General features: G+C 39.0%; 1 protein-coding gene across 1 annotated transcript; it reads left to right on the forward strand.

Annotated features, from left to right (window-relative positions):
- Positions 1-14,817: 14,817 nt before the first annotated feature.
- On the forward strand, positions 14,818-54,942 carry LOC104518917 (serine/threonine-protein phosphatase 4 regulatory subunit 1; the record flags this gene model as incomplete). The annotated part of the gene is made up of 10 exons (XM_029084787.1): positions 14,818-14,966; positions 25,350-25,456; positions 36,809-36,951; positions 39,347-39,493; positions 41,069-41,176; positions 41,928-41,993; positions 44,266-44,424; positions 45,506-45,636; positions 47,135-47,652; positions 54,767-54,942. Coding segments are annotated over exons 1-10 (1,704 nt in total), but the record flags the coding sequence as incomplete, so codon positions are not given.
- Between the last annotated feature and the right edge of the window lie 2,619 nt (positions 54,943-57,561).

Raw genomic sequence — 57,561 nt, forward strand, 5'->3', positions numbered from 1 at the left:
CCTCTTCCCGCACCCGCTGCAGAGATGTGTGGAGTTAAAAGAGTTAATGTCAGGGTGCACGTTGCAGAATGTGGCTCTGGTGCAGAATTACTAACTCAGGGGTATGAGGCCTGGCTGGGCAGACTGTGAAATGTTCCTCAGGTGAGAAGGCGTCTGTTGGTAACGTCGGTACCGAGGGAGCTGCCTGGAAGCAGAGGAGGACAAATTTTGGGGCGGAAAGTGGAAATGGAGGCAGCCGGTCAGGCAGGCGCCTGCCTCGCACTCGCAGGCTGCCGTGGGCCTGCGGACCCCGGTGGCTCTCTGGAGGCATTCTGTCTGACGCCCAGTCTGCGCAGCCATCCGCGCACCCCGACTGGAGAGCAGGACAAAAAGCTTTCGGCTTATGTCTTGCATTTTTAGGGGAGTGTTATTTTAACTTTTCAGAATATAGCTGTAAACGTTTTGCGTCTGTTTCAGTTTTGTGGTCTGATGTTTGAAAAGCTTTTATCGTGTGTTGCCTTGCACAAAGGGGGAGCCTTTCTCTAAGGCTTTATTTTTTTTTTTTTTTTCAATTCTGCTTGCTTGAAATTCAGATTGATGCCATAGCTGTTTGAAAACTTTGTGTGATTATAAGTGGACTTTCTCAGAAGTGACGTACTTAAAAAAAAAAAAAAAAGTGTGGTCTTACATTTCTGCTTAGATTATGATTTTTCCTGACAGAAGTTGAAGTAAGATATGAGGGTAGTCATTGGAGAGGTGATTCTGAACCTGTGGGTTTCTGGTGATGGTTAGCATTTATGGTCTTGTCTTTAAAAACATAGTATATGAGTGGAGAGATGACTCAATCCAGTTGAGAGCATCCTGAAGGCAGGAGCCGTAGAAATCTAAAAATTTGAAACCTCGTTTAAAATTACTGAGGTTTTGATGGAAGAAGATAAAAGTGAATAGCTCAATACTTATATGTATTATTTTAAGAGAAAAAAACCCCAGGAATCTGTATGAATTAATGTGTGCTGTCTGGACAATGTTCAGTCACACAGTATCTTTTATGGTTCTAAATTTTATGTGTTTTTGTTCCTGTGAAGTGGATTTGAGCTAAAGAAGAATAATATAGACCATGGAGACTGTACATATCTACTCAAAAATAATTGTTTCTTCTGCAGTGGTATTTCTTTGAAATAACCATGTTTTGTACCCATGTACAACAGGTCTTATGCAATTTATGAAAGTGTTTCCAGTTGATGCATTGTTTGGGGTTACATTTCATGGTTGCACATATGAAACAGACAATGTCAAAAAAAGACAAAAGGCCATAGGCTGTGGCAAGCCTGAACCCCACCCTACAGTACCTCTCTATTGTAAATATTTCAAATATTTACAGCTCTTTTGAGCAGTAGAGTTAGGCTCTGGTTTAGAGGTGTGTTCCTGAAGTAGTAATGCAATTGTGATGAAATTTGAAGTATTGTCAGCTTTTATGGATGTGTGATTCTGCCAGCTGCAGTCTTGCTATTAAATGTGCTAAGCTATACTTAAGGACAAACAAGGAAGAAGATGTGCGGGCATACCTACAGTCCTGGTGTTGTAATTTAGGAGGAGAAATTAGGTAAATGTAAAATAATTTGAATTATAAGAAGAAACTGAGGTGGGATCAGTTGTTTGTCTATTTTGAAAACTGAACTATGTAGTTTTCAGTAATCTTTGGGCTTCTAATTGATCCGGTATCAAGCAATATCAGAACATCTATGAGTTATGCTGTAGAAACCAGGAGTGATTAGGACTAGTTGTACTAGATGTGTACAGACGTGGGTTGGACATCGGAAGCTTGGTCTCTGATTAGGCATATGGTTTAGGATATTGTACTAGATGAGGCATTCCTTTGTAGCTCATCAGTGAGTCTGGGTTTGATTCTGAATCACAAAAATGGTTTTTAGTTGTTTTTTTTTTCATAATGATAACTTACAATGTGATTCAGCATTTTCTAATACAATAAAGGTAGAAAAGAAAATGAAAGAATAATAAATGTGACTGATAGATAGCTTTTACTGGTCGTGTTCCAAAGCAGTAGGATAAAGTCCTGGAGTTGAGCAAACAACAATGCACAGTTGCTGCTGAAAGTAAAGAAGCAAGCACCTGTTAAGAACAGCTGTTTTATGATCATTGTCTTTAAGGTCTCTGGAATTAAGAATTTTACTGGGAAGTTGAAGTAATCAACAACTTGTACAACTGTACAATTTGTGCCTCCCCTCATTTGTTGTACCAACTCATTGGATGCTAATTAACCTGAAATATAAAACAGTAAATTATTGTATCTTTGGAGTACTGTTTTAATAGTTGCCAGTAAAAGAAAGTTTACCTTTTCCCAAAGAGAACTTGATAAATATGTAAGTTAAATGAAACATTCATAGATTTCAACAGAGAGTAGTAAATCTGCTTTTGGAGTTGTGGGAGACCTTCAGAATATATGCTGTGAAAAGCATCTATTTTAAAATTGCCTTTTGTTTATTTGTTTAAGAGGTCAGAGATTAAACAGGAGCTTTTATAAGAAAAGCTTTTAGACAGTGGTTGATAAACCAGCTGGATTGACTTTTAAATAATTAATTTCAGCTTTGGTTTGCATTTCTGTTCTGAAAGCTTCATATTATTTTCTGCTCTTGGTTGCTTGGTAACTACTGGAAAGCTCTGATTTTTATTTTTCTTTTTCCAGGTGAATACATGCTTTACACCTGGTGGTACATTAAACAGATGATTGCCTTAAGTAGTTACATAGCTTGGCATGTGGTATTTCAGTACTTTAATTTTAGGTAATATTTTTCAAAGGCTATGATAATAACTCAAGAAATTCTGGTTCTCCCATATCCAGCCAGTGGCTTTTCCTTGCTTGGTAGTTTGAAATAATAATAATAAGAAAAAAAATCAGTGAATGTATTCTGGTTGAACACACAGAAGGTTATAAAAGAAATTTAATTCCTAAATGTAAGTTCTTATTGTGAAAGGCAACTTTGTTACTGACTTTAACCCCCCAAATAAGTAACATGTCATTGTATTTAATTCGTGTGAGGGTGAACCTAACAAGAATCCTTGCATGATAGCTATTAAGGCAAAAAAACCCCTCACCCGAAAGGCAATAGGGTGAAAATTCAAAGTGGAAGCCTTCTGAAGACTCCCCTTCCCATCTGGCTGCTATAAGGCAAAATTAAGGTAGTGGCTCAGTGTCAGCTGGACAGTTACCCATACTGCTACTTGGACTCTTGGCTTCCTTGAACTTTTGTCTAAAGTCTTGCACGGTATATGAAAAGAAGTCAGTGAAAATTTGGCTTTTGTTCTGATCTTTGTTTTACACATACAAAATCAAAATAGAATAATGTAATTTTATAAGCTAAGTGTGGAACAGAAAATAAAATAAGCAACAAAAATGGTTGAAAAGCAAATGCGGAGGGTTGTAGAATTATATATTTCTGGTTATAAATAAGATGTTCTTTATGACTCTTCCTAGATAGTTTGTGTTCCATACCCCCTCCTCCCCCCGCCCAGACATTTCGGAAGATTGAACTGATGGGTACAGATAGATGCAATCAAACGTACTGTGCTGCTGACTTCTTTCAGTCTGTTCACTGATGTGTGCAAGATGCGTATTCTGAAAAATAGAACCATCTGTAATTAGAATTCAGATTGTGAAAGAGGATAGCTTTATTTAACTTGGGATTTTAATTGTGATTTAAATTGGGAGGGAAAATAAATTTTGATCTAATAACTAGTTTTAATACTGGTTTGCATTTGTTTTTTGAAAAAATGTTTATTATTGATAACTGGCAGCTGCATTTACATACAACTTTTGGACTTTTGTTAGTTGCAAGTACTATATATATGCTTTGGTGGTTATGTAGCTTAACGTTCAGATTCTGAAGCTTTACTTTTTATGTTGAAGAATGGTGAGTAGTGGTTACCTTTTTCTGTACACTTAGTGTTCAGATGTTTTAACTAAAAAAGCAGCAAATGGTGTTTTGATATCTAAGCATGGTTTAGACAGTTCTACTTTAGAACTGTTAAATGAGTTTTTATAGATACATTTACGTATACACCTGTGCATAAACTTGTTTTCCTTAGCATAAGAGTTTAATAGTAGGATAAACTTAAAACTTAACACTAAGTTTTTACAACTAAGAAATCTAGTGTTACTAGTTGGATTTTACTAATGGATTAAACAGTGTAAAGATTAAAAAAAACCCCAACCCAGTAGCTATAATGTAATATACCTCTGGTTTTAGTATTGAGTTCTTTTTCATTGATTGGAAAGGGAGGGCAGGTCTTGTTAGCATCTCTTCCCAGTGGGCTTCTCAACTATGAGTGAAGCAGTTATTTAGCTGAGCAGAAGAAAATACTCTTTGTACATCTGTAGGTGTTTATCCTTAATGATATGTTCTTGTTACAGGTGATCAGCAAATCATTAGCAGTGAGCTTGTGTTGGTTGAATGCTTTTAATTCAAGTATTTTATTAAACTTTGGGTAGCGTACAAGGCTCTTCCCAAATAGAAGCTAATTTCAATTTAAGTTTTTTCTTTTCTTTTTTCTTTTTTTTTTTTTTTTTTTTTTTAATAATTGAAGTAAGTAATTTTATTTTTTTAAAATAAAGTCAGTCTGCATTTCACGGTGGTGTCAAATCAGATCAGAATCACAGCTTGGTATTGTGTTGTAATTCTTATTCCCTTGCAGTGAATTATACTGGGATAACACGCATTCAGTATGTTAAAATTCACCTTACCTTTCCTGCAGCTGTACACAGCAATATCAGAAGCTTTTGTACTGCGGTTCCTTTGTTCCTTTACCACAGAACAAGAATTAGCAAATTTTGTTATGCTGTTAGTTGTTACGTATAGACTGCAAATCAAGTAACTTATTAGACTTAATTCCAGCTTTGCATATAGCTAGATTTCCAACATAATGCTCAAATGTCGTGTTGCAGTACTGACCTTCTGGCCCCATCAGAGACTTAGCTCTGGTGAAGGAGTGCTGAGGCAGCTTGAGTTACTGGGTTGGCATTTGAGTAGTCTGTAGTCTTTAATGTCTGTTTTTTAAAAAAAATAATAACAGAAATTAACGGCAGACTTCCTGTTTCAGTTCTCTGGTGTGACGAAGATTCCATTCTGTTGGGAATCTAATAATCAGTTTTTAATGCTAATGAAGAATACTTGTTAGGTCTGTTGTTTCCCCCAGAGATCAGGTTTCAATTCTCCTGACTCTTCAGTTAATTTCTTTGTCTTTTAATGTGGTGATTGGCCTGCATGGAAAGTGTGAGACTGAGGTGGATGGCTGTGTCCCCGTGGAATTTTGATTTTAGCAGTCTTAGGTGGGTAGTGGTTAGTGCCTTTTTCTTGAGCAACCTTTTAGGATCCTAGAGGGAAGGAGATGATGTGAGGAAAAGGCTGTGTGTGATTTGATACAGGCTGATGAACCTTCCTCATGCAGCTGCACGTTTTCTCTGTTGCACCTAGCAGAGGATTGAAGAAGAGGTAATTTTCTAGGCTTTCAGCTTCCCAAGCCAGTAGCATTGCTTCTGATGTGGAAATGTGCTTTTCAACAGCCATCTTTTATGTTCCTGTCTCTAGCAGGAATCCTCAATTAAAGTTGCTGGCTCCTCTTTTTTTTTTTTTTTTTTTTTTTTAATTTTTGTCTTTGTCTCCTGATTTATCTCCTAGGGCTTCAAGTATTCTTCTCCTTTTCTTTCCCACTTGGGGGAAAAAAAACAAAAAGGGGAAGACATGAATGAGTCAGGAAAGAGATGGAAATTTTCAAAATTTTAAGCTTAAGATACAATGAAACTGTGGTCTTTGTGTAGCTGTTTCTGACTGCTGACCTGTTGTGGAGGTGGCAGACCTCAGCGTGTTGAAGATAAAATGCCTCTTTCCTGTATGTGTCTTTTGCTGCTGAGACTTTCCCTCTGTGTGGGCAGGAAGTTTTCATTGTAAGAATAGTAGCTGCAAGAGATGACTTGTAACAGTAGCTGAACTGGATGAAAGGATACCTTCTGCTTTGAGAGCTGGAGTTACAATTCTGTCTTTGGAAGAGTGAGGGAGGGACAGCTGCCCCTAAAGGAACCCAGAACATCAGGGCTTCTCTGTCTGCTTTAGAAGGTATAGAGAAATTAATGTGGTTTGGGTGGGATGCTGTGGTTCTTTCTGGCAATAGAGTGCTAAAATCCTGTCTAGTGTATAGGTTGAACAGAGTGTCAAAATATGTTGGCAAAGGGTGTTAATTTGCAACAGCAGAACAACTGCGCTGAGAGTTGAGAGTACAGGTTTGGTGGTTTGGGTTTTTTTGCTATTTTTAAGGTAAAGAAAAATGAAAGGCAAATAGTAGAATAAATATGCATTATTCTGAGATACAATGTCTGTAAAAGCTAAATATATTGATGTATTAAAGTGGCACTCTGTATGAGTGCTAATGCGGACTGTTGGAGTGTTTTTTCTCTGATAAGTCTGCTTGGGTATTTTTTTGTCTTGTTGCCATAGTGCCTGAACAGTTCCCAAATATTTGAATGGAAGAGAGACCACCTTTTCCTTCCTCCCTAGCCTGCAGGAGGAATAGCTTGATTAGTCTTTAGGGATACTTGCTTGTATGTATGTTTTATTAGAGGAAATTCTATTTTAAATAACATTAAAATTAACACCCCTGGCTGTTCTTTCTTTTTCTAAGAGTCAATCCACTGCATTCTGTACTGCTCAACCTTCTCCCATAGGCCAGTTTTATACTTTATACTGAGCACAGATAGGGAAAGTGTGAAGAGTTACAGAAAGAACTTCTACCCCTGAATGCTCAGGAAACGTGAAGGCTTATCCCACCAAGAGTTTTGAATGGTGTCAAACAACATCTCAAGAGCACTGTCTGGGGTTGAAGTGGAGAGAGCAGAAGTAGTTAGTAAGTTCAAAGTGATTTAAGTTGGAAAGCCATGCTTTATAGATTAGGAATGTACTAGCTGTAAAACTTGCCTTCTCTGCAGTGTTTAGCCCAAGTAAGTGTATTTCAGTTGCTGGGACTGAACCAATTGAAGTAACTGCACAGTGGAGCAATGTTAGGTTCAAGTGGAACAACTGGGTTAGTAGCTGATGTGTTGTAACTACCGGAGTCACATCAACATTGTAAAGCTAGCACAAGCCTTTAGAGCATTTGAGCTTCAGCTGCTTGCTTCATAATGCTCTCCCTTCCGGTTAGTCCAAGGTTAAAGCATATATAGTTTGAACTTGATGTTTTTGTGTTCACCAGATAGCCAGTAAGGGGCAGAGCTTGAGCATGGCTCCAAGTGCACTGAATGCATGTGTCCTGTTATGGTAGTACCAGGGAGAACATCTTGGTTAAAGATGGGAGTCAGACTCTTTGCAGTACTACAGAATTCTCAGTCAGTCATGGAGGCAATCAAAAACCCCACAAGCAGCAGTGCTCTGCGGAGAGAGGGTGGATATCTATCTTTGAATTTAAGGGACTTGTAGAGGGTAAAAAGGTACCTTGGAGAAACTTCCTGCTCACACTAGCTGACTTCTGCTTCATTCCAGCCTCATTCCATGGTTCTTAATTGTATGCAGTGGTTTGGAAGGGATAAAAGATAGGGACTTAAATAGCAGGGGACTTGAGTTCCATGGTGATGGGTGTGACGTGCTCCCAACAGGAAATTGGCGGACAAAATATGAACTGTTGATTGTTTTAACTGGTTGCTTGAATGTCCTTCCCTTTGTTTCGGTTTCCTCTGGACCAGCTTTTGTTGCAGGTCAAGCCCTTAACTGGTAGAAGGTACATTCCACTGTTGTGCAAATAAATGACAAGTGAGCAATATAAGATAGAACTATTCCTTTGTTTCGGAGCAAATCAGGATTTTCAGTGCTGCTTGTTTATGCCTCAAAGATGCAAACTTGTCTGTAGCTGCACCTGTCCTTGTTGCTTAAAGAAGTTTGTATCACCCCTTGTTTCCTCTGATGATTGATGAAAAACGCAACTCCTTTGGCATGCTTGATAACCATATCTTTTTTGAAGGCCTTTGCTAAATGAAAATATTCTCTTAGTCTGTTGTGTTTAGTCTAATGGGTCTTTTGAAATTTGCTGTGCTATACTTGTGTAAGTTCTGTATGTAAACGGCTACTGATTTTGATTCCTGCATCTTTCTTTCATCTCCTAAATGGTCCCCCCACTAAGTCTGTACCAAAGCTTTATTTTTAAGTATTTGCTCTGTCTGTGCTTCAAGTTGTTGGCAAGCTCTGCTATGAAAGTGCTACACAGCAGCTAATGTGATAAGCCTTGCTGTTAGCACAGCAGCTTTGCATCAGAGCTGCTTTGCATTTCCCCCTTCTTATCTACTTCCTTGTTCCTGCCTCTCTTCTCTTTCTCCCCCACCCCCAAACCCAGTCCCACCACACTTGGAGTGCCGACAACAAAGGCTGTGCGCTCAGGTGTGATGACTTCACCACATTCATAGGAGGCTCAAGGCAGGTAGTGCTCCATGTTTGAAGGGAAAATTTGAAGGAGAGGCTGAGAAAGGGAAATATTCTTATTTCTACTAATGTGGTGGACGGACTAGGATCTACTGTTATCACTTGCAGATCCATGTTGCACTATTTTCACCTGTTTTGTAATTTTGCTGAGTAAAATCACACACTGTTCAAACTTGCATTTTTCTCTGGAAACATTTGCAATATCAGGGTAAACTTCCGGCATCTCATTTGCATTTTCAGTTTCAGACGGTAGCAGGAGAACAGAGATCATATATTTTAAATGTCCCTTGGAAAAATCGACTTCCACTTTCAGTCAGTGGAATCTGTGATCACCAGTGGGTGAGATACCTGGACCTGGCAGGCACGATGGTGGAACTTGGCATTGCAAACACATTTTGTAGTATTTGTATAACTGTCATTGCAATAGTTGTTGGTTAATGTTACTAAAGCAATGCAGTGAATTTTTGGTAGCAAATGAAGCTGAAATAGTGCGACTAATGCTTTGGTCCGTAGTGTCACTGCTGAATTGGAGCTGGAATATAGTGCACTGTGAAAGGGTAAGAGTAATGAGCTCTTAACTGTGGACAAATATAGATGTTTAGCTTCCCTACTCACGCTGAGGTGGATTTCTCTTTGCATAACATCAAGATGCAAAATTATACTTCTTACAGAAAATGAGATGGAAAGGAATGTATTTACACCATTGAAGCTCTGAGAACACTACTTGTGTTCTGCAGAAATCTGGATGTAAGGTGAACTTATTTTTTCATAGCATAGAGGATGGTGACTTAGAACAAAACTGGCTGCTATTATTTTGTGATTATGATATAAAATATTTGGGCCTGTAGGACTACTATTTTTGTTTTACAATTAAACAGAAGAATTACTTGCTTGAACAGCAGAACAGAACTAAGTCCTTTCTGCATGTAAGTGCTGTATTAACCTGTACATGCTTATGGTAACAATTGATTTAGACTGTAGCAAATAGCCTGTACTACAGTTGAATGAAAATTAGTCCATTTTACTAGATATATCTGTAGCAATTGCATATAGACTTCTTAATAGATCTTGAGAATGCTTCGGGAATGCAGAAGATAAAATTAGAGAACTGTAATATTGATTGGAAATCTTGAATCTTTAAAAGTTTGTTGCTCAGCTTTGATTAATGAAAAATTCTCATTTTTAGAATACCTGTCTTCTTGTTACTGAGTTTCCACGCTGCACTGAGGGAGGGTATGTTTCTGCCATGGAGCTCATCGTGGATACAGAAGAAGAAAAAAAAAACACACGCAGACCTTGCTACTGAACAGTCTATGGCAAAGAGTTAATGCATTATTAAGTAAAAAAACCCAGCAATTATTTTTTCAAACGTGATCTTGTGCGTTTGACACAATATGATTAAGATACTATGAAGATATGTAGTAGAAAAATCAACTCACTTGAAAGTTGGCCTACAGACTGTAGTTTTATAGAGGACTGAGTTTTAAATGGACTTCTGTTCTGTTGTATGCTCAAGCAAGCTTGTCGATGGTTGACTAAGCACCTCGAAACATAGTCTGTCTCAGCAAGATTGCTGTATGGTCCGTGTTAGTTAATATTGGTGGCGAGTAATTGTTGTATCCTTGCCATAAAACAGAGGAGAATGTAAGGGAAACAGGAGAACTTGAAGCTGGAGGTGTTACATTCATCGTACAGTATGGACCAGATACAAGACAGATAGACAAGCCTGAACAACTTCTACAAAAAACAGTCAAACAAATGATTGAACAGGAAACTGAAGGTACAGATAGGAGTAGTTACTTGGCTTGTGTCATACAACAGGTCAGCGATAGATACTGAAACAAAATCCAGTGCTTATCTTGCATTTGGTGGTAGTAGTGTAGAGTTTTGAAGAGAAGTTTGCAAACTACTTAGTCTAGATAAATTAATGAATTTATTCATTTTGCTTGCTTTGGTGCTTATGTGGACAGAAAATAGGGGCACTGTGATTGCTTTTCACACTGTTGTCAAATTATTCTTCTTCCCCTCATCACCACTAGTGACTTTAAACTGCTGGGATGAGGCATTTTCATAGAAACTCCTAATTTCTTAGCTCTACTTCTTTTGCATATTGCTATGAACACTTAAGACCAGATTAAAATGTATTTAGGCTCTGAACTTGCATTAGTTTTCAGTGGTGTCTTGTAGCTTAGATGCCTTCTGAGCATTTGGTCCATACTTTTTTGTTCTGGTAGAAAAAGTGGAGAAAATAAGAAAAATGACCTATAGTTTTTCTGCAGCAGAAGAAAGGAATGTGTGGTGCTGTGGCCTGGTCTACGTTCTGAAGTAGGAATGGATCTGGATGTTCTGCATTTGAACTAGCCAAGACTTGTATTGGTTTTGTCTAGGATAGAGTTAAACTTCTTCATAGTAGCTTGTATGGTGCTATATTTTGGATTTGTACTGAAACCAGTGTTGATAAGACATGTTCTAGTTACTGCTGAACAGTGTTTACACAGAGTCAAGGCCTTTCCTACTCCTCATGCTGCCCTGACAGTGAGTGGGTTGGAGATGCACAAAATAGCCCCGTACAAGCTACTGTGAAGAATCGTAACTCTATCACAGACAAAACCAGTACACTTGTGTTCAAGGTTTTTTTGGGGTTTTTTTTTTGCATTTGTTAAATTTCTGAAAGGTCCTATGGTACTTGGGCAAGTGCTCAAAGTTGGGTGGAAAGCAGAGGAGGGCTGAAGAGGAAATATTCAGTTAACAGCCTTTTTGATAGCTTTTTTGGAATAAGCTTCTAAGAAAAAAAAGTGACTTGGTTTGTTGAATGATACAAAGTATGCTCTTTATGCATTTTTAGATGAGGAGAGGTCAGCTTGTTGGTGAATCATGTTTGGGGCAGGTTAAAGACAAACATCCACTTGAGGGGCTTCGTTAGAATGGGAATTCTACTGCCTTTCTTCACTTGGATTGGTGTCTTGATGTTGGAAGTAAAAATGAATACGTAAGATAACTGTAGTAGTACTTTAAAAGAACTATAAACTGTTCATGTGCTGATTGATTTATTTCTATCACCTCTCTCTTCCCTGTTGGTATCAGTGTTGCGTTTATCAGGATGATGCCATTTGAATGATGTCTTTTGTGACTATGAGCCAAGATGCTGGAATTATTTAAATAATAAATGTTGCTCAGCAGCAGAGGCACATCAAGCCCAATGTAGTGCTAAACTTAATTTTACAATGCACAAAACCACAGCAGAGTCAAATCCACACACCACACTTTGTTTGAAGTAATAGGAGACATCAAACAGATAAATTGTAAGCAGCTGCTCATATTTTCATCATTGATATTTACATTTGATATAGAGTGGATTTAGCAGTTTGGTTGACTTAGTTTTTGCCACCTGAAATCAGTTATCAGAACATTCAGTTCACTAAATCAAAGGCATCAGACATCTAGTCAACTTCAGCGCGTGTTTGTGTTAAGACACACCGAGTGAGCAGTCACCATGCTCTGTGCTGTCTCAGGTGGGTTCTACATTGAACCACTCACTGTAGGAGTAAAAGTGGAGAATAAATGTAAAGGGGAAAGAGAGGAACATGGAACATAAAGCTGAAGTTCAGAGTGGTTGTTAATATAGTCAGCCTGTATTTATTTTATTTATTATCCATGCATTTGATAAATAAAATAAAAATAATTATATTGATGACAATAATTATGTTGGTATTTTGACATAGTCTCTTCAATTTATGCTTTTAAATTTATAGCACGATCAACAGACTTTAAAATAGGAAAATAGGACCCTATAATTGAATTAATTTCACTGAATATTAGAGTGATTTTTTTTTTTCCCCCAGTTGCTTATGTCACAACTTAACTGCTTTGATTTAATCTTTGTAGATTAGAAATTGATTTGAGTGCAGTGGTTTAGCTCTCCAGTGCAGGGTGCAATTATAATGAGACAAAAAAATTAATACAATTAATTTTCTGGAAGGAGTGGTATCTGCATAACTTATTTCCTGTGTGGATGCTGCAGGATGTGTTTGTTGCTTCAAAGTATGTTGAGTCAGCCCCCTGTCAGTAGGAGCTCACAAACAATGAAATGTCATATGAGGAGTGGCTAAGGACTTTGGACTTGTCTAGTTTGGAGAAGAGGAGGTTGAGGGGCAACCTCATTGCTCTCTACAGCTTCCTGAGGAGAGGACGTGGAGAGGCAGGTGCTGATCTCTTCCCTCTGGGATCCAGTGACAGGATGTGTGGGAATGATTTAAAGCTGCACCTGGGGAGGTTCAGACTGAGCATTAGGAAGCCTTTCTTCACCAAAAGGGTGGTCAAACACTGCAACAGGTTTCCTAGAGTGGTGGTTGATATCCCAAGCCTGTCAGTATTTAAGAGGCGTTTGGACAAGACCCTTAACAACAGGCTTTAACTTTTGGTCAGCCCTGATTTGGTCAGGCAGTTGGACTAGATGATCAGATGATCATTGTAAGTCCCTTCAACTTAAATATTATGCTCTAAAAAGACTCGTCTATGTGAGAAAGGTGCATGGCATAACTGTAACAACAGGAAAACCTCTGGTTTTAGTTGGAACAGTGGGTTGAATGAAAAGCCTGTGATCCTGTCGAAGGATGCAGCAGCCTGTCCTTTGTTAACTTAACCTGGCATAAAATCCTAACTTGTATTATGAGTGCATTTTTACTTTTCCTCACTTTCCTGTAAAAATAAAACTGATTCTTGCAAAAAAAACCCCCAAAAACAAACCAAGCAAAAAACCCTCAACCAAACCCACAAACTCAAACCAAACACAAGTTCAAACACTTGTGTAAACCTGGGGTTGCTAAGTGCTTTCCCTTTGTGCTGCAATAGCTTCCTGCAACTGATCTTTTTTCTTTTTTTTTTCTTTTTTTTTTTTTTTTTTTTTTTTTTTTTTGAGCCTTCCCTTCTTCCCCCCCTGCCAGTTTGCTATCTTCTACCTTAGGTTTATCCAAGGGCATTGATTCCTTTCCCTAAATTTCTCTTCCATCTGCTTTGTCTCACAGCTGCTAGCACTTTCTTCCTTGCCTCTGTCTCCCAGACTCTTATGTCCTTGCTTGTTTCCCATCACTTATTAATTTGATTTTTGACAAGGATTTAATGTCCTATCAGCAACTGCAGAATCTGGACCCTCCTCCAGGGATGGGATTTATTTATGACCAATTAAACAATGTCCATTGATTCTCTACCTAGAAGACAGGACAGTTAGTTTGTTGGTAAAGAGGTGCTATTAAGTCAGTTTAGGTCTAAAAATATTAGTCTTGTGGAGAGTTTGGTGCTAAGTCTTGTGACATTTCAAATATGTTAAGGAAGACATTCAGAAAGTGGTAGCTGATTGTGTATTATAAATGTTGCAGATAACGATACAATGTCTGATAACTAATTGTATAGAAGGTAAAAGGACAATAATATTTTTGCTTTCCTCTATAGAGTTCACTTAAAAAAAAAAAAAAAGTTTGACTTCTGGATCTATCTGTCTTTGCCTGCTATCCGTCTTTATTTGCCAGTTTTCAAAAGGCTTTTTAGAGAAAGTTGGCTAGACTGAAGAATGGTTGTAGTGTACTGTAGCCGTTTATTTTCAGGAGTAAAGCAGGTGACCTGGCATAGTTCTTGCAAATAAGTGATTGCATTTGCAGGCTAAAGTGTTTGTTATGGGACTGAGGTTTTGAGTAGTTTAGAGGGTATATGGAAGCCAGAAAAGGTGGTATTTTGAGCCCCAGTTCTTCAGTCAGCTCTGTGGAGCAGGGATGGACCCCTTTTCCATTTCATTGTGGTTCCACGTTGATAAAGGTGTCTGTTTATAGGAAGTTTCCTATTGATGTGTTGGTTAATATTTGTGCAATAGGTGAATTGTGCCTGTTTTAATTGGCAGTTGGATATAGTAACACTCTTAATTTAGATTTTTATTTAAAAAATCCCCACTTTTTTGTTCTTTTGGATGATGTTGTGTTAACTCTTCATCTCTGGGCTAATTGCCACTATGATTTTAATCTGCATCTTCAAAAAGCTGACTTTAGCATTAGCTAGAAGTAATTTGCTTAATGAAAATATAAGATGCAAAAATACTGTTTGTCAGCTAAGGATATAATGAACCTTGGATGTTTCATGAAACATCATATTTGGGAATTTAGAGAAAATTACTCAAAATCAATTTAATCCAATTTGTACGTAATCAATCGCTCTTGTATAGAAAAGGCTTTATGGGGGTTGGGGAAAGCTAAGGGGAAAGACGTAGTGCAGTTAGTAAATATGTTGTCAGTGGGACCTTGCCTAGACTTCTGTATTTCAGACTAACAGCAGACATCATTTTAGTGTTAAACTACTGTGATTATAAGGAATATTTCTGATGTCTCTGATAGTTGGTGTGGATGACTACAGCTCAGAGTCTGATGTGATTATTATACCTTCAGCCCTGGACTTTGTCTCACAAGATGAAATGTTGACGCCTTTGGGAAGACTGGACAAGTACGCTGCAAGTGAGAACATATTTAACAGGTATGCTTTTTAAATGTCCTGTCTGGCTAATGGTATGCAAACTATTAATCTGATTCAAATCTGACTGAAGTTAATTTGCATGAAATAAAAATAATTTTTAAAAAACCAACAACTTTACAAAATTCTTCAGTTTCTACTCATTCTGCTTGCTGATACTCCTACTTACAGAGAACAAAATATTAATAATAACAGAAAAACATTTGCTTACCTTTTAAGCAACAGTAGTTCAGGACTTCCTGAACTTTTTCATTAATTAGACCTCATCTTTTTAGCTTTTCTGCAGATGCTAACATTCCTGTTGACACAGGATTAGAAGATAATAGTAAACTGTATTCATAATTCTATGTGGAAAATACTTCCTGAAAGGTCAGGAGAGGATAGTGAACAGCACTGTAGATTGCCAGAGGAACCCAAGAAGTGTTCTGCAGAATCATCCTCATCCATAGTTTACAGTTTGAGTTTTGCTGCTTCTGGTTATTGAAAATGAAAAACTGCTGAAAAGAAAGTCTTCTCTTACTGAGTTAATGCTGTAGTCTGCATTTCCCCCTTTTTATTTCTGTAATGCCACTGGGCTAGTTGTTTCATTTAAAAACACAGGTACTGTAGTGTACTTCAGACAGACACACGCCCCCACTCCATCCCCTGCACACAGACACTGTGCAGTGGAATGCAGAAATTAAAAACCAGCATTTATTTTAATTGTAAGTGCAAACAGTTAGAAGATCACAGAAATGTGTAAAATATGTTAAGGTTGAAGTTTTCTGGTGGTTTATTTTACCCATAGTTGAGTTTGGGCTCCAAGTAAATCTTTAATAAAGCATATTTGCTTTTATGTTGAATTCTTAATTCAGTAGCATGCAGAAGATAAGTCTATGATCAGCCACCCTGTAGGCTAGCCGCTGTTTTGTTATTCGTGGCCTGAGTTCTGTAAGGATTTAGCCCTGTGCTTAACTTCAGTCATGTGAAGTATTCTTAAAATTCCGTACTCCATATATGAACATCCCCTGTTTGGAAGGTTTTCATTCTGATTGAACTGAAGCTAACAATTATGGAATGGTTTATCTTATTGTGACCTCCATCAATCTGAATGCAGATTAGTTAAATTAGTTCTGAAATGTCTGATTATGACGTTTCCTGTTTTCCTGAAATCTGAAGTTTGTGTTATTTTACTAATTGACATGAGATTAGTGATTTTTCCAACCAGGAGAGAGGTTTTTTTTGTGTTTGACTTTTCACAGGGAGGGAGGGAAGAGGAGCCTTTAGGGCTATAGGTGACAGTTATGCAATAAAAGCCAGTAGGGGGAACAAACTCAAAAACTCAAGTCATATGACTTAATTTTCAACAAGAATAATGGTCCTAATACTTTATTTGCCCATTGTGGTGGTTTCACTCCTTTGGCTTGCAGCCAAACACAGTTGCTCTCACTCTCCCCCCTCACCAGGGGCCAGTGGGGAGAATTGGAAGGGTAAAAGTAAGAAAAACTCATGGGTTGAGATAAAAAAAATTACTAATTGAAATAAAATAATAATGATAACAACAGTAGTAACAGAATATACAAATATGAGATGCACAATGAAATTGCTCACCATCTGCTGACTGATGCCCAGCCTGTCCCACACCAGCGATCCCGGAGCAGACACAATCCCAAAACCACCATCCCGGAAGAGCAAGCCTGAACGATCCCTGAGAGAATACCCCCAGCTTTCCGACTGGCCCTGGTTAATATACTGAACATGACGTGATATGATCTGGAATATCTCATTGGCACATCCAGATGCCAGTTTTGGGTTTTGCTATTTACTACACTTCCCCCTCCCAGCCCTTTGCACTTGCAAACTAGCAAAAGACATGATGACCTTGGGTTCCAGCAGCAACTGATAACATTAGTACTTTATCAACATTCTTCTCATAACAGTTCCCATACTGAAACTAAAACACAGCTACTAATAAGAAAATTAACTCTATCCTAGCAAAACCAGGACACCTATTTAAGAAAAAACTGTTTCTCTGAGTCTCTCAGTGTGGATTGTGTGGGGTGTGGGGCATGTGTAAGCTTGAAAGCTTTTTGATGACACTGTCCAGCTTTGTGCATCCAATGCTTGCCTGTGCTTTTCTGCAAGGGAAGATGGGTTGAGTAACTATAGTTTTCCCTGGTGGTTTTTTTGTGTTTGCTTGTTTGTTTGTTTTTTTCTGGTATAAACTTGTTTAATCCTAGCTCTCTTTGTAGGTCTACTGTGTTATGTACTGTGTTAAGAAAATCACTAACGGACATCATATGCTATTGCTTAGATGTAACTGTGAGTAGCAGTTATATCACTGTAAGTGATAGTGAGGAACTGTTGCAGGCAGTTTATGATGATTCAGCATTTGTCAGTCTCAGGAATAATTGGAGAGATTTTTACGAGACGGATCAACTGGAGCATTACATAGGGAAAAGATAAGAATAAGCAACTTTAATTTATGTCTCTTAGTATGGTATAATAATGTCAAATTACTTATGTGTAGTTTAACATTATTTTTTATTATGATTGAGTTAATAATGTTTTGGTTGTTTCTGTGACCTTAAACCTGCATTTTTATGGAAGCTTCAAATTATAGATGCCCAAACCCTTGAAACATAATAATTGAGCCTGGATAAATTAGGGTAAGATTTTTTTTTTTTTCTTTAAATGGATGAATTTGCTTTTAGTTTTTGTTTGTTTGATTGATTGTTTGGTGGTTTGGTTTTTTTAAATGTTTAAATTTCATTTTAGGTAGTATTTCTCTTTGCATTTGTTTTTATTATAATTTTCTATCTGGTTAGTCATCTACATATGTATCATATTTGCAGTATGTGATTATATTGAATGATTAAAGTGAAGTGATTTTTAACAATTCCTGAAAAAGCCAAGTTTCCTTTGAGTGGATTCCTCGAGCACTCATGATTTCACAGCTGGTGTCTGAAGGCCAAAGCCGGTTGTTCTGAGGTGGAAGTGGATCTGTGTCTGCATCCCAAGAAATTTTAGCAGATCAGACTTGAAACTTGCAAATAGAAGTTGCTTCTTCATTTAAATATGCATGATTTTTGACAGGATGAACTGAAAAAATGAAAGTGAGGTAGAGAATCCTTTAACAGCTTCTCAAAAGGTGGAAGGAGTTGCTGTGTGATTATTTTTGGCATGTTATGGTCTACATCCTTGCTGTTTTTTATGCTGACCAGCAGCACAGATGTTGTCTTAGTCTATGAGAACGGTGGGGAACCTGACAAATATTACAGTAAATGACCCCTCTTGTATCTGCAAACCAAGGCAAGTGGGACTCTGGTTATGGTTTTATTAATGAAGAGGCAGCCTCCAGACCAGATCTGAGAAGCTTCTCAAGCATATGCTTTAATAATCCAGTATCATATTGCAGCAAGAGTGGATGCCTAGCAGAAAGCCAAGACCATCTCTGAAGCACCAGGTCTCCTTGTGTCTGGTAGCACGGTGTGTGTGCGTGCATGCATGGATGAGGATTCTCTTTTGCTATTTGCTTTAAAAAAGCAATTGCTGGTGCAGACTGGACCATAGATTTATCTCTTCTCATTTTAAAAATCCTTTGTAGATTTTCCTAAGCTTTATTGCTGTTAATAGATCTGTTTGAATAGTGAGGGAGTTCCTGAACAACAGGCGCTTCCTTTTGATCAGCCTACTTTTTGAGTAATTGATGTTGCCCTTTCTCTGCAAACCAAAGCAGATCTTGGCAGCAGACTCTCATTTATCAGCATGATCAGTCTTGACTGTCAAGACTATGTCTGTGTATCTTGCCATATTTCTTTGTGTTCTGAAGTACTTTTTTGCTTTTCCCTTGGGAGAATACCTGATGCCTTTCAAAATAGGTTTTTGGGGTTTTTTAATAGTTTAAGTTTAAAATACTCATAGAGCAGCACTCAGCAGTAACTGAGGGTATATTTGATCTCAAAGAGGGATTAAGTGTAGGTGTGTGTACTCATGACAGCTTATCAGTAGCACTTTCACTATCTACAGTTTGGCCTAAAGCATTCTGTGTAACTTGTCTTTTATGGCTAAAAGATGTGCTCCTCTGCCTTCATGGGACAGGCATGTGGTTTCTGATATGGTCAGTAGAAGGCAGCCTTCTTGCTTTCTAGACTTCAGGTGGAAGAGAGATTGGCATCAGAAAGGAGGCTGTACTACGTGCAGCAAAGAATTTTTTTAATGTGGCTATCTGATTCCTGACTCTGACACTTACAATATAAACCTTGATTTTACATCTCTGTGATTCTGGAAAATAGTCTAGAAGTTTTTTGAATATATGCTCTGTTGCAGGAACTGAGAAATCAATTTCTTTCCAAGGAATTAGAAGTAATGATAAATTTTTAGATGTATCAGGGCTATACCATAAGCCTTTCCCATTCTCCACTCCCTTTTGCGGAGTCAAGAAAGTAATTTTACTGCATATATAAAAACTAGGACTTGCATGCAGAAAGTACCCCCCTTAAAACAGAAAAATACTGTTTTCATTCCTCTGTGCTGTAATGTGTATCAAAAACCTCTCCAAGACAGTACGTTTGGTGGTACGTTGGGAATCTTATCAAGACTTTTCTTAAGGGTAAGGAGGGCCTTATTTTCATTCAGGTATGATCGGATTATAACCAACAAGTTAATTGAGAATTTGATTATCCACAACTGCAGCTTTTTTTTTTTTTCCTCCCCACTCACTTTAGGGGCAATGGGTGTGAGCTGGAACACAGGAGGTTCCGCTTAAACTTGAGAAAAAACTTCTTTACGGTGAGGGTGACAGAGCCCTGGAACAGGCTGCCCAGGGAGGTTGTGGAGACTCCTTCTCTGGAGACATTCAAAACCCGCCTGGATGCCTTCCTGTGTGATCTCATTTAGGTTCCTGCTCTGGCAGGGGGATTGGACTAGATGATCTTTTGAGGTCCCTTCCAATCCCCAACATTCTGTGATTCTGTGACTTTCCTACTGTCTGTGCAGCCTAGCTGAGTGTAAACTTTTTCTTTTTGGGGTATGTGTTGAGTACTGACAATAAGGAAATGCCAAACTCATGCCAAAGCCATGCAGGTGAAACTAGAGTGGCATTCATTCTGACTAGGACACTTCTTAACATTTTAGAATAAATTAGGTTATCTCTCCTAATGTCTAACTCTCCTTTCTTCTGTTTTCATACTTCAGTCTTTCTGAGCCTACTATATGTCAAAGAATAAAATTTAGTAAAAATGAAACAAACCTCAAAACACATTTTTTGTGCACAAATTTGCAGATACATGCATAGCAAATAAATGACTGAAGTTTAACTTTCACAATATAGATTGAGAAAGTTTACCTTGTAAGTGTACATTAAAATGATATAATCTGAACTATCAAAGGACAGGATTTGCCCAAAGCACTAAAAGGAGGCTTAATTACTTCAATACTGAATGTAGCTCTGTGTATTTTAGCATTTCTTCTTAAGAAGGGTGCAAAGATGTTGATTTTGAAATTGAGAGTTTATTCAGAAAATCTTCTGAGATCATTTGGGGAGAGCAGTGCCAAGATAAGTTGCTACCAATATTTACCTAAACTTGAAATGTCATCAAATCTTGATTTAGAAGTTCCACAAAAGTAGGCAAAGAAAAAATTATCTTCTTTCATTTTCTTTATCTTTTTTTTTTTTAACATATGCTTACTATAGCTAAATGCACTCCTTGTGCAGATGAACTGATTTAAATTCTATAGTGTGAATTTATTAACGGGCTAGTGATGGTGATTGGTACCCAGTAATTATTTGATGTAGAACTCCCAGTATTGATTCCAAATAAGGTCATAGGAGCGTATAAAAGGAATTTGAATGAGCCAGGCAAAGATATTTATAGCTCTTCTCAGAGTATATCGTCACAAATTCTTGTTACGCCTGTGGATGCAGAGTCTTCAAAATATCTGTCCCCTGCCTGTGGACATAAAGGCAGCGTGTTTGTGATCTATCCCCATCTTACCCCGCTGCTCATGGCAGTGGTGTGCCTACGAGCTATTGTAACTATCAGTTGTTTGGCCATTGGACGCGCTTTCCCCATGTGTGCTCTTGAAAACTTGAACTTTGCTAACTGTCCTGCACTTCTGCACACAACAGCTGAAGCGCTGGTACTGCGTGCTGTGTTCCAGCCTGTGGCCTCTGCCCTTTCTTTGGCCTGTAAACTATTTAATGGGTAAACAGATGCATTGCTGCTTAGGTTGCAGTCGTACACCAAAGACATGTATGGTGAATAAATAATTTTCCTTGAGAGTTCACAGCTGCAAGGCTATTGATTTGAAGCATCACTTGCCAGAGCAGCTAACGAAAGTGTCTTCAGACCTGGAGGAATCAGATAATGAAATCTGACTGAATGGGCAAGAAGATGTGATTCTGTTGGTTGTGGCAATGAAGACAACTGCTGGCGCTGAGAATGTGTAAAGGTAGAAGTTCTTAGTGGGGCTTGCTATCTCATTAGAAGCAAGCACTGCGCAGACCCAGGCTAGTGGCAGGAGGGAAATGGCAAGTAACCATTAATCCTAGTCCCAAATGGTGCACTGATAACCAGGCGTAATGTATAGTAACAGGATGTATGCCGTTGAAATAACTTATATTGTCATCACTAATGTTGGTGGAGTAATTTCTGTCGAGTACTTAAGGAGTCTGATTCCCTGTTAGAATGCAGTTTATGGGGACACATTGTCATTATCTCTAGAGGAAACCTGCTCTCTGTCTTTTTCCCTGTCATAGGAGGTATCTCCTTGCCTCTTGAGCATGAAGTATGTCCCCCTATTTTTGTTGCTTTCTTTGTGTCCAGACCAGACAGGTCATCCTTCAGAGCTGTGTTACAGTTTCACAAATGCTCACCTGGCAAGTTGCTGGGCAAGCTACTGCTCACCTTATGTTATGCTACTCTGCACTGATAGTTCATTGCAGTCCTCTGTTGTAGGCTTTTTGTAGCTCAACTGCCAATGTTTGTATGAGAAGGAAGATCAGACTGCTAGGCAGGGCACCAGGGACCCTTGCTTACTTGCTTAACAAGCGGAGCATGTTAAAGTGTGAGCTTTGTATTGGGTTTGCATGGCAAAGTTTTGGTAGTGGGGTTGCAACAGGGGTGGCTTCTGTGAGAAGCTGCTGGAAGCTTCCCCCATGTCTGACAGAGCCAGTGGTAGCCGGCTCCAAGACAGACCTGCCACTGGCCAAGGCCGAGCCCATCAGTGACAGTTGTAGTGCCTCTGTGATACCATATTTAAGAAGGGGAAAAAAATCAGTGTGCAATGGCAACTGCAGCTGGAGAGAGGAGTGAGGATGTGTGACAGAAACAACTCTGCAGACTTCAGGGTCAGCGAAGAAGGAGGGGGAGGAGGTGCTTCAGGTGCTGGAGCACAGATATTCCCCTGCACCCTGTGGTGAAGACCATGGTGAGGCAGGCTCTCACCCTGCAGTCCCTGGAGGTCCACAGTGGAGCAGATGTCCACCTGTAGCCCCTGGAGGACCCCACACTGGAGGGGGTGGATGCCTGAAGGAGACTGTGACCCTGTGGGAAGCGCACTGGAGCAATCTCCTGTCAGGATCTGTGGCCCCAGGGAGAGAGGAGCCCACGCTGGAGGAGGTTTACTGACAGGACTTGTGACCCCATGGGGGACCCACGCTGGAGCAGCCTGTTCCTGAAGGACTAAACACCATGGAAAGGACCCAGGCTGGAGCAGTATATGAAGAATTGCAGCTCCTGGGAAGGACTCATGTTGGAGAAGTTCATGGAGGACTGTCTCCCATGGAAGGGACACCACACTGGAACAGGGAAAGAAGAGGAGTCCTCCCACTGAGGAGGAAGAAGTGGCGGAAACAATGTGTGATGAACTGACTGCAACTGGGAATGATAGAGCAGTTTTGGTGGGCACCTGGTGCCCAGCCAGGGTCAAACCACCACAGCTTGCAGGGCTCAAGTCATTCCTCACTGGTTGCCTACATGCTAGCTCTCAGCCTGTGGCAAATGTGAGGTAGGTTTAGCTCTGTGTTCCGTGTTTGTGCCTTGGAGGCACAAGAAGAATTTTGACAGATTATTGGTGGATAGTGGCAGAACTAGGTCAGAGCTTGTAATGTTTGGAGGACATGAGTGGACCTAGTCTCCCAGAACACTAGATGGATGGAGTGAAGAGATTTTCTAAAGCAAGCTTATCTTGCCCTGTTGCCTTCTGTTGTAATGCTTTTTACCAGAATCTGCTACATGTTAAAGTAGATCCACTCATTCCCATACAAGCCAAAGAGGGAAATACCACCTGTATGCAGGTGGGGGCCATCTTCTACCTTGAGGCCAGGGGAAAAGTTGAATGTCTCTTCTTAGCTTTGAGTGGATTTAATAAATAAGCTGTATCTACTTAAGGTTAGGATTTGTGCTTTCACCTCCTGCTGTTGAGCAGAAGGTTTGTGGCCTTCAGCTTACAGGGTGTCTACTTCTGCATAACCATCTGTCCAGCTCACAGGAGCTAGCAAAGACTTACTGTGGGATCCGGCCACCGCAGTTCAGGATACTGCTAACAAAGCTCTATGAGGAGATGAATGTTCTCAAAACTCCCAGCATAGCAGGGGGCCATTCTGTAGTTCCCAGGAGCCAGTCGGGATGTAGTGCTCTTTATTGTGGTTCCTTACTTGCTGAGACCAACTCAGTGGGTCACTTGACTTGTCTCCTGCTTTCCAAGGTTCTGTTTAATATGCAGGAGACGCGTGCATCCGAGCAGGCTGGTTTATGAAATGTGCTTCATCTGTTCCTCTTCTCTTTTCAGAGGTGTCCAGCCCTTTAAAAGACCAAGTCAACTCTGCTTCTAGGTTAGTGTGTCCTGTAGTCTGTTTCCCTCCATTAGGATTTTGATAGCCAAACTTCCAGCTGTATATCAAGATGTCTGCTGAGAGATGTTGCACTTTTACCAAGTTGAAAAGAGTGAGGGAGAGGAAATTTGTTGAAGGCAAGCAGTTCTTTGCCATTTGTTTTTTTAGAAGATTTTGCTCATCTGTATGTCAAAACAGTTTAATTTAAGATAGCTTTGCAAGTGACCAATGTGAAATTTAAATTATTGGATTTCAGTTTGAGAAAATGGAAATTTCAGCTTAGCTTTGGGAATTCATGAAAACCTACTTCATTCCTCCGATTGCCTGGACTTGTGAAGTTCTCAAGCTTCCCCCATTCGTTAGGAATGTAATCATCTGTTTCTTGCCGGTTTGTGAGCATCGCTCATATTCACCATTTGTAGTGAACATGACCAAGGTTAGCTGTACTTCTGCTCCTGTCCACAGCGCTGCTGTTCACCAGCAGTGCTTATATCTGGGCTGCATCCGAACGGTGTTTCTGTCAGTTCTGGAAATAACCGGCGCTTGACCGTTGCTACTTGAGCACGTTGATAAATCGCTCCAGGGCAGTACAAGAGCCAGCAGTGTGCTGGACGCTGTTCCTTCGCCCATTCCACTCTGGGGTAATCCTGCTAGCTCTCTGAACTGAGGTTCAACCCATGTTGTCTAAAAGGGTGGGGGGGAAAAAAACCAAAGAGAGTTATACTATTGTAGACTGTTGTTGAGGAGAAACGTTGATTGCCACACATTGCCAACTGCATTGTTTAAAAACATCATGTTGAGGGTTCTCTAGGTAACTGATGGATGTGACTTTGTAACACAGGCTGCAACAGAACCTTAGAGGACAAAAACCTAAATTTGACTGTATCTTGCTGCTTGTAAGTTAATCCTGAGAAAAACTTCTCATGTATTGGAAGTAATAAGTGCGTTGATTCTGACTTGTTTCATGTTTTCTTAGTGTTTCATTTTTTACTTAATTTATGTCCCAAGCACACAGGGGCTAGTACGTTTTATTTTCATGGTATAATATCCATTGCTTTATATAGTATTTGGATGAAGTTTAGTTTCTAAATGTCACCACTGATATGGAAATTTTCAGCTTGAGTGTCATGCTTTTGTTTGTGAAATACGTTCATAATTTTGTTTAAAACGGTTCTGACAATAGTGTTGGTGTCTGGCTTTGTATGGAACATGTTAAGGAAGTCAGAGGTGAGGATGGAAGGCTGACACTGACTTCCTAGCATTCAGCTCCTCTTTGCCCACTTGGCAGATGATTACTATTTTTTATCTTTGTGGCTGGTTTCCCTTATCCTTGCAGACCAAAGGGATACTTTATTGTTACATTTAAAAGTTAAAATTTTTTTTAGGATTATGCCAGGCATTAGAATTAAGAATTCCCAAAGCAGGACTATCTAAATTTACTGAGATAAAAGTGAATCTTATGTGAAATTTTACTGTTTGGTTTAAGAAACTTGTATGACTGCACAACTTTTCTATTTGTCTGTATTTCTGGACATAAATAATACTAATTTTTAATTTTTCTTGTAAACTAGGCAAATGGTGGCTCGAAGTTTGCTGGACACTTTGAAGGAAGTCAGTGATGATGAGAGAGATTGTATTGCTGTGTTGGAGAGGATCAGCAGATTAGCTGATGATTCAGGTAGGTAGCATTAAATATTTTACTGGGTTAAGTAACTGAGGGAAAGTCAGAATTGCTAAACCTGTGTTCAGCACAGGACCAATATGTTCTTTCTCATCTTCAAACTAGGCTTCTGCAAATGCAATAAAATACTGTAAAATTTAATTTTGCTAAATCATCCCTCCAAAGATGACTTTTTTCCTTACTATTTTCCTCAACAGAATTATGCCCCTTCAGAAGGTAGGATTACCGCTCTCCATCAGTACATTTTTTAAATAACTTCTATTATGTACTTCAGCTATTCAGCAGATCTACATGATTATTTTAGATTTGTAGATAAAAGATTAATTTCTTGCCTTGAAAAGAATCCTGCAAAACATCTGTGCAAAGCTCCTGTAAGTTTTGATAGAATTTAAATGCTGAGGTTATTCCCTTGGCCCCTTTTGGGCAACCAGTTGTGAAGGTAAGAGAGGCAGCAGGAACTGGAAAGCAAGATGCAGAGAGAAGTAATGAGTAGGAGGGCTTTGTAGATATAGAGGGGCTTTTGCTTGTGAATACATTGAGACGAGGTGTTTGGAATAAAAGGCAAAAGCAGGAGAATAGTGAAAAACAAATGTGAAAGAAAGGAGTGCTTAAGAAGTAGGGGGCAGTAGATGAAGGGAAAAATGGTGTGGACAGAGCTGCAACAAAAATCCAGGTTGAAGATGCTCTAGAAAGAATTAAGGGCTTGGTTTCAAGTAGCTGATACAGATGAAGCACAAGAAGGAAGGCTTTGGCAGCAAAACATCAGAGAAGATCTGAAGTACATTCTTTTGTCATTGTAGGAATGGAGAGAAACTTGTATTAAGTCTTGTATGAGAAGAAAATGTTTCTTCTGTTTAATGTCTGTTAGTTTTCTCCCTTCTTCTGGAATTGCAGAACATAATGCTTCCCAAGGGTAAAAAGGTATTCTGCTAATTTCTGTTATTGTCATTACTGTCTTCATTTAAAATGCACGCTTCTGTTTTTCTGAGGGAATGTCCTTGTTTAGCTCGGAAAATAGCGTGTTGTAAGCATTACATAATTGTATTGAGCACTTCTCCAAGGGTTCAAGAGGAAAAAATAAAGTCGCTATTCTTTTAAGATTAAATGTGTCTCTAATTGAGACCAGTGGCATGCTACTGTTTCTAGAGTGCTTTCCTAGCAAAGTTCTGCTTCTGAAATTTGTGTGTACAGTGCTTGTCTGTGTGACTGTGTTAACAGTTTTGAGCATGGGAAACTTTCTGAAGCTTCAGTTCAAGTTTGGGAAATAGGGCAGATGTGTCCAGGAGAAAATGGCCTTGTGCAGCAACTTTGTAGCCTTAGGCTTTTCACTGGTGACCAACTAAGTGCATCAAATTGAAGTTTGTTTAGGTAGAAATGTAATGAAAACCAAGAGTTGAGCTCAAATCAATTTGTTTCCTTTAACAAGGGTGGAATACATTTTTAGTCAGGGTTGATACTTTCTCAGCGTCAGTAAAAGTAGCATTTCAGGCTTTTCCTGCATTTGTAGAAGCTGTCTCAGATCTACCAAACTAGTAGCACTGGATTCTGCAGCTGCTCCACAAATTAAATTTCTGCAAACTTAACTGTGAGTTTCATGCCTCGAGCAGTTGCAGTATTGGACTTAGCCTGTTTCTGTAAGACAGGTAATTAGAATATCCTTGTGTCTTAAACCATGTGAAAATTCATTAGAGAACTAAATCTGCTTTGTTTTCTTAGTGTGTGTGCTTGACTATTACTCAAACTGCAGCACAGTGGGTTTTTTTGGGTTTTTTTGTTTGGTTTGTGGGAGGTTTTTTGTTAAGGTTGTTATTACTAGACTTGTTTTTAATTTTTCTCTTATCTGATGCTTTTTTCCATTTATGATACTTTTTCCAACTTGTTCTGTAAAACAAAAAAATAAATGAATTTGGAATAAGAAAACAATATAAAACTATCTTTGCATTTTGACTTGCTTGGTTAGGGCCATCCTGGAGTCAAGCTTTCCTATTTAAATGCATGAATAAATAAAAATAAAAACACACTGTTTGCAACTAAACTACGTACAGGACATATTTAAATGCATGAATAAATAAAACCACACTGTTTGCAACTAAACTACGTACAGGACTTCTCATTCTTGTAACTAGGCAAATGGTGGATCGAAGTTTGCTGGACACTTTGAAGGAAGTCAGTGATGATGAGAGAGATGGTGATGATCATTAGTCTTATGCCTGTTCTTAAACATTTGGAGGTATTTGTCCTCTGTTGTCAGATCAAGTCACAGAAAGTGAGGTACTTTTCCCTTTTTGGCAGTAGTTGTTATAATAAACACAAACTCCAAACTCTTTCTGATACTGCTGGAGAGAGATGGTGATGATCATTAGTCTTATGCCTGTTCTTAAACATTTGGAGGTATTTGTCCTCTGTTGTCAGATCAAGTCACAGAAAGTGAGGTACTTTTCCCTTTTTGGCAGTAGTTGTTATAATTTGGTTTGAATTGAAGAAGGTAGCAGGGGTACACAAACTCCAAACTCTTTCTGATACTGCTGCTGTTATCTAAAATATTGGTGCCGCAGTGAGCTAGAAATATCCATGGCCCTCAAGTTGCTTAAGCAGTCCTCTGTCCTGTTAATCCCTTGCAACTTCAGAAAAAAAAAATAATTATTTTTATTCTTCATGCACTGTGATTAACACTTTAAGACGTTAAATGTAATCTCTCTTGTGCTAAACACCATTTTAATGTGAAATAACAATTAATCTTTACTAGAAAAAGATCTGGGTCCAAATATGATTGTAGGATGGAAGGCACAAAAAATCATGAGATTATGGTTTGGTATGATTGACACAGATCTTGGCATACCACGTGCTAACTAAAACCTGAATTTTTTGAGGCATCATGGCAACAGCAAGTATCAGCTCTAAAACTATTTTTAAAAAACTGTTGACAAAAAATTCTTAAAGAAATAGCTTTGGGAACTCATTTGGACTCTTTGAGTAGTGACTTATTAATGTCAACAACTTATGAAAGTTTCTTTGGGGGTGGGGAAGAATTAAATATTGCCTATACCTAAAGGATGCTAAGTGATGTTTTAACATCTCTCTGTCAACAGCCAGTGTGTGGGTTGCAGGTGAAGTTGTAGTGAAGTTATTTTGTGAAGGAGAGTTCTGACTGCTGTTGTGTAACTGCACATACAAGTGATATAAAGTGAGTCTTCTCCTGGCAGGGCAGTTTGGACTCCTTCCAGTGAATTAGTTCCAGGTTACATGTGGTTTTGCAGCTTTAAAATCACTAGTATGTTTCTACTGGGGAAAAATACCCACTTCAGGTGATATTGGAAATGAGCTGCTTTCAGTGCCGGCGGAACACAGGAGCTGCTCTGCCCTGATATCTACATGTGTCTGGTATCTGTATCTGTATGCATCCTGCTGTATGTAAATGGAAGCACAGGATAGCTGTTCCAGTGAAGGAAAATCACCAGTGGCAGTTGGGGAATCATTTGTTGCCTCCAACTCTCTGACTTGCCAGAGAAGCTTTTTCTCCAAATCTCAGTTGTTTGGAAGGCTTATTTTCTTCAGTATTCATTTTCGTGGCTGTAATTGAGTTTTACTGCTAAGTCTGTGGTGTTGCTGTGTGGTTTGGGCATTTTTCAGTCCTTCTGAACTCTGGACTTGACTAATGTCGTTGGTAGCGGGTTCCCTAGAATAGTTACTACTGTGGTAAGAAAGGTGCTGTCCTGTATTGCTTTTGAATCTGCTATTTAATCACTTTATAATTTCTCTGTTTCTTTAGCGATGTTGGGTATGGCTTCCCACTTAAATGTTTTTCTGGTGTCTTTGAACCTATAGAAGCCAAGAAGCAGCTTGACATAGAAGCTCAGTGCTTGGCAAGTGTTAATTTATCCCCCATAAACCCTTGTTAGTGATAAAGTGCTTATCTTTGTGTTTGAACAGCTGGGCCTTCTTCATTCTCAAATGTAGGCTAGCTGCAGACTTATGTGTGCCTGAAACAAGGCCCTTATGTCTGTCTTTTTCACTTGAGTAAATTAGTAGTATTCAAACTTTTTTTTTGGTGCCAGCTTGTGAATGGCTTATCTGACTTAAAGCTTTATCACTGTGCACACAAATACAATTAACTGGCTTTGAAAGTTAGCCTCAGGCAGAATTATTGCATTATTGGCATTTTGCTCAGTGTGCTTGCAAAGCTAGGTGCTAGAAGCTTTATGTCTTATTTTCTGAGGGCTTTTTTAGAGGGAGAGTCTGTATCTTACTTTCTAAAATATATGTGGTATTTTAGTGTACCATGAAATAGATGCATATAGGTATCTTTCTAAAGAAATGGTGGGGAAAAAGAAAGTGACTTCCTGGAGGACTGGTGCTTATTTGCTTGAATATAATGAACTGGATTTTTTTTTTTTCTGCTGAATGAAAGTGTCTCTTTACTGCATAGAATCAGTTGTGAATGCAGTTTGCAAAACAAACTGATTTTAAAAAAACAATTATTACACTAATTAAGTTTTTAAGAAGCTGTATAATCAGGCTTAATGTGGGTAGCCTCACAACCTTAAGTACTTAATAGTGTGCTTAACTTCTGTTCTTAAGACTATTTCAGTTACTGCTATTGGTATAGTGAGAGATGCCAACACCTGTTGAATAGCACATATTACAGCATTTCATTTAACAAAATCTTTATATATAAGCAATATTAATGGGAATGCTAATATTTGCCTTTCCCAGCTGTCAATAGTGCCACCTGTTTTTTCTCCCCTCCCTCATCTTCATGTTTCTGGATTTTCCATGTCTTTTCTCCCATCTCCTGCTACACTAAGAATTTTTTCCTTTGCTTGATGTGATCCTCTTTTGTCTCTCCGTGCATCTGATGGATGACTAACGGTGACTTTACCCTCTCTCATTAGTCTGTGTTTCACTCCTTGCTCTGCCAGTCAGTAACAAAGTCCATTTCTGGTTGGTAAGAGAAAAGAACCTGACTACTGAATCAGGACATGTCAGACACATCAGTCTTTCTGATGGACTCCTAAGCTAATGGGCTCTGATTACAGTGTATTTTCACTTGTCTAGATTTTCTTTTATCTTCAAAAATTTTGAAAACTTGGAGGGACGGATGAAACAGGAAATGAGAGAAATCAAAAAGGAAAATATGGATGACACTAGAAGGAAAAAAGAGGGGGAGGAAAGTTATATTTGGGAAGGAGGGGGATAGATAAAGTTTGAGCGGATAAACTGTAGAATTTATTTAGACTTTGTCTTTGATCATGCAAATAAAGTTCAGTTTTAGAATAGACATGTATACATATCCAGCACTATTGTTGTGGACCTTATATTCAGGCTGAATACAGAAATGAGGATCTATGTATCCAGCACTATTGCTGTGCTGTTAGCAGATTGCCATCTTAGTATGTTGTGGACCTTATATTCAGGCTGAATACAGAAATGAGGATCTATACAGGGGGAAGGGCGTGAAGGTGTTTCTTGTGCTGCTTGTTTCTCTCTAGCACATATAAATCAGTATTTTTCATTTGCCTTTCACCAAATTTTTTTTTTTGAGAATTAAAGTTTAAATGCAAAACTATGCATTACACTGTTACTTCTTACAAAAATGTTATTATTAATATTCATATGTACTTAAAACATTTGTTAAAGTCATCAGTTAAAGCAGCATTAGCATCACCAGAAGTTGTTCTTCCTATACACTTTTACAAGACAAAAACTTTAGAAGTCTCACAAATGTAGAGGAAATTGACTGCTGCTTGTATTCCAGAATGGTCATTTTAGGATAATGAAAGCTTTGCAGAATTTCTTCTAAATACTGTATGTTGTTGCAGAATAAGGTATTGTGAAATAAATCTAGTTGTGAGCTGGCTCTGGAATAATTATTTCATTTACAAATAACTGTTCTGGAGCAGTGAGTTGGTATTATACTGTGCAGCTCTGCAGTAATCCCCTTTTAATTTCTAGCATACAGCTAACTGGTGCTTTACTTCCTCATTGCTGAAGTGGAATACAGAGTGAACTGAAGCCTCAGCAGGGATGAAATAAACATTACACATTGATATAGGAGAGCTAAGTGTACGTGCTAGGACGAGCGAGACAAGTATGTTGGCACTCTGCTTACATGAGCGATGGTGTCAAATTCTAGGAGAAATTTAAATGGGTGGAGAAGGAACAGTTAGTTACTTCTATGATTTTGGAGTCAGTTTGGGATGTTGATTTAAATGGTGATCTGTGAAATAGCTAAAATTGAAGGTTAATGTGAGCAGATCAAAGTCTGCCCAGGTTCTGGAATATATTGCTGGTTTCATGTGGTCCATACATCAAGAGAGGTAGAACTGTGTCATTTTATTCTGGCAACTTATTTTCAAAGTTATTTCACAAACAGAAGAAATGGATGTCTATTTTCACTTTCTTCTGTCATTGTTTTAGTTTTGCTCAAAATCTAAAACTCAGTTCAGTATAATTCTCTATCTAGAAAATACACAAGACGTGACAGAATGAAATAAAATGCTAATGAATGAGAAAAACAAGTATGAGTTTGCTTCTGAGATCTAATTTTTATATTAATATTTATTTTCAAATTTTTTTGTTTTGACAAACTGCAGCTTTTTTTTCTAGCAGCGTGCTACTTTAAGGTATAGAGTTGTACCTTCAGGAGATGGTTTGAAAGAGCAGCATTTAAAAATACTTCCTCTGCCGAATGGAAAAATGCTGTTCCAAGCAAATGTTATGGAGAACCTAATTGTACACAGTGATTTTTTCCAGAGTGCCTAAAATAGAAACTTTAAGTCTTGGTGTGAAGCAAAATTCTCCACCTAGATTTTGTTTATACTGTGTGAAGGCCTGATCCTGACTTTATTATTCAGTCCAAAAATATATATATAATGCAGATGTATTCCCCAGCTGGATGAGCTTATGCTTTAAGAAGCTGCATGTAGTAATTTTAACTGATACTGCTGTGCTTCATTCACTGTGTTGATGACCAAAGCATAAATTTGGTTATAAACAGAAAAGCTTAAACTGAAATGGCAGATACTCTCATGTATTGAAGTCTGCTGGAAACTGTATTTGGAGCTGCCACCATCTAAGCTAGGAGTGGATGAAGGGAATTACAAAAGTGCCCTATCTTCAGTGGGAATTTTTTGCATTATTGCTTGGGTCTTTAGGAAACATAATGCAAAAAAAATGCTCCGTTGTAACCCCATCAGACTGCAAGATTAGGCTCTATTCAGTACGTGCTGGAACATATGCTTCAGCATTTGCAAGAGTTGAGCTCTTTCCTAAATTGTTAAGCTCAAGGTTCCGGTTCTTGCATAGCAGCAGGACAGCACAAATACCTTTTTGACAGTGAATTACGGTGTTGCATTACACAACCAGTTACATACACAGTGCTGGTTTGTTTGTTGGTTTGAATTGACCTTACTAAGATTGCAGAGTCATGCACTTAAAAGGTAGGGAATGTAAGAACTAAGATGACTTTACAGTTCTATTTAATTCCTGGGCATGAATTTTTCAAATCTTTAATTGCATTATCTCATCTGTCCATGATCCTTGCAAAGCCAGAGCTTACTTAGTAGCTCAGGAAGAAGGGGGCTCGCTTTACCTGAGCAGCTCGTCAGTGTTGTCAGGTGGTGTGGCCACTCTCTTAAGTGCTGCATAATAGATGAACCCTGTTCTAAAGAAAAGAGGATCTTATGTTTTTGGTACTCATTGCTCTCACTGGAATGCTTAGTAAAAAAAATGTAGTCCAGTTTCACAGCAAACATAGTCAATTTGGGGAAAGGGAGTGTTGCCATTGCTTTACCAGTAGGTGGGCAAGCTGTAGAGATATTAAAATCAAAACAGTCTGCCCATTTTGAATGCCTGGAGTCCGAAGCTTTATACATAGTTCTTGATATACTTAATACAAAGTTCTTGTTGGCTTTGATTGCAGTGGTGGTATTGGACTGGTCTGGTGGATAGCGTCCCTGCTCATGGCAGGGGGGTTGTAACTAAATGATCTTTAAGGTCCCTTCCAACCCAAACCATTCTATGATTCTGTTTCTTCAGCAGTGGATACACAGGGTTCAGACTGCAATCAAATGAGTAGTGTGCAATTACTCTGTGAAGAGTTTGGCTTGAGCATTTTGCACAGCTTCATGCTAGGTAAAGAAACAAATTTGGCTTCTCAGCATTTTACTGCTTTCACTCTGTTTTATTGGTAGTATCACAGCAAGCAGTTCCTGCACCCTCTTACCATCACTTGCTTGCTTTCATCATCAGATAGTTCTGCTGCTTGACGGAACTGTGTGACTGCACAGGGAGACCAGTCTAAGTGCCAGTTCTTGCTGTTTAATCGTGCTGCTGTGCTGCGGCAAAAACTGCATCAGCCAGATCAGTTCTTTGATATGGTTTGTAGTCTGGCTGCACGAGCAGTTGCTTTGTCATAATGGAAAGGCCAACAGCAAGTTTTGGGTTTTGGAGGGTGGGAACTGCCTGAAGTAAATTTGGAAACAATTTAAGAAGCACTGCTGCCAAACATGCAGTCTCAGCCAAATGTCTCTTCCTCTCTTCCCCTCTCCTTTCCCCTTCCCAAATCAATCAGCTCTGTCTGCTGCGAGGAATGAGGCAGGGGTCTTAAGTAGTGAGAATGAGATCCTAGAGATAAGAGTTATCGTACAAGCCTCTTGTACCCTTGGATTCTGTCCTGGGCATGTTTTGAAATAGCAGCCTTCTGGGGAAGGTGGGAGTGAGTCCCTCCAGTGCAGGCGCTGGGCCCTGGTTCCAGTTTCTTGTCTAGCAAGTTTCTGTCTCCCTTCCCTTTAGTTGCTAGTTTTGTCTTCTTGTCACTCACCTTGCAACCCTCCATTCCTCCTTGCCCAGCCTGGTGGTTCCTCATCCTGCTCTGTTTCCCATCTGCAGCCTTTTCAAAAGAGTTGCTCTTGGGAGAAGGGCTGTGTACAGTCTGTCTGCAGTGGTGATGGCTTTCTCCATCTCCAAGTGTGCTCAGCAAGGAAGGGCTCTTCAGTTTGCAGTTCCCGTGTTCTCTGTCAGCTACTGGGCAGGTGCAAATGGAAGGTGTTTTCAAGGCCGTTTAGCTCAAGCAACTTTGGGCTGGTTTTCACATGGATGTTGAGATATAAAATAACTCTTTATCCGGCACATTTTCAAGCCCCCCTTCCAGAAGTTAAGAAGCTAGGCCTTGTCAGATAAGAGGACTAGAATTCAATGTAGGAAGAAAATAGATGGTTTTGCCAACTTTAGTCTTGAAAACAGCTAATCTACTTTGGCTGAGGCTTTTTTTTTTTTGGGGGGGGGGGGGGGAGCTAAGAAAATATCCTAATGAAGAATTGCAACTTAGGCTGTCTTGCATTCTAAGGATTCCTCTGGCAAATTTGGTAAGGAAGTGAAAGATGAGTTACTGTGATAGGAAGTATGAGAGCACTTTAATAGTAAGAGGTGCTGCAAGCTCCCAATAGAAAGTGAGACTTGAAATTAGAAACTTAGACTGGTAACTTTTTATTCTCTGTCTAAATTTTTTTAGAAAAACTGCAAAAAGTAGTATTTACTTTCCTCACATTGATACAGAATTTAGCTTTCAGAATTAATAATGTCATTAACAATTGTGTTTGTCCTATTTACAGGTGCTTATTTTGGTCAATTATCATGTTTAGTAGTACAAACATAGTGTTCACCAAACTAGAATTTAGCCTTTTGTTATTTGTTCATTTTCACTACTTCAAGTCTGCTAAAACTTGCACATAGTTTCAGTAGTCTTCTTCAGAATCTGACTTCTTCAGTACACTTCAGGATGTGTGTATTGCTTATGGAGTTCAGCCTGTGCATGTTTCAGAACATCTGAAGATTAAAAAAAAGTGTTTTGTCCTGTGTGTTCCTGTTAATGTCTGGGCAGAAAAACAGAGCAGATTTGGAAGAATTTTTTTCTTTATTGTCATGAACAGCAAACCTATTCAGTATTGATTTATCTGGGATTTCATTTTGTATTTTGCAACTTCATCAGCGATTCATAAATTTTACAGAGGATTTTGGTATGTTTTTCTATAGGAAAAGTAATTTAAGTCTATAGACAAAGAAATGGAGCCCATAGGCATTTGATTGCTTTGTGTGCTATGATCTGTTCTGTTCTTATTGTCCTTGCTGAAGAAGAAGCTGCACACAGCATGGTACTTGGTTTATCTTTGTTTTGTTTTAATCAGGCTTAAGTTGTCATTTGTAACCAGTGTTAAAGAAAGCCAAGTGCTATGTGCATTGGCCATGTGAAATATGTATGCAGGTTACATGCTTCTATCCAGCAAAACGTTGTATTTTTAATGTATCGCGTTAATTCAAAATATTCCAAGGAAGATGGTTCTGGTTTACCTGAACAATTCATATGTAAGATTTTAATAAGGAATGCATATCCTGTGAACAGTATACATCTTATTATTTAAAATATTGTAAATCAAATTACTGTAACATGAGAGTAATTGATGAGTTTTCATTATGTGTTTTTACAGATAATCATTATCTAATAGTAACTACAGATGTGAGTAAATTCTGAAAGGATAGAAATACTTAGTATTTAGGTCTGAAATTATATACATTCTTTTTTTTCTGCGGAGAGGTGTACTATCAGGTATGTGATAATGTCCTGATTTTTAAATTGAAGCTGTTTTTTTTTAATAGTTGGAATTTAATCCATGCTTGTATTTCTTTTCTTGTTTCTCCTCTCATCCACCACATAGATGTGCATGTTCTGCAGTATGCTGTTTTCTGCATTCAAAGTGAATTAAATATTTTTTAAAATAGTCACCAACTTTGATGAAAAACATACCTGAAAGGTTTAACAGAAACAACTGGAAAGATGCAGGACCTTTTCCATCTGACAGAAATATTAGTAGCCTTAAAAAGCAAAGAATGAAAAAGAGCATTGGTGTGGTTGTCCTGCTCCGTGGAGTCTTTCCCAAATGAGAGACTGTGGCTAGGAGCATCCCTCAGTTCATTTCTTCTCATAGTGGTACCAGTTTTGGGTTGACTTTCTGCTTAGCAGGTTTCTTGGAAGTAGTTGATGCTTGTAGGGAGTTCAGACAAATTCTGATACTCATAGTGTTTGGTGGGTTGCTCTCTTGCACCTCATCTTGGTGTTTTGTTTTTTTTTTACTGAGAATGTGTGACCCTCTTTTTAGTAGTTTAGGAGTACAGAGTGTAGTTGTACCTGGTTTTGCAAAAAGGTGCTTTTTTGTCAAAATGAAACTTAACATAAGCAGGCTGACATGAACACTTGAGAACATAGTTTGTATGTACAGGGCTGTAAAAAGCTTATTCTGGCAATGTGCTTGTAAATGCTTATTTTGACATTTTATTTTATTTTGACCCTGACAGAGCCAACAGTGCGGGCAGAACTGATGGAACAGGTGCCTCATATTGCTATGTTCTGTCAAGAAAACCGACCTTCAATCCCATATGCTTTTTCCAAATACTTACTGCCTATTGTGGTACGATACCTCGCAGACCAGAATAACCAGGTAAGTAAGTGTCTTTTACAAATAATTTATTAGCTAGTTGAATGTACCTGGTGTGAGGTTTTTGAATTTAAATAACGTAACATCATACAGGTGTGTAATGTTTTGTGGTAAAAAAGTTTTGAATTACGTGAAATGCACTCTGGACTTTAATGAAAGAAAATTTCCAACGTTTTTTCATCTGACATGATCTGTTCTGACGTGGGGCTTTTATCTGGTGTTGTATTCTTATGGACAAAATCAAACAGCCATTTTGATAAGCTTGCATAATTTAAATTATGAAAAAAAGGAACAGTAATAATGAAGAACTGACTCCTTGGTATAATTCAATTTTTTAACACCATTATGTACCTCCATAACCAGTTATTTGTATATCCATCCAATAAAGCTTTTGGATTTAACTTTTGTGGCTTGTTTCTCTGCATGTGTGAGTTATCTTGTCTAAAGCTTTCTCTAGGCCTCTCCATGTCATTTCAGACTAGACTAATCCTAGGTGATAAATTATTTTAAGTATTTTAGGCCTCTGAGTTTGACACTTTTATTTTCCTTGCCTTTTCCAGATTTTCCATAATTAAAAATAGATACCAAAACCTGTTTTTCTTAACAGTACAAGAAAAACATGGACCTTTTGGAGCAGGTCCAGAGGAGGGCCACAAAAATGATCAGAGGGATGGAACACCTCTCCTATGAAGAAAGGCTGACAGAGTTGGGGTTGTTCAGCCTGGAGAAGAGAAGGCTCTGGGGAGACCTTATTGCAGCCTTTCAGTACTTAAAAGGGGCCTGTGAGAAAGACGGGGACAAACTTTTTGGCAGCAGGGCCTTTAGTGGTAGGACATGAGGTAATGGTTTTAAACTAAAAGAGAGGAGATTTAGATAAGATATAAGGAAGAAATTTTTTATGCTGAGGGTGGTGAAACACTGGAACAGGTTTCCTAGGGAGTGGTAGAAGCACCATCTATGGAAACATTCAAGGTCAGACTGGACAGGGCTCTGAGCAACCTGATGTAGTTGAAGATATCCCTGCTGACTGCAGGGGAGTTGGATTAGGTGACCTTTAAAGGTCCCTTCCAACCCAAACCGTTCTATGATTCTAATAGTTCGTTTGTTAATTCATGTATAAGGCAACAACCATACTTCTGCTTGATATTCTCTTGCTAGCAGATCAACGATTCTGTTCATCATCTTAACCTCTGTTGATTGTCCGTAGTTCATTTGGCTGGTTTACTCTGAAACAAAGATCTCTCTTTTTTTTGACATTGCTGTCCCATGTTTTGGGAAGTATGTAGGTGGACACTTTCACAATAGCATTGCCAAATTTGCTGACACTAAACTGGGAGGAATGGCTGATACACCAGAAGGCTGTGCTGCCATTCAGCAACATCTGGATAGGCTGGAGAGTTGGGCGGAGAGGAACCTGATGAAGTTCAATAAGGTCAGGTGTAGGGCCCTTTACCTGGGGAGGAATAACCTCAGGCACCAGTACAGGTTTTGAATTACGTGAAATTCACTCTGAACTTTAATAAAAGAAAAGGATATGGGAGTGCTGGTGGACAACCAGTTGACCATGAACCAGCAATGTGCCCTTGTGGCCAAGAAGGCCAGTGTTCTCCTGGGGTGCATTAAGAAGAATGTGACCAGCAGGTCAAGGGAGGTGATCATCCCCCTCTATTCTGCCCTGGTGAGGCCACATCTGGAGTATTGTGTCCAGTTCTGGGCCCCCCAGTTTGAGAGAGATGGGGAGCTTCTGGAGAGAGTCCAGTGGAGGGCCACAAAGATGATTAAGGGTCCTGGAGCATCCTTCTAATGAGGAAAGATTGAGGGAGCTGGGTCTGTTTAGCCTAGAGAAGAGAAGACTGAGAGGGGACCTTATAAATATTTATAAATATCTAAAGGGCAGGTGTCAAGAGGATGGGGCCAGACTCTTCAGTGGTGGCCAGTGATAGGGCAAAGGGCACAAGCTGGAACACAGGAGATTCTGCTTAAACATGAGGAAAAACTTTACTGTGAGGGGGACAGAGCACTGGAACAGGTTGTCCAGAGAAGTTGGGGAGTCTCCTTCTCTGGAGACATTCAAGACCCACCTGGATGCAGCCCTGTGCAACCTGGTGTGGGGAACCTGCTTTGGTGGGGGGCTTGGACTAGATGATCTCCAGAGCTCCCTTCCAACCTCTACCATTCTGTGACTCTGTGATTCTTAGTTTACAATATGCAGTTGTTCTTGGGTTCAAACCAAGTTTGTTTCAAACATGAAGTGTTTGCAAAAGGGGTTTTGGAGTACTTGGTATAGATGTGTGGCAGTATGTAGGTACAGCTTCCAAAATACAGGACATGTATTTAAACAAAAAAACCAAAAAACTGTCTTTGAATTCTGGGTTCAATTTTTGTCTTTTTATGATAGGTAAGAAAAACAAGCCAGGCAGCATTGTTAGTTCTATTGGAGCAAGAACTCATAGAGAGATACGATGTGGAGACCAAAGTATGCCCTGTTCTGATAGATCTGACCGCTCCAGACAGCAATGATGATGTGAAGACTGAAGCTGTGGCTGTAAGTAACAGCAATACTGAATCATGCAGTACAGAGTTTGCTTGAATGCTCGATGTTGCAGTGATGATAGTGTGTTTCCAAGATGGACATCTATGTGGCATTAAAGAGAAAAAATTATATTGCTAGCCATAACTAATCTGTAAATTTTTCCATGCTGTGTTACACTCAAGGTTAGATTTATATTCAGTAGCTTATATATGCTGTAAAGAAAAACCCAGCTGGACAACACAGTGCAGGGGATTAATTTTACTCCTAAAGCATCTGCTGTTGTTGGCTTTTTATTTGTTTCAGATTTGTTTGTTTTGTGGAAGTTTAAATTGCATATATATGAAATTTCCATCAGTGGAAAACCTTTAATGCTTGAATTCTTTTGATCTTGGCTGTATGTCTGTTCTCTTTATTGATTTTGTGTAATTTTATTGGATGAAATAGTAAACATCTGAGTTGATCAGCTCATGGATGGTTGGTGGGGTTTTTTTTTTTTTTTTTTGCATTAGACACAACCTTAATGATTAAAAATTATGTGTTGAATTAAAATAGTAAGCAAATTAATACATTAGTTTATTAAGGAGAAATGACAAAAGATGTATGTCCTTATGTTTCCCTTGAATATTTGCAATTTATGTTGATGCTTTTTGCTATGTGCTTTTATTTATTTATTTGTTTTTGGTTGAGAGAGAGACCTCATTTATATTTTACTTTCATAATGTGACTGGACTCAAATAATAAGGAGGCTGGGCAATATTGCATTTGGCACCAAATTTCTAGTACTTCCTTGAAGAAGCTTGCGAATACATAAGGGAATAAACTTTAAAGCAGAATTGTTTTGAAGATATTGAAACTTGAGAAAAGTTTCTGTAGCCCACAAAGGCTCTGTAGGTTAGAAAAATAATATTTTTTTATTATAGGAAAATGAATTTAAGTAGGTAATGACATGATGAGGAAAGTGAAACATAAAATTATTTTAATTACCTTATTTTTTTAAAGTTGTAGTAAAAATCAGAATGAAAGAGCAGTTAGAGGGAAGAGCTGTCACTTTCTTTAGTATGATACGCTTTTTCAGTAGTTTTATGTTAGGGAGTTGCATATGAACAATATGGAGTGTTGTAAGTAATTTTTAAATCCTACAGAAGTTGTAGAAGTCACTTAAGCATATTAATTGTAAATAATTTTCTGTTAATTGTAGATGTGTAAATATTCATTAAGTATTGGAATAGTGAAATAATCTTGTACTTTGTGTTTTTTATTTTTTTGTAAATCTGGTAAGATAGGAGTGTAATTTCTGAGAGTTCAGTTATCCCCTTTAGTTAGGGATTTGATTTAGTTTGGTGAAAAAACCAGTGTGTTCCACAGCTGTGTTACATCATGACAGAGGGAGGGTAAAAAGAAAAAAAAGTTTTTTGCAGAAGTAGCTGAACCTTTTCAATTCAAAATACAGAATTTTTTTTCAATATTTTAATAATTTTCAATCAAATTATGTGCATGAGAATGAAAAGTAAATGTAAAAAGCCTCTGCTGAACTGACTTGGAATTGTGTGTTGTGCAATCCCTGATTAACGTCTGTCTTGCTATTAGATAATGTGCAAAATGGCCTCCATGGTGGGAAAGGACATCACAGAAAGACTTGTTCTTCCTCGGTTTTGCGAGATGTGCTGCGACTGCAGAATGTTTCATGTTCGTAAGGTATGAATTATCAGTACCTGGTCTGGGTTATCTGTGAAAGGAATGTCAGCAACTTGGAACTTGCATTTGTCTAAATGACTTTTTCCTGCTAGATCGCAGCTGTGACATGTATGAGTGGAAGCTATGGAGTTTCTTTTGTAGCTCGCATTTCCACAGATTTTATATTTGACATTGAGTTTCTTCCAGAGTCCCTACCTTTATTATCAGAAACAAAGAAAGAATCTGGTTGTCCTTATGATTGCATAGCTAGCTATGAAAATGTGAACCAGCTGTAACTGATACAGCATCACCCACCTGAGCTCATATCTCTGTGCATAGATGGAATTAAAGATACTCATTAAGATGAAATAAACTGGTCCTCCATCGTGGTATTTAGGTGCTGAGGCTGTGTTTTGGTTTCACACTGCCATTGCATAGCTTATTTTCCTTGATAACTGCTTTTATTTTTTCATTTGACAGCACTTGGAATGTATTTTATCCTGCTTCCCTTTACTGAAGTTCTGAGGTGGTTCTTTCATGATTAAAAAAGGCCGATTAAAGTTAAAATGAAGAAAACAATTTTTTTATTTTTTTATTTTTTATTTTTTTTTTTAAACCGGGAAAACGGCCAGTGGGGGGATGTGGCTGATACTGAGCTTGCCCCGAAGCCTGTTTTTGTGGTTTTAAAAACTGTTTACATTTTTCCTTTGATTTTGTTTGCTGTATTAAAACTATAGTCTTGGTGGTTATATCTTTGCATTTTGTTTGTAAGGTATGTGCAGCCAATTTTGGAGATATCTGCAGTGTTGTTGGGCAGCAAGCCACTGAAGAAATGCTGGTAAGCCATTTCTTAGAGGATTTTTCTTTTAAATGCAAGTTGGTAGTGGAGTTACCCAAGGTATGGGAGAAGAGCAGCTAAAATTATTAGACAACTACTACATTACCTTACTAAGGAGAGACTAAAAAAGCTGTGACTCTTCAGTTTTGCTGACATAAGGTTATGATTGATGTTTACAAAATCTTGAAGACGGTTACTATCAATACAGAACTCTTAATTGCCAAGTCACACAGTCTAGAGCTAAGGGTACTCAATTCTAGAGCTGGGAGAAGGATTTAAACCAGACTGAAGGAAATACCTTGGGCTGTGTAGACAGAGAGTATTTGCAAGTTCAAAATACATTAGGCAAGAAGTAGGCAGGAATGTATCTTCTAATGTCCATAAATGCAATGAAAGATTGTAGATACAGGAGGAGCGTGGAGGGTGTAGACCACTAGAAGGGATGTGCCTTATGTGGTCTCTAAAAATGGCATCACTTAATGCTGCTGTTCATTATTTTAATCTTTTCAAGCCTTCCTGACTCTTAGCAAAGCCTCATAACCCTCCTGGGAAGGAGCAAAAGAGAAAGAAGGGCAGAGAAAATAAATGAATCTGTGCAATAATAAATTAAGTAAAGGAAAGAGATACAAACTCAAAATGGAAAAGCTGGGAACTGGATGGAGCAGGGAGCAGAGGATCCGTAACAGTGCCCCCTGTTCCCCTGGTGGGTTCAGGGAGCTGGTAGATGTTGCTAGGCTTGGAGACATGACAGGGCTAGGCAGCAGGAAGCAGCCTGAAAGTCTCTGGGATCCTTCTTCAAGCTTTCTGCTTTTGGGGATGCAAACAGTGAGCTTGTTGATGGCCGGAGGAGACTGATGAGTCAGTGCCATGAATTAGTGAGGGACTTACATGGAGAGAGTATAAATGCAGGCGTGACCTCCACAAGAGGCTCTGCAGCCTTTTGCAAATGTGGTATTGGGACAGGTATGCCTAGTGTGACCCTCAGGGCATTGCTAATGTTCTTACAGCATTTGCTGCATTTTTCCCTAGATGCTGTGTGATTCAGGCCATTTGATAATGAAGTATTGTGCAGATTTACATTCCATATGTTTCTCAATTGAGCATGTAAATTGATTTCTCTCACAGAAATGCCTTCTTAGTGATACATGGAATGAATTTGGATTAAAACTTTGTAGAGGGTGCAATTGGACTATGAAATAAAAAAAAGTAGTGAAAAGTAGTGGTTATTTTATGTGAAAGTAATAACATGTGGCTGGGCAGTTGGGGATCTCTTTCCATAATAGAAAATACCATTTTCTGCTCTTTTTGTATTATTTAAAAAAAGAAAAAAAAGGCAAAAAGCTGAATGGCTTTAGATAGAACTTCATTTTGTAACATAAAGGCTTTTTTTTTTTTTTCTTTTTAAGCAGAAGCAAAGTCCAGAAAACTTTGCTACAGAAAGTAGGAAGAGCTGAACATCAATAATTGAGAATAGAGCTGCAGCAACAGTCATTGTATTCTTTACATCTTACCACTCTGCTTGTTGCAAGCGAAGGCAGCCTTGTGATGAGTTGCATGTCTTTGACTGCCTCACCTGCACTCTGTCCACCGTTTCATTCTTACCATTACTGTTTCCAAAAATCCTGAGCAGCTTCAAAATGCTTCAGTTTTATTAGTAAAACAACTGCTCTGTTCAAACCTGTTTTTCTCTTGCACAAAATGCAGTGTCTTTCATTCCCCTATTCCTCTATGCTGTTCAGGTCCTGCTTTGTAGGGTAGGTAGGTGGTGACAGAGATAGGTAAATCTAACAATTTAGGTGGAAAAGAAGTTTTCTTTCTGAAGATGCTCTTCCTTTGCATTTCAGTGAGAATCTTAGAAAAAAAATCTGTAATGTTCTCTGATAGATAAAACATTAATGCACCAGTATTCTTTATGGTTTTGTTCCTTTCAGTGTTAGCTGCTTTAAAAGAATGGTGTAGAGATGGGATTTTTGTCTTATGCTAGGTTTTCTGAGCTTAAGGATATTTTTTTAGTTGTTTTTTTTTTAATATAAATCAAGTTAGAAAGTTTGTACTTTCTTGATATTCTTTGGACAGGTGAATTTTCTTTATCTATATCCATAAGTAGCAGGGTGGTGGTACTGAATGTGTGTTCTTTGTCTTGCAAATATTAAACTAATGCATCTGATTATGAGGGCAGAGAATGAGATGAATGAAATGAATGTGGAAAAAGAACTTGCTTTGAAACAAGTACTGCCTGTTAAGACTTGCAAACTTACTATGTTCCTAACAGCTGCCAAGGTTTTTCCAGCTCTGCTCTGATAATGTGTGGGGAGTTAGGAAAGCCTGTGCTGAGTGCTTCATGGCAGTTTCTTGTGCAACATCACAGGAAGTCCGGAGGACAAAATTGTCAACCCTTTTTATTAATTTGATTAGTGATCCTTCACGATGGGTAAGAATTGCTTTTTATTTCTTGAATAGCTGTCATATTTAAAGGATTTTACTGTGATACTCCATATAGAACTTCTCCCCATGGGTGTGGATAATGTAACTTGTTTCACGCACCTCGAGCAAAATTCTTCTTAGAATGCTTAGTTTGTCCACGGGTGTAGAGAGTCCTTCATGTTTTCACTGCAGCATGTAAGAAACTGTGTCAGTGGGGTGGCTTTTCTTAGCTACAGAAGTGCCTGTGACTTAACATTGCTGAAAATCATTAACAAAACCGGAAAGTTAGATGTGATTTATTTTTATTTCTTCAGGTTCTTTACCACCACCTCCTTTTTTTGGGGGAAGTGGGGCAATACAGTGGAGTGGTGGTGTTTGTTGGTTTTGGGTTAGTTTGGTTCTGGTTTGGGTGGAATTTTTTGCGGGGGTTTTCTTGTTTGGTTGGTTTTTGTTTTTTTGAGATTTTTTTGTCTTGAGGATCTAACCTTCAAACCTTGTTAAGTTTGTTATTGAGCAGACTACTTCCAAGAGGCAAAAGTAGATCTTTTGCATAGGAGCACAAGCTCTTGGATCCTGGAAAACTGTGCAAGCTGTAGCCCAACAGAGTTAATCAAATAATTAAAATGAAGATAGATAATTGTTGAGAAGGGGAGCAGAAATAGGGGAAGGGAGGAGCAAATGAATAACATAGCCAAGTAGGAAAGGGAAAGAAATGTATAACTTGTCAGTCAAAACTTATGGTGGTAAAATGTCTGTTCACAGCACATAATTTTTTCCTTTCAAGTTGTTAAAATGATCAACTGAGTTTTCAGATTTACCTGCTTCTACTGTCTAAATATTTGGGGAATAGGCCTGTCAACATAGTTACCTGTGATTTGACTAGTTTTACTCTGCTTTTTTATTTACACAGCACTTTATGTATACAGCTGGTTGACTCTTTCCAGACAAGAGCTTCTGCTGTTGTTTTTCTCAGTCAACCTATGACCCTTCCAGTTCTTAGTTGTAGGTGTTTGTCTTCTATAGGACAGTGAGCTTTATATATAGAAATAATTTTTTTTTTTTTCTTCACCTTGGACCCTTTCCACTAGGTCCGCCAAGCTGCTTTTCAGTCTCTGGGGCCTTTCATATCAACTTTTGCTAATCCATCCAGCAGTGGCCAGTACTTTAAAGAAGAAGATAGTAAAAACCCAGAAGACTGTGGTTCTGCACAGGAAAACAGGTAGAGAATTTGCTAAATCTAGAAATAATTTTTTCTTCCTTGTTTTTCTTCTGTATGAACTGCAAGCTAAGAAAATTGACTTGCTTGTATAAATGGAGTATTTATCTTGGTAAATGAAAAGATCTGGAACTTCTCATCTTACTTAGTAGACTACCACAATTTTCAGTTATTTACTAAAAATACATGACTGTTCAGTACCTTACAATGCCTTGGGATATATCTTCTCTGATGAAATGACTGACTTGATAGACAAGGGAGAGCAGTGGATACAGTCTACCTAAATTTCAGTAAGGGTTTTGACGTGGTCTCCCATAAGATCCTCATAGAGAAACTGATGAAGCAGGGGCTGAACAAGCAGACAGTGGGGTGGATTGACAACCAGCTGAATGGCCGGGCCCAGAGGGTGCTGATCAGCGACACATAGTTGGAGGCAAATAACTGGTTGTGTGCTTCAGGGTCCAGTCCTGTTTAACATCTTCATTAATGGTCTGGATAATGCAAAACTGAGAAGAGTGGCTGATGTGCCAGAGAGTTGTGCTGCCATCCAAAAGGGCCTCAATAGGCTGGAGGAACGGTCTGGCAGGAACCTCTTGAAGTTCAATAAAGTGCAAAGTCCTGCACCTGGGGAGGAGCAATCCCAGGCACCAGTTCGTGCTAGGATCTGTCCAGATGCAGACCAGCTGTGTAGAAAAGCCCTAAGCATCATGGTGAACACCAGATGGACAATGAGCCAGCAATGTGCCCTTGCCACAAAGAAGGCCAGTGGTATCCTGGGCTGCATTAAGAGTGTTGCCAGTAGGTTGAGGAGGGTGATCCTTCCCCTCTGCTCAGCACTGGTGAGGCCACAGCTGGAGTGCTGGGTCCAGTTCTGGGCTCCCCGTTATAAGATATGGACATACTGGAGTGAGTCAAATGGAGGGCCAGGAAAACGATGAGGGGACTGGAGCACCTCTTCTGTGAGGAAGGGCTGGGAGAGCTGAGGCTGTTCAGCCTGGAGAAGAGAAGGCTCGGGGAGATCTTACCAATGTGTACAAATCCCTGAAGGGAGGGTGCAAAGAGGACAGGGTCAGGCTCTTGTCAGTGGTGCCCAGTGACAGGACCAGAGGCAATGGGCACAACCTGAAACACAGGAGGGTCCCTCTGAACATCAGGGAACACTTTTTTTTACTGTGAGGATGGATGACTGAGCACTGGCAGAGGTTGTCCAGGGAGGCTGTGGAGTCTGCATCCTCCGAAATACTCAAAAGCCATCTGGACACAGTCCTGGGCAACTGGCTCTGGGTGGCTCTGCTTGAACAGTGGGGCTGGCCCAGATAACCTCCAGATGTCCCTTCTGATCTCAACCATTCTGTGATTCTATGATTTATTTAGCTATGCTGTAAGTAAATCTAGTTTCATAAATAGCAAACTGATAGCATGTGTGTGAATTTTCAAGAACATCTGTTTGCAACGAGTATGTTTTGGTTTTTAAATGTTCGTTTGCTTTGGCACTCAACAGTGAAAAAGTCAGGACTACAGAAGATGTCACAACAGATGATGAGCACAACAGGACAGAGGATCTGTCTTCACATGTTGATAATGACGATTTTGCAACAAAACTTGAAAATGCCATGGAAGATCAAAATATAGTGTCAAATAACTCCCAAAGGGAAAGTGATTTCCAGACTGAGTCATCCTTCCATTGCACTTTGTCTTCAGAATCTTGTGGGGAAATGGCTGATGAGAACGAGCGAAGTTCTCATTGCTGTACAGCAGGTCTGCGGGAGGCTGGGCTGAATTCACAGGAAACCTCTCTTTCAGAACAAGAATTATACAACTCTTTCCATTTCTGGAGGACTCCACTTCCTGAAATAGATATTGACTTCGAGCTTCAGCAGACTTCTGAGATAATACTCGATAGAGAAATTCAGGAACTCACTATGCCAGTGTCTCCAAACATTCCTATGGCAACAAGGAAAGAATTGGAAGAAATGATAGAAAATTTGGAACCCCATATAGACGATCCAGATGTTAAAGGTATAGTAAAGATATTGAAGCATTTTTAGCATTTAGAGATGTGCATGTTGCTTTAGCAGTTTAGGCTTTAACCTTTCATTTGTTTTAAAAGTCAGAAGTACTGCTTTATCCTGGTCCTCAAAGAGATTGTATCTATTTAGATTCAATTGTGAAAATTAATGATGAACTAAAAGGGAACTTGCATTCGTGTAAAGATGTTTAAAGGTAGTATGATTCCTTCCATAAGCTGAGTACACATATGGTTAGCAGTATAAACTTCTGACTGCCTGTTTTGACGGTATAACCAAATAGATGGTTCAGTGGCATAAGCTGTTGATCAGGAAATTGATCTGTAATTAGCTTACATGCAAAATAAGAAGGCAGATTAAGTTTTGTTTTTTTTTTTAAATATCGAAGTGTGGTAAATGGTTTTCATTTTATGGATTATCCATTTTATTTTTAGTGAATTAATCTTCTCCATTTCTCTGCAAGGTCTTTATTATTGCAGTCTGATGTTTTTGACTTAAGCATGCCAAATTTGTTGGGTCAAACTGAGAATTGATCCAAATTGAATTCTTGAAGTGAATGCACATCCTCCATTTTAAAAGCTGTTGAAGAGTGGAGAAAGGTGTCATAAGTATGACCAGCTGGTGGAACGGCATCTCGGAGATACTCCCTGGGCTAAAATGACTTGACTATTTCACACATGCCTACTGGAGATATCTTTCTTTTGGTATTTGTATGCTGAGTAAATTCTAAGGCATATCAAGCTTGAATGTCACAGTCAGAAAGTCCAGAGCTACCGGTAAGGAAGAAGCCATGTTATTCTGGAGCTGAAGAATCCCTAGGGGAAAGCATGCCTCTATACCAGAAAAAGCAGGAAAGAAAAGGAGGGGCAAGTTGGGAGTGGGAGCAACATTTTAGAATAAACTGATACTGCTTTCAACTTATTTTTGTTGTTAGTAGGTTGATATGCCAGTAGCTTTTCTTAAATCCATTTTTGGGCTGCTTCCATTTAATCTATTGTGAAGTCAGCTGATGCAACTTTCTTGCTTAAAGAGTGCTTTGGGCACTCTCTCTAAGGAAAGAGATAAGAAAAAAATTTCAGCCTTGCTAATGATTGCAGTCTTCACATAACCGGTCTCTGAAGCCTGCTGTTAAAACTTGCAGTACTCTTTAGGTTTGTTTTATAAAACCTCGTTCTGTCCAGTTACAGAACGTATCTTAAACACTTTTAATGAAGATTTATGTAGGCATGTATTTGTACATCCAGAATTGTCCTATGTTACATGATTGTTTCTGTTATGTGTGTGTTCATGTCCTGTTTCAGAGCAGGTTTGGTTTCTTTTTTTTCTGTTTGTTGGGTTTTTTGTTTTGGGGTGGGGTTTTTTTTTTTTAGCTCTCTTGACTGGGCATCAAGAGGTTTTCTGTGTAGTTGCTGGCTAGCACTCACACACTTCAGTATAAGAAAACTGTTACTAGGTTGTAAACACCATGGGTTCCAAGTGCCCACAAGTTAGGAAAGATTTGAATTAGGGTTACCAGTGATATTTATTCTGATTTGGTGTGGAGTGGGTCTTAATTACTCAGTCACCTTGTATTCTGTTCATTACCTCTGACTTGGTCAAGGCTGTGTAGTGAAGCCCCAAGAAACACACCTTCTAAACCTTGTACTCTTTTTTCCTCTTGCCTGTATTCTTTCAGAAACTGTAATTTAAAAACATACTTGTTTTAATTTGGTAATGTTGCTATTTTAATTTTATACAAAGTGCATTGAGACATAAAGAAATTGAGACCAAAACTGATAGAATAGTATTCATTTTGCATGCTTGTCTCAAACACTGAAGTGCACACAGAACTAGTAGGTATCCAGGCTTTAGTCTCTGAGTAGCTGACTTAATGCCTGTGTCTTGAACCGTACACTCCTTAAACTGTGATGAGAGGTAGACTCCGTTTGGGGGTGACCTGGAAGATCAGAGCCCTGACTCTGCCTCTTTGCTCATGGCGATACCAGGAATAACACTTCCATCTTTACCATCTAAAACTGTTGTTGCAAACTGATGATATCAATATTCAGTCCAAAGATTGTCTTAATTTGTTATTTTTGTAGAAATTTTATGAAACTTCCTAATTTCACAGATAATTTTGTCTCCAGTATACATGGCTGCCAAGTGTTTGCCAAACAGCCCTGGTCCCATACAGTGCTTAGGGTCTTTCCCTGCCCTCCACCGCCTCCTCACAAGACTAGCCATCATGTTTTTGAGTCTTGTACTGTGAGTGGTCTGGTTCTTGACAGCAAAGACTGAACAAGCTAGGATTATTTTTTTTTTCCACTTTCTTTCTTTCTTTCTTTCTTTCTTTTTCTCTTTCTCACTGTTTAAATTCCTGTGACCTTTTTCTTGCACTTATTTTCTTCATTGATTTGCTGTCACCCGAGTCCTGGATTCCTGCTTCCATGCTGTACTCCTGTCTTTATCACGGCATTCCCAGCCAAGGAATGGGAGAGGAAGATGCTGTGTTCTCTGTAGTGGGTAAGCAGAGGCCTGCCATACTGGAGAGCTCCCATAGGTACATATCTTGTGGTTTCTGTAGCAAATGGGACAAGCACCCTAGAGACATTGCAAGATGAAGTGGGTATGAGTTAGCAAAAGTGTAGTTTGGGAATGAGACTGCCATGTATGATGCTATGCGTGTGTCAATAAGATTAAGACGACCTTAACTCTGGCTGTGCCTAGCCTCTCAGTGCTTGACTGTGCAACTTTGGCATCCTTCGCTTAACGTGTTTTGTTTTGGAGAATATTTTCTAAACTTAGAAGAAAATTAATATCTGTTGTGTGGAACCATATTGGCCAGGGTCATTGGCACAGGTTTTCTGAAGGTTCTTAAGATCACACTGAATTTTTGTTGTTTGACTCTGCAGAATAGCTGTTGGCGGTAATAAGGTGATGTCCTTCATGGTACAATCAGCAGAGGATGATGATTTCCATTTTGCTAGGTGGTTTCAGAGCCAGTCCCATAGCTGAGATGGGTGTGGCGATTTGATACTTGAGTTCTACCAGCAATGATTGTGTCTGAGTCAGAGTGGGGCAGTGTTTTTCTTCTCCCTGCTGCCCCCAGCTTTGCCCTGTATGTGCATCCATAGCACCTACTATACCTTTGTACCCCTATCCTTTCCCTCTGTATGTATTCCCCTACTATTTCCTTTTTTGTTTTCATTTCTCTTCCTTTCTGGATTCCGTATTCCTCTACTTCATGTCTCATCTCACCCTTCTGTGTTGTGCCAAGTGCTTCATCCCTCACTACTTGCATCATTATAGCAGAAGTATTGAGAACAGAATAACTTGGTTCTTATCTAAGCGGTGCCTCAGCATGGCATGACAAGGGGAAGGATCAGCTGAAAGGAAAGGCTTTGCCAGCCTGTGAAGCCCAGGATACACTATGTTCAGTGCACACCCCAGTCTTCCAGATGTCTTGGCTGCTAAGCACTAATGGGTTACTGTTTACATCCATACACCGTGGTTGTGTGTGTTTTGGGGGTGTTTTTATTTGCTTTGGGGGCTTTTAGGTTTGTCACTTGACTGTGTTTCTGTAGTGCAGCCCCCTATCATCAGAGCAGTTTCCATTTCAAACTTCAAATCCTTGCTCCAAGGCGTGGAGACTGATGAGGTCTCTAGCAAATACAATATCTTAACAGTGACCAGCAACTGCCACAGAACATATTTTTTTCCATAATATCATTCTCAGAAAGGGGTGAACTGCTTTAACTGAATCTCACTCCCAAAAATCTTTTCCTTGAGGCTTTCTTTCCAGAACTAGCTAGTTGCCAAAGCGATAAATCTGAGTAATAGGTAGTTGAGCAGTCAGCAACCAAGATAAAGACAGCCTGTCTTCTCACAGACAAACTCTACTGGCCAGCAGAGCTACACAAGCTATGCAAAGTTAAGCAGTGGTATGTAATCCCTGTTAATAGGACCTTTCCACTCTGCTGGCCAGACATCCTGAGAGTCTCAAACTGGGTGATGGAAACCTGCTCGTTCCTCTGAAGTATGCCAGCTTTTTAAAACTTATCACAGAGTCTTTATTCAGGTCACCTTTTTCCAGCTCCCGAGGCTGCTGCTGTCTTCACTTAGTTCAGAGGTTCCTTTTCTTTCCCCAGATGTTTTTATTTATTTATTTTTCTTACCAGGGACACTTCCTTCAACTTTATTTATCTTCTTATGTTCTGCATAGAAAGTAGTGAATCATGTAATGTCAGCTTTTCTTAATATTTTTTGGGGAAGAGAGAAAGCCTTGCAGGTTACTGGGGAAAACTGCCTTATGCCAGTTATAGACTGCTTTGTCAAATGGAGACCTAACAGGAATAAACCAGCCCGAATGTGTGGTCAATTGATCCCATTCCCTTATAAAAACTACGTTTATAAGTTAGGCTACTAGTGCTGCCTGCAGTAAAAGTCTAAAATATATTGTTAATGGGACAGTAGGTGAGGAGGAAGTGGAGAAGAAACTCCTCTTATTTTTATATTTTAATTACTTGCATCTCTATACCCATTGATGCAGCCCATATCTTTTGTCTTTGAGTAAGAAGTGAGGGTAAGGAAGGCAGATCCTTCAGGGAAAAGAAGGGAGTGTGCCACTTGGAAATATCAATGTCTTCTGGTGAAACATCAGGAGAAATGTAAAACAACAATAAAGCGTATTGAAAGGACAAATTCCTGAAGACCAGGAAATTTGATAATGCCAGGTAAAATGTGGTTTTGATGTTAAAGGTCGTGCCAGTTATTTTAGGATGTAGGTACTGTAGCCAAGAGTAAATAATTCCTTGCTGAAAAATACTTCTCACCTGAAGCAAAAGTCAAAGGAATAAAGAGTTAATTAGCAGATGGTTTAGGATCTAGTGAACATTGACTTTCTTACCAGTGCAACACAAGTTGTATTATGCACAAAACTGATCTTTACACTCCAATTTTTACTGAGGGTAGTTGTGAAAACTAGTTAGCCAGCAGATAGTCTTCCAGATTTCCTCCCAAAACCTTGCTACCCAAGAGCTTTGAGGCATTTTTCTGTGTCATGTGTGAGAGGGAAGCCTTATCCTTTGCTTGTACTTTTAATGGTTTTCTGGAAAACATTGCCTATCTTATTGCTTTAGGAAAGATCTTTTTGGGAGATGGGGAGGAGCAGCAGCCACCTCAAGTCAGGAGGCTGTCAGCACAGATCTTGGACTGTGTCTGCATGTTATGGCTCTCTGGATTTTTCAGTAAATATATATTCAGTGTTGAAGCAGTATGTGTTACCTACTCAGGGTAAGCTTCCTTGATTTCTAGGTGAAAATGAGAGGACTGTACATTTTTCATGAAAGAAGTCTTCATGAAAAATGTTGTCTTGATATGCAGCAGAATGTAATTCTTCTTAATTTTCTTGTTTGAACTCTCTAAATGAGAATAAACTGGAAATCAGACAGACATTTCTCACTCTAGCAGGTGCTCTGAAATGACCACCTATTTTGCATGGTTTGGAGTGGTTTATTTAACTTTAAAGTTTTAGAGGAATTTACTAACCTTGATCTTTTTTATTCTCATGGCCTTAAAAGTTCAGAGGTTTATTATCAGTGAACTAACACTTGAAGAGTGAAGTTGTAGCAAGCTTTTGTCAATCTTACAAATTGTAAAATTCCTAATTTTTGTATATTTATATATCATATTATAGATGTATATTGAAACTGTATTTTCTAATATAATGTGTTGTATAGCAGAAGTGTTAGTATGATGTTAGTTTTGTTTTTAAGTTTCTAACTTGCTGTGTTTTTTCCTGTTGGGCAGTAATACAGCAAGAATATCCTTTGGTTATGCTATAAGAGATTTGACACAGTTATAGAGCTAGTATTGCATACTGTAAAGAATTATCTTTACCTCCTGCTCATCAGATTCCACCTAGAAACCAGTTAACCTGTAGTATGTTTTCTGATTTCTGCTAAGATTGTGCTGAGTTATAATTCTGCTTCTTGTAACAGATATATTGCATATCTGTTTCTTCGGTCTACAAAAGAGTCCAACTCTCTGTGTTTCGTTCTTGTTAATAACACCATCAAAAAAGCGAGAGGGAGAAATTTAGATTCTGTAACTTAGTATGGCAACGTGGGACTAAAAACGAGCATACGGTTTGTCATTTCATTTCACAGTGAGCACTTAAGAAACCTTGGAAAAGCCAAAGTCTATGGGGAACAGAGCTTCTGGATGGCTGGGTAAATTTAATGGGTCAGGAGATTATTCTTCCTTACCTTCTTGGAAAGAAGGGGAGGAGAGAGGCTGAGTAGATCAGTCTGCACTGAATTCTGCGTCGCTTGCAGCTAAGATTGGCCCTAATACCTGATCTGCATAGGTCAGGCTGTATCCAAGGAATGTTGCTCAACAAAGCTTTTTTTAATTAGCAGTAAGCAGAGGGATGGAAAGCAGAGCAGTCTCAGAACTGCTGGATCTTTTTCAAAAGAATGGATGGCAGAGTGTGAAGTGCTAATGCTTTCTTTTGATGAATAAGAGAACATCAAACAGTGCAACCTTCATTATTTGTTTGGAGGATGCAAGGAGGCTGAAGCATCCTGGGGTCTAGCATCTTCCTATATAGATCTTGCTTTAGAATTTAATGACTGTATATAAGAGAGAGAGAGAGAGTCTTGTAGAACTGAAGTCCTTTCTGTATGAATAAACCCATTCTCAACCTTTATTTAAATTACTTTTCCCTTCTCTCTCTTACTCTCACCTCCCACAAAAAGACCCAGTCAGTAAGTTGGCATTCATGTGTCCCAAAGACTATTTGTACCATTAATACGTACCAAGATTCTTAAAGAACTGATCCTGCTGTAATAGCAGTCTCTTACTCCTGGAGTTTTTGCTTTGAAGACATATTTCACTGAACTGTGGTGTGGTGGGGCACCCTAGGACAAGAGTGGAGTGTTAATCTGCCTTACAATTTATGCTAATTGTCCCCGGTTTGGAATTTGCTAATGGTCAATAATCTTAAAATTGTACCTCCCTTCTGCCATCCTTCAGTTAATTAGTCACTGTCTAAAAGTTGATTTGTGGACTTGCTAAAAGTTTATTGCACTTCAGTCTCTCATGTATTTCTCTTTCATATGCTGCAGCACAAGTGGAGGTGTTGTCTGCTGCACTCAGAGCATCCAGTTTGGATCCTCAAGAAGAGACAACGGCCAGCGTTGGCAAGGGAACAGACTCACAGACTGAACTAGCCACCGATGACCAACAACATTTTAAACCTATACTGGGTGATATTGTGCCTTTAATTGGTGATGCTGTTGAGGTAAGAAGCAAGTTTTGTGGGTTTTTTTTTCCCCCATTAGGATTTCCAGGGCTCCAGTAATAGGGCTCCTGTAGTTTGTATTTGTGCAGTAATTGCAGCCAAATGCTTCCTACTCCTGGCTAGTGTGGCGTTCAGTTTTGTTGGCTGTTACTGAAGCGCTAGCTGCTAAAATAAAATGAGTTGTATTGGGTGCCTTTGTTTTTGCCACTTCTCTGCTTGTCTGTGTAAATTCTTGAAATTGTTTCCATTAAAATCTCTGTTGTCTGACTGTCACATTTTAAGATGTTTTAATGCTACTGCAGTTTATTACTGTGAAATTGCCTGCCTTAAAACAGAGCCCTATTGATAATAAGTGAATCCCCTTCTCTAGTGCCCTCCTCCCTGGTTTCCTTCCCCTCGCCTCCATCTGGAGAAAGAGCTACTTTGTTCCCTGTTGGAGTCTTTTACAGTAGTTCACTGGCCTGCGTTAGAGAAGTTTAGGACTTGCAATCTAGGATGTTGTGTGAACTGCTGAAAGAGAAAGTGGATTCTAGCAATCAGTAGCATTTTAAAGGTTTTTTTTGCACTTCCCTCTTCACTACCCCACCACTGCCACCTGCCCAACTGAAGTCTGTGGCACTGTGATACTATTTTGTGTTCTGTACTGTGTATTAGGCCACTATGTTCACTGCATATAGTGCCACAAGCTCTGGGGGTGTTCAACGCCATAGCTATATAGAAAGCAATGGTTCCAGAGTATGCTTCCTTAAAACCACATCAAGTGATTTGTTGAGTCATATTGCCTGAATGGTATTTTCAGATGAAATTTTGATAAATGTCTTAGAAAAGTCTAGGAGTTGACATCAGTCCAGTGCAAACATTTTCAACCTTCTTTAATTATAGCAGTGTTTCTAGATGGCATTTAATTAACTTTTCATTTAAGCTGTTGCACTATCATGTAGCTGGAAAACATTTGGGCAGTGCAGGAATCCATTTACTTGGATACAGCTGCTTATACACAATCATAATTTAACACTACAAATGTGGTTGGTTGGTTGGTTTCAAAAAAATAACCTGCCCCTAATTCCTGATGTCAGGCTTGCTATGTTTCTTTATCATAGGATGTGTTGTAGTCGCTTCTTTCTAATGCTAACCTGTAAAATGACAGTGGTGTTCTAATTTTTGGGGATGATGAGGGTGGTGTTTGTTCAGAGGGACCTGTCCTGCATTTTATTTCTTTACAGAGCGGGGATGCTGTCAGAAAGTTTAAGAACCAGTTACATTGCTAGTGTATGTTGGTTTTGCATGTTTCAGTTTTACTCTTTAAAAGGATACTTTTAATCTGTCAGTTCCTTGTTTGTTACTGGCACTGAGGCAAGTCCTCATTTTAGGAGTGAAAGGATATTTCAGAGGTGACCTAGAATTTAGGAATCAAGCTGTGATCTGTTGAGCATGTGAGCTGTTGCCCCTAGCAGTGAAGAAAGCTCTGTTTTTCACAGGTGGTTTTTTTTGTGTGTGTGTGTTTCATTGTGGTGGTGGTGTTTTTTGGTTATGTTTTTTTAGTTTGTTTTTTTTTTTAAGTCTCAGCATAGCAACATGTCAATAGAGTACTGGACACTTTAGAAAAATCAAGCTACAGCATTTTAGTTGAAGGCAGCCTTCACAGTTTTGCACACATATCATAAAGCAAAATCATACTGTGCTTGTCCTTCGGCAGCTGTATTGGCTTCTAAAGCAGTTAATGTTCCATGTTAAAGAGACATTCTCTATTCCAATGAAAATAAAGGTTGTAATGGAGTGAACAGGTAAGATCTTGGGACACAGATTAAGCTTGTTTGTTGAGGATGAGGGTGGCTGTTTTATTTTTCCTCAAGAGCCACCATTTTTATTTTCTTTAAGTTGTATTAAACCTCTTGTAAGGTTTGATGTATGAATGTAATCCTCAAGAAATTCCCCCAAGTTGTATTCCCAGTGAATGAATGCAGGAGTCCTCTTTTTTTTGGTTGGAGGTAGGGGAAGAAGGGAAGGAAAAGAAACAGGAAGATGGACTAAAATCAGCCCATCCCTTTCTGGCACAAGTACCTCTTTAAGAAGAGGATGGACGCCAGGAGGAGACTGGACCCCTGAGACTGGCCTCTCCTCTCTGTGTTTTGGCCAGCTGCCCTGTCAGGAAACGCCAGCACCACTTGTCCTGGTGCTGTGGGCTTTGTGCACAAGCAGTGGCACAGAGCAGGGGTCTGTGGAGCACAACCACAGAGCTCTTGTTACACTGCAGCTAAAGGAAACCTCATCTCAGAGGTTTTTAAGGCCATGACAAAGAGTTTGCATCTTAGAGGTGCTGGTTCACCAGTTTGATACCCTAGAAGCTTTCAGGCTAAACCCTGCTGAATTTTTATGTCCTGGCTCTCTGCAATGCTCAGTTCCATGTGTGCATGTTACATGAAAAAAGCAGATGGAACTTTATTTGCAGGAACAGAGATACTGACTGATGCTGTGGTTCTTCTGTAGTGAAGCTTTTCCTTTCTGGAATGCATATTTGGCTTTAAAAGTGGCTGGGTAAAACTGTTCCCATCTGTGACACCCTTCAGTATATTTAGTTGTTCAACTTATTTCAATCAATAAAGTATTTTATTATTATTA

The sequence above is a fragment of the Antrostomus carolinensis genome, unplaced genomic scaffold (genome assembly GCF_000700745.2).
Source record: "Antrostomus carolinensis isolate BGI_N321 unplaced genomic scaffold, ASM70074v2 scaffold13724, whole genome shotgun sequence".
Taxonomy (NCBI): domain Eukaryota; kingdom Metazoa; phylum Chordata; class Aves; order Caprimulgiformes; family Caprimulgidae; genus Antrostomus; species Antrostomus carolinensis.